We start from the raw sequence: 69507 nt of genomic DNA, 5'->3' as shown, positions 1-69507 counted from the left end.
AGACCTGGATCTGAATGCTAGTTCCTCAAGCTTACACAAGCTAACCATTCTGAGCATCAGTTTCTTCTTTTGTAAAATAGGGATCGTTAGTCACTGGTGGTTGTTGAAAATTAATGAACGAGGTAGTTATTATTTCAACCACAGACTATGTCACCACACGCACAGCCTCATCACCAGAAGAGCACAAGAGTGAGCCCTATTCTGCAACAGAAGTCCCTATGTAGCAATCCACTTGTTTTGTACTCCACCGACTTGCAGCCAAGCCCGGAATACAGGAGCTGGAACGCACAATCAGCAATCAAATCTACCAGGAAAAAAGTCGGTCGTGGTTTTTTTTTTCCCAAAGCCAAACGAAAACCACTTCTGGATCATCCCACCTTATCACTGGCATAATACAGGTGATGGCCAAGTGCACTGCTGAGATTGTGCAGCTGGAGCCTTGTGCGTTACAGGGTCAGCGTGCCCTCGTCCTCCCCCTTCCTGGCATAAAAATGTGGTGTGACAGGCTTACCAAAGACAAAGACTTCACTCTGCTGAGGATGCCAAGCCAAGGAGGTAGGTAAGTAGCCAGAGGCAGTGCAGCCTGCAGAGAGAAGAGGGCTCTGAAATAAGACTCAGAGCCTAGCTCTGTGAAGAAGCTTCTCAAACGAAGTCACTCTAAGTCCCAGAAGCACCTTTATTCGCCTTCCCAAACCCTGTGAAGACAGTTGTGTCCTAGCCCTTGACCCTCAAAACCTCATTGATCCCTCAGCCTCCTGCCCTTTCTGGACGGACCCGAGTCACAGGCAAGTTTCAGGCATAAAGCGTGAAGAGAACAATTCTGGCCCCTCTGTCCACCCGTCCCAGGAACGGAATCGGCCACCCACAAGCCTACCCTTCCTTTTGGTCCCCACTGCACAAAATGGAATCAATAGAACCTCAGAGGGAAAGAGAGTGACTACGTCCCCTATGTCACAATGACTGAGGATCTGGTGACTGTGCCTTTGTCTCTCGCCAAGGAAGCCTCTTCCAGGTGGGTTGCTAGTACACCTTCCCACCACCGGCTCTCAGACTCACCCATCTGTGATGCTGGCTTGGGACAGCGGGTATCCCAGAGTAGAATTCTGTTGTCCTAGAAGGAGGAGGGATGGAAAAAGGGCTTCACAATCCCCAAAGCAGCTGCCGGCCAGGTGTCCACTCTAGACTTGTGGCCGGAGGTTTGAGTGTGGTTAGGAAATGGGGAGGGAAGGAGAGGCTGTATCTCACCTCACTGCATGAAAGGAACACGGAATCCTTGTGGGGAGAGGCGGCGACACAGGTGACCTGCCCGGAGTGAGCTGTGAAGGAGAGAGAAAGCGAAGTAGGACAGAGCAGAAGCTGGACGCATTACTACCGAGCAGCTCAGATACTACCGAGGGAGGTGTGAGAAACGGGCCTTGTCTCAGGATGCGACTTAACCCGTTCTGTGAGAGATTTTGGATTAGACAAAACCCCGGAGAAAATGTTGGAGTTACAGAACCTAAAAAGGCTTGGGGGAGAAAAATGAATTAGTAAAGACAAGAAAGAGGAATTAGGGGCTGAGCAAGAAGCATGAAGGAATGTACACCCCAGAACAGCAACTGTATTCTGCTGTGTAGCACGCACACACCTCCAGGTAACACAGAGCCTTTCAAGGGACTTCTAGACGCTGCTACTCTTAGGGAAGTAAACTTTTCCGATGTTCTCTTTCCTGAAATCGAACCGAGAAGCTGCCGCAGTCTGCCTGTGCCCCTTGCCTCCCTCCACTCTCACATTCCCATTTTCCCAGGTGTAGAAGGCACACGTACCTCTCAGCCGTCCCGCACCTCACCATGGCACGATGCCTAGGGGTACAAAACCCACAGGCATAAAACAAAGGGGCTTTTCCCTAAGAACCAGAGAGTAAAAGAAAGAGCACCTGGGTACAATCCAGTGGAGGGGCTGGCCCCATTTCACCGGACCACAAACCACAACACACCATGAGCACCAGGGTGGCTCTGGGACTTATCTCTGTTTCTGCCTAACAATGAAAATTTTGAAAAATATGGCAAACGTTTGTGGTAAGGACACATCTGACAAGTCTAACTGAACCTAAAAACGAAGTCGGACTTTTTCTGACAGGAAGTGAAGTCTAACTTGGCCAGCTGGCATAACAGTGCTGATTGGTTTTTAGCCAGTTAGGTTATTCGGTAGATATTTTGCATATTGAAGAGGCTTAATCTCCAAGTCCAAAATTTTGACAAACATATCCTTGAAACCAGTACACAATAAATGACCAGAAATTACTTCCTTTGCAACCGTTTAAACTTAAATTAGTTGCCAATATAAAAACGTGTAAGAGGGTAATTTTTTGAAAAATTTTCAGGCCGACATGCTAAAAATTCTGAAGATCGCTGCTATGTGTTAATTACAGGCTGTGGAAACCACCTACTATAATGGCATCTGACCAGATTACCTGAAGTGGTCTGAATATGGCTCTGCCCCAAGACAGGAGAATGTAATCAAACCACCTTCCATAGTTCTTTCCTTGCCCTAGAATCCATAGAAAGCCAACACAATGACAAAGGATTGTTCAAGTGAAAGCAAAGCTCAGACACAAGCACCATGGGAAAGTATAAAAGATAAAGAAGACGTAGGGTAGTTCTATTTTAACTTTTTGAGGAACTTCCACACTGTGGAGAATGGGTGATGGGCACTGAGGAGGGCACTTGTTGGGATGAGCACTGGGTGCCATACGTAAGCGATGAATCACGGGAATCTACCCCCAAAACCGAGCACACTACATACACTTTATGTTAGCTAAACTGACAATAAATTATATTAAAAAAAAAAAAAAAAAAGATACCACGTAGTGCCTCTGCCCTCAGGGGATTTGCAATTCAGACAAAAACACAAAGAACTAATGAAAAAAGCTGAACAGAGGAAGTACTGAAAGAGTTAGCACAGACCAGGAAAACCCCTCGTGGGCCTAAGAAACAAAAGGCACACGTAATAGACTCTAGCACCAGCATTTTAACATTGTTTGACTGCTTACGAGTCTTGGACCCTGAAGGTCCAGGATGTGTATGAGTTTGATTTTGCTTTGGCACATAGTGAATCACACACTCCAAAGTTAGAATTGGCAGGGAAAGGCCCTTAGCCATTGAATGAACATCTCTTAGCCACACACACATTAATGTTCTATGCGTTATCTTCGCGAAGATGTCATCTTCATGAAGAATGGCTCTCCGAATAAAGTCAACTGGTACTGCTATTAATGAAAGTAAGCAGAAAAAGTAACATTAATACAAAGTGATGGTTCTCACCAGAAAAAACTTCTATGGAAGTGAATACTCAAAAGCTCATGATTCCCAAGTTTCAGGTTTATACTTGGAGAAGGCCAAGGATCTACTATGTTTGGGTTTAATTAGAGCAGTATGTTTGAAGGGAGAGTGACAGAAGGGCTTGAATGCCAGGACAAGAAAATGGGATGTTAATCCACAAGCCACAGAAACCACAAAAGATGAGGGACTACAGGTAGAGAGATGAGGTGAGTACCACCATCTATGCGAGGTAAAGCCTGAAAACAAAAAGCATCAGAAATGGAAAGCAAGAGGGCGCCTGGGTGGCTCAGTTGGTTAAGCATCGACTTCAGCTCAGGTCATGATCTCACGGTCTGTGGATTTGAGCCCCACATTGGGCTCTGCTGACAGCTCAGAGCCTGGAGCCTGCTTCGGATTCTGTGTCTCCCTCTCTCTCTCTCCCCGTTCTCCACTCACACTCTGTCTTTCAAAAATAAACAAAAAAAAAAAAAAAAAAAAAAAAAGAAAGAAACGGAAAGGAAGATCCCTGACCAAGGGGAAAAAGGTTCCAAAGAACTTGGGGACCCACTAATAGTGAGGAAGCAGGAGGGGGGAACAGGACTGAGAGGTGGAGTCCCCTGTGGCCAAGAAGATGGTGGGGCCATCACCAGAAACAGGGAAATTCAGAAAAGGCTAGGGATAGATATTGGGGCCTGACTATAGTTTTGGAAGAAAACCATCAGGCAGAGGGCAAGGAACTGCTGCCCCTAACATCCAAAGTCAATGAGCCCAAGGGGAGAATAACAACAAAACAGCTAAGGCCAGACTGAAAAGAATGTGTACTCACCCCGGTATGAATTCAGTACCATCTGCTGGGCAAGGTCCCAAACCTTGATACTAAGAAGCAAAAGGAAACAGAGTCTTAATTTTGACCTATACTATCTACATAAAAACACGTGTTCAAACAAGAACTTCCTTTGACATGTCCTATGTCATTGCTTACTGGGCTGCTACTAAGGTCTATTCACAATAGATTGCAATATCTCTAAGAAAATCTTAATCATAATTAATCACCGGGTTCTTACAATAAGCCCAAAACGTTACTCGATGAGGCTAATAAGACAGTAAAGGCACCCAGCAGAGGTCTAAAATACAGGAGCGATGAACACAAGGACCCACCAGAAGTCTTTGCTACCGCTGACAGCTTGTGTGCCAGAGCTGAGGACACTGACTGTAGACACGATGTCATCATGCTCATACTTGCAGAACTTGCTGACAATGAGTGTCTCATTCTCATCCAGCTCCCACAATTCAACAGCACCTGTTGGGAGTGGGGTGAAGGTTGAGGGAAATGAGCATAGACAACACCAAGACAGTAACTCACGTCTAAGATTCAAGTGAATCCATTGTCACTAAACTAACAAAGTAAGCTATTGCTATAAAAGCAAAATCCATTATCATCAGAGGATTTAGCTAATTTCCAAGCCATCTGGCTTTATGCTGGCATTACTGTTTTCTTAGTTAACAATCCAGAAAACGAGGTGGGGAAAACTTCTAGAAAGACAAGGAAAGGTGGAATGACTGGCAAAATCCATTATCTGGCTTCCAGTGAGAAAACACTGGAAAATAAGTCCCAGGACACAAGGCTAAAGTCTCCACAATCTGTGTAGCACAGAGCCCAGTGTGGTTAAATCTTCCCAATTGCTTGAACATTAGTATTTGTTGAACAACTTGCATAAATGTCTCACAGCATCTTTAAAAATATGCTGAATAACTGAATGTCTTGCACAGGCACAGATTAAGTACAGAAAACACCCCAAAAGTTGTCTTGAATATGTAGTGCTCATGCTCAACTGTCAGAGAGGCTCAGTTTTTAATACCCCACTTCTATGCATGCCTTCCAACACCCAAATACTGATTTTTTTTTAATGTCAAAGACTCCATTGCTGAACCTGACTTTCAAAACAAAGGAAGCAAAATAAAGACATTTAAAAAGAAGAAAATGGGAAGAAATGGAAAGAGACAACACAAACTAACTTAAGCATCACCTTTAAGATCAAGATTGTCTGGGTTTGAGGAGAGATACTGGGAAGGTTACTGGAAACATAAAATGGTTCTTATCCATTCCTTAATTTTGTTAGAAATTCCCCCCATGCAATTTAGAGTCTCCAAAAGGTATTTTCCCACTACACAAGAGCTCTCCTTTGGCCAATACCCTCAAGCCCCCCCAAGCACTGATTATGGAACATTAAAGATTGAGTCCAGCCCTACCAGTATCCCATCATCTATTTCACCTGTGGGGTCGAGGAGAAAGTGACTCACCTGAATCGGAAGCCACTAGGATACCTCTGTCCCCAACCCAAGTGAGGTCAGCCACTCCGGCCTCCGTCTGTACTCCAGCGGAACAGAAGCCTTCGTTGGGGGCGGCACAAGGGTCCTTGAACAACCAGAGGGAGCCAGCCCAGCAGCGGCCACTCAGGCTGGAGGCCCCGAGCAGGAGCGCCCCATCTAAGGGAAGTACAAGCTGTCAGCACTGGACGAGTGGAAGGGCTCGTCTCCATGGTGACCACACTGAACAGCACGCGGGCCGGGTCTGGGTCTGAGCTCAGGAACGCGGGGTTAAGATTGGGGACTGAACTAGGCGACGCGAGGTGGGGGTCAGGAAGGCGTGCGGGGCGGGGAGGAGCGCTGGAAAGGCCAGTCCTGGGAAAGGGCATCCCGGGCAGGATGAGGGAGCTCCCAGGCCCGGGATCTTGGCTCACCAGAACGATACCGCGCAGCCTCCAACTGTCGTTCCATACAAGCGGGCGCATTAGGGGGAAGGTTCCACTCGCGGGCCGCCGAGGGCACTAGTGGGGGCGGCGTTTCCTTTCGCATCTCCACGGTTCCAACTCCAACCTAGACCCAAACTGAACGCCCGCCCGAGACAGCTCCGGCAGTCCCCACGTGGTGCCCCTCTGGGCCTCCGCCCCTCTCCACAAGCTACGGTCACTCTACATCTCGCGAGAATTGCTTGTACGGTTCCATTCCGCAGTCGGCTGCGCTTCGGCAAAAGGTTCTCCGCGTTCCGTGCCTCTTATCGCGAGAAGAAAATCCGAGGCAAGTTAATGGCCAGAGGACGCAACGTTGTGTTATCGCGAGACTTGTGAGCGACCATCTTGCTCCCGCCCCTGACAGTGTCTCTTGCCCGGGTCACCAGGACGCGGAGAGTGCTACGTGGACCCTCGCTGATTATGCTGTCCCGGGTGGTGCTTTCTGCGGCCGCTGCAGCGGGTGAGCCGTCTAGACCCTAGTCCGGGCTATCAGGATGATTGCAAAGGAATGCGTCTAGGATTCCATGGGAGGGGTGGGAGGAAATGGGGTGTAGAAAGGCGCAGCAAGACTTGGGCCTGAGTGAGAAATGAATTACGTCTCTCGTAAGGGGAGCGCGGGAGTCCCGGGGGACAGGAAAGAGGAGTCCATGGTCTTAGTGGGCGGGCCTCGCGGGGACCGAGGGAGGGTAGACTAGATTTCACCTTGACCTTGCTGACCTGCGCCTTGTTTCTGTGTAGCCCCCCGTCTGAAGAACGCAGCCTTCCTCGGTCCAGGGTAAGTAGGAGAGGTGTAATACTGCCCTTCGTCCTTGTTTTATCACCTCGTTTCATTTCTCTGTAACCCCCTTTTAGCTTTAGGCCTGAAGTTACCCTCTTTAGGTAATTTTGAAAAGCTTAAAGCCTCATTCAAACATTTGTGTTGTTCTAACCGCCAGGAACATTGTGTCATCTCACGGCAAAGATTAATAGGCTAAGTGATGTGTTCTAACTAAGCTGGAAACTGGTGTTTGGTGTCTTCTAAGCCCCGCCCCTTTCCCTTCTGACCTTCAGCTAGAGGTAGCTGCCACAGTCCACAGCCTGAATCGGAGTTGATAGATTGCATACCCAAAAACGAGTTCTATTAAATAAAAGAAGAATGTTGTTTTCAGTCTCTTCCAGATTCCAGCTTATACTACCAAATCTTAAGAGTCAGAGAAATCATTCGTTCAGTAAATATCTTCCTACCTACATAACCAAAGATAGAAAAATGAGGAAGGCTAACTAACTTGGTTTTGTGGAGCTCAGTCTTCTAGAGAAGGCAGTGGTAGAGAGTAGTGGTTTAGAGCAAAGACTCTAAAGCTAGAACATGATACACCTGGTTCCTCCACTTGTAATGCTGTGTGACTTCAATTTCCTCATCTGCAAAATGGAGATAATAGTACATTGTGGGTTATGAGAAGTAAGAGACTTGGTTTCTGTGAAACTCTAAGAACAGTGCTTGATACATAGTATGTGATTAGTGGTACCGTCTGTCACTAATGTTTGGTAAAACATGTCAGTTTTCTTTGGAATTTCTTTTTGCTTCCCGACTTAGTCCTAAATCTTGCCAGATTTGATAGCTATTTGTGCCTTGAAAAAATGGCTTTAATCCATCTGTCATTTTTGCGTGTGCAATAAAGTGAAGCTATAATTGCTTCTAGCTTATCAGAAAAAAAAAGATTCCATACGGACAAGTTAACAAGTAATTGCAATAGAAGTCATAAATAAAATAACTGTATATAAGATATAGGGAACATCCTTGATTTCTCCTTCCACATTCCATATTTAATTCATTCAACAAGGCTCTTCCTCCAGATTTTATCTGGACTCTTGTTTTTTTCACTACCACTGCTACTGAAGTATGAACCACTGTCAACTTTCACCTGGTCTATTTCAGTAGTCTCTTAACTAGTCTTGTTGCATCTCCGTTTTTGTCCTGTTACAACCTGTTCTCACAGTAGCCTTAAGGATTACATGACCCCCCCCCCCCCCCCAGTCCCAACAAAACCCTCCAGAGCTCCCCATCCCACTGAAATAAAATTCAGACTTACCATAACGCAGAAGATCCAACATGAATTGATCTCATCCTCCCTCTTGATTTATCTCTTTATATTCTCTTTTTAGCACACTCTCCAGCCATGCTGGCCTTCTCGCTGTTCCTTTGAAAATTGCCAAGCTTACTATTGCCTCTGGTCTTTGTGCTTGTTCTTCTCTCTTTTCCCCAGGTCATTGACTCATGTGTCGTCTGACCTCCTACCAAAAAAGCCTTTTGCACTGCATTGCTCCCTAGCTCCTTACCTTACCCCACCCCATTTTTCTTCATAGACTTTCAGTGCCTGAAATTGTATGTGGACCTACACACTCATACGTTCCACAACCCCACTAGAATGTGAAAGCTGGGACCTTGTCTGCTCATTGCTGTACTGCCAACACCTGACATAAGGATGACTGAATGTGAGATTGGGGAGGCCTTTATAAAGGATATGCTTGAAATGTTGTGAAGGCTGCTTGGGCTTGGCAGCCGTTTAGTGAAAGACATACCAGGCAGAAGGAGCAGCATGAGGCATGTTTTTGGTTTTTTTGTTTGTTTTTGAGAGCTCTGAGGAGTTCCATATGGCTAGAGAGTAGGAGAATGAAGGAAGATGATATAAAATCTGACAGGTGCTGAATCGTGTATGCTATATTAAGGAGTTTGTTTTCTGTAGGCAGGAGAGCCTATTGAAGAGTTTTAAAGTCAAATTTGCATTTTAAAAACATTGTTAGTAGCGGGGAGGAGCCAAGTTTAAGAGGTATATTTCTCGAGAAGCAGGGAGACCAGGTTTGGGATTGTTAACTGGTTTAGGCCAGAGATAATGAGGGCTTGAACTAAGGCAGTTGGGGAGAGAATTTGAGTTGGTCTGAAGCAAGTTTTATGGTTTAAACAAGCAAGTTTGAATAGTTCAAGAACTTGTTGAAGCAACTTCTATAGTTCAAGATTTAAACCACTGATTTAAATCTGGTTCTCGTCCTGGAGTAGTATTGCTCTCCAGGGGACATTTTGGCAGTGTCTGAAGACATTTTTGGTTGTCACCACTGGGTGGGAGAGGGGATGCTAATTGGCATCTTGTGTATAAAGGCCTTGGGGGTACTGCTAATCACTCTACAGTGCACAGAACAGCCTTCCACAGCAACAAAAAAATTGACAATAGTCCAGAAAGTCAGTAGTGGTGAGGTTGAGAAACCCTCATTTAAATGAAAGAGTCTTGAGCATGTTTCTCAGATTTCAAAAGTTGGTGGGCTAGCCAAGACACTGAGAGGCAGAAATATTCAAAAGACAAGCAGCAAACCAACATCAATGAAATAATATAAACCCCTACATTGCAAAGGGATAGAGGCAGAGCAGGGGGGTGGGGGACAAAAACATGTTGGGAATTTGAAGGAGACGGAGCTGACAGCATATATAAAAAGACTAGAGGATTTTATTTCATCAGAATTTTAATGAGATACCAATATACTGTAACTTCTAAAAATGCAACCTTGAGCTGTTGGAATATGAGCATAGTTTACAAACCCATGGTAATAGTACAGTGATTCAAGCCCAGTAATGGCATTTGCAGGTCTTCCATGTATATTTGGAGAATGAATGAATTGATCATTGATCAAGCTGTATTTAGAGTATTATGTTCAGTTCTGTATACCTCCTTTTAGTAAATAAAACCAGACAGCTCCTTGTGGGGGACAGTTAGGATTGTGAGAGAACTGAAGAAGTTTAACCCAGATGCACGAGCGTTACGTGTGTTACATAGAAAAATAACATTAGAACTAATGGATAGAGGTCTTGAGTTTGTACACAGCAGTTCAGCTTAAAGACCAACATGATAGATCTATCCGACACTGAAGAGGCCTGTTTCAACCATGATTAGTTAGCACACCATCACAGAGCATATTCAGAAGGGCCAAAGTCCTTGCCATCAAGGTGCTCTCAACACAGTGGACCTGTACTGTAATAGCTAATCACTTACATAGAACTTTACCATATGCTTAGCACCATTCTAAGACTTTACATAAAATTCTCACAGCAACCCTATAAAAGCATGTTCTTTATTTCCACTTTACTGAGAGAAATCTGATTACAGAAGCTTAATCTTGCTCAAAGTCTAGTGGCACGTCTAGGATTTAAACCCAGATAATCTGGCTGCAGAGTCTATGTTATGTTTTCAGTTCCAGTAATAGACATACAAAGTGCTAGACAGATGACCTTTAAGACCTACAGAAGGGCTTCTGGTTTGGGTGGATAGTTACATAAAACTTCCAGTCAGGGTACCTGGGTGCTTCAGTCAGTTAAGCATCTTAACTTTGGCTCAGGTCATGATCTCGTGGTTCATCAGTTGGAGCCGTATGTCAGGGCAGAGCCCACTTCAGAGTCTCGGTCTCTCTTTCTGTCTCTGCCCCTACCCCACTTGCATGCTCTCTCTCTCAAAAATACACAAACATTTTAAAAAACAAATCTTTTAGTCATTCACCTTTGTCACACAGCTAATTACTGAACCCTCCCTTTCCTGTTCGTGGTCTGTTCTCTTTCCATGATGACAGTGGGGAACTGCCTCTGTCCTCATCCCCATTCATTGTTTCTACTAATTGTGTGTACGTTGTGTTCTTTTTAAAGAATAGGCTTTAAATTTGTATAATTGCTACCCGAAGGGTATTGCAGGCAACAAGGATCTTTCACACAGGGCAGCCAAGCCTTGCCCCTGTACCACCTCTTCCTGAATATGGAGGAAAAGTTCGTTTTGGGCTGATCCCCGAGGAGTTCTTCCAGTTCCTTTATCCCAAAACTGGCGTAACAGGTAAGCATTTGCCCAGTGTTGATAGTACGTTTACATGGTATGGTTTATGTGTACCTAGGATTTTAGTGGCCTCTTACCTCTTCCATATATACCCCAAAAATAAAGTCAAAAGTAAATTGTGGAAGTGATTCAATGTAACACTTTTGATTTGGTTGCTCTAACTTGTCTTTGGAGTAAATGTGTTAGGGATTTTAACTTGATTTTATAGCATTGTGCCATTTGTTGATACACCACATTTATTAAATGCCTGCCCTATGCAGGGCATTCTTCTAGGCATACAGGGGCAAACTAAGGTGCCTGCCATCATGGAACACGTGTTCTGTTACAGGACAGACAGTAAAGAAATGAGTAGTTGTATAAGGTATTGTCAGTGGAAGAACTATGGATTGAAATAAAGCTAGGTAAGATCATAGAGATTATTAAATTGTATATATAAGAATTAAAACAGAAATTGGGCCATATTAGGTTTTTCCCTTTTAAAAAGGCATAAACTATTCTGAGATCTTACATTTTTACAATGCAGTATTCTTTCACTTACATTATTTAATCCTTAACAACAGTCCTGTAAGAACTTTTTATTTCACAGAAGAACTAGCAAATAAAGAATTTGCTGACATTTATTCTGTCTTTAGTGACTGAGTTGGACTTACACCCAGGGTCTCCAATTCAGTGTTTACTTTTACTTTTTTACTTTTACTGCAGTGCCTTTCTTGCTACAACTACTGGTGTGACTGTGGAACATAGGAAACCAAAGTTTTTTGGGTTTTTTTGTTTGTTTGGGGTTTTTTTAACCCTCCAGGGAGTGGCCTAAAATAGCATTTCTGTACCTGAATTTGCAAGAAACATTAGGGTCCTCAGATCCCCATAGGTGATAAAAAACATTACATATGAATAGGCTTTTTCGCAAATTCATGCTTAAATTGATTTGCATTCAGGGCACCTGGGTGGCTCGGTTGGTTGAGCATCCAGCTTCAGCTCATTTCATGATCTCATGGTTCATGAGTTCAAGCCGAACATTGGGCTCACTGCTGTCAGTGCAGAGCCCGCTTAAGATCCTCTGTCCCCTTCTCTCTGCCCCTCCCCCACTTGTGCGCTCTAAAAATAAGAAAAACATTAAATAAAATAAAATTTTTGATTCACAGTCAGATTTAAAGTTTGTATACTGGAGTGGCATCTGAGTGCTTCAGTCAGTTAAGCGTCTAACTCTTGATTTCTGCTGAGGTCATGATCTCACTGTTTCTAGGAGCTCCCTGCTGACAGTGAAGAGCCTGCTTGGGATTCTCTCTCCCTCTTTTTCTGTCCCACCCCCACGTGGGCATGCATGCACACTCTCTCTCAAAATAAATAAACTTAAAAAAAATAAAATTTATATATTGGAGGCAAATTTTTTTTTTTAAAAAGGAACTGTTGAAAGTTTTTTCAGGAAAATGGATAAAATACATTTTAGACTATAACCCTTTTATTTTCATAATACATCCTAACATTCTTTGGTACTAGTGTTGCTCAGAAAAACTGTAAAATGCTGCCCTAAAGCCTGCTTTGTCCTTGTCTCGCATGTTTTGAGGCATAGCAGAAGATCCTAAAGAGACATACATCATGCTTTTGTGTCCTTTCAGAACTCATTTCCTGGTTAAAGAAAAAGAGAGCTATGTTTGGAGCATTGCAATTAGGTGCTGTAAGAATTGAGAATCCTGCGATTTACTTAATTCATACAGCTTTTATATTGGGTTCTTTTTGCTTATTTCCAGTGTCTTTCCTATTCAATATAAAGAAATAGTATATTTTGCTGGACAAATTACTTCTGGAAGTAACCTGACGTTTAGGTTTGTTAAGCAGTTGTGCTAGGCACTTTACATACATTATTTCTCAGTTTCATCCACCCTGTGAAGAAGGTACCATTTCCATTTTACAGATGAGGAAACTAAATTCAGAGATTATTTATATTTCTTATGTGTTATAGAGTCAGATTTCCTGGAGTCCCCATCCTTATTCTTTCAACTCTACCATATGGCTCCTCAGGGCAGGGTCATCTTTAAATCCAGTTATCTTAAATCGTTATATAATACCTTCAACTAATAAAATGCAGAGGTTTTTGTCTTCCCTTTCAGATACAGTATATCCATCATAAAATAACTTTTCTTTCTTTTAGGACCCTATGTGCTTGGAACTGGGCTTATCTTATATTTTCTGTCCAAAGAAATATATGTGATCACTGCAGAGACCTTTACTGCCATATCAACAATAGGATTGCTTATCTATGTAGTTAAAAAATATGGTGCCTCTGTTGGAGAATTTGCTGATAAACTCAATGAGGTAAGAATCATAAACCTTATTTCTCAATTTAGATTGTGCTGAAAGCATCAATGCTGGGCGCCTGGGTGGCTCAGTCGGTTAAGCATCCAACTTTGGCTCAGGTCATGTTCTCACAGTTCATGACTTCAAACCCTGCGTCAGGCTCTGTGCTTGCGCTCTCTCTCTCTCTCAAAAATAAATAAACGTTAAAAAAAATTGAAAGCATCAATGCCATCAAGTGATGTTTCTGATGTTAATGTTAATTAACAAGAAGTGAATTTAATTATAATGATGAAAATTGTGTTAATGCTAGTTACTAATTTGAGATAAATTTTTTTAAATCTACCAAACTTTCTCCAGTTTTTCCAGTTTTGTTCATTCAGCAGGATGTTGTGTAACTATTGTGGGCAGTTATTTTTAAGAATTTGTGCATTTTTTCCTGTATCTGTATGTCTCTTTGTGGGTGTTTTCACAAATGAAGAATATAACTTTGAAGAAGCATGAAATGAAGTTATTCTTGTTATCCTTTATGCTTTCATTGATCTTTGTTGTAAAATTATAATTGCAGCAAAAAATTGCCCAACTAGAAGAGGTGAAACAGGCTTCCATCAAGCAGATCCAGGATGCAATTGATATGGAGAAGTCCCAGCAAGCACTGGTTCAAAAGCGCCATTACCTTTTTGATGTCCAGAGGGTAGGTTTCAGAACCTTCTAAGGAGAATGGTTACTCGTTTGTGTGCATTTAAAACAAAAATTAGAATCTCTTATGAGGAATGGTTGAATATGTTGAACATATTTTATTAAGAAAAGAGATTTGGGTGGGGGTTGGCAATTACAGCTATTTAGATATTCAATATCTGTCAAATGGATAAATAATTAGAATTACTACTCTAAAATTAAAAGGTATAAAAGAACATATTTTGGATCCACACAGAAGGAAAGTAGTTATTAAATTATAGCTGACTAAAAAATGGTATTCGCTCTCTAAGGCCATAGGCAAAGTACATGCTCTGTGTTTCATATATGCTTGCTCCGAGGAAATCTGATACCTTATATTCCAGTTTACAAAGCAAATTCAGAAAACAGTGGAACTTTTTACTACGGTCAAGGCATCATTAGATGCTAAACTACTTAGTTTCTGGAACATTTTTGGAACACGTTCAAGTATTTTTGTTTTAACAATCATATTGTTATCTCCTCTGAGCCCAGTGCTTTATGCCTGATATTTACAGTGACATGGCCTTATATTGATATTTTATGTTACAGAAGCATGTATGAAATGAAAAATGGGATACAAGTATCTGAAATATTAAGGATGTAGGCCAGTATTTCTTAGTGTGGTCTCCACATGTGTCAGTCGTCTTTGGTGCAGGTTTTTGGACCCAGTCAAAGACTGGAAGCAGAATCTATGTTTTTAAAAACTGATTCATAAGGATTCTCAAGCACGTAAATGTTTAAAAACCTCAGAAAACTTTAAAACCTTTCTATACATAATTTAGATTTCAACCAGAGAATGAAATAAAATCTGACTTTTGAAGATACAGCTTTTTCATAAGACTCAAATAGGTAGTCACTACGTTTCTGTTTATGAAATACTTAATAGCTCCTGATCGTCAAGGCAGGTGTTGGGAATAAAAGAAAGTCTGCCTTCATGGAGTCTGCTTTCTAGCCAGGGGTTGAGAGAATGATAGAAAAACAATAATTGAGCAGATGGGAATGCCAACTGGTAATAAGTGAGATGTAGAACAATTAACTAGGTAGGAAAGGAATAGAGTTAAAAGGAACTAATTAGAGGAAAAGAGATTTACAAGGGGGGAGTTATTTTTATCAGGCAGTCTAGAAAGATCTCTAATGTGATACTTGAACAGAGACCTGAAGAAGTGATGGTACAAGCTATGTGGACTTCTGGGAAAATAGCGTTGCAGCAGAGGGAAGAAAAATCACAAGGGCCTACACCTGGAAACTTGTCTGGTGTAGTCCAGGAAGAGTGAGGACACCAGTGTAGCTGAAGAGGAATGAGTGAGGAAGAGAAAATGTAGCAAAGTAGATAGTGGTCAGGGGCTGGATCAGGTAAAGTTTTGTAGGCTTCTCTATGGGCTTTGTCCTCTGAATGAGAAAGTAATTGAAGCTTTTAAGTAGAGGAGTAATACAATCCCACTTTTGTTGAAGTGTCACTCTGATTGCTTTGTTGGCAAATAGCCTTCAGTCTTGTAGCACTGGTTTGAAATGCCTACAAGTTAGCCAAGTACAGTTGTTAGGTACAGACCATTGGATGTAGGAGTCTGGAATTTATGGGGAGGATTCTAGGCTGGAGATTGGGGAAGTCATGAGCTGACAGATGGTACTTAAAATTACAAGACTAGAACATGATGAAAAGAAAAAAAACAGGTGAAAACAAGGACAGTTTCAATCTGTAGTCATCCTAGTTATGGTGAGGAAATAAAGGGCCTAAGAATTTGCTGTACATTTAGCAACATGGAGGTTCTTGGTAACCTTGGTAAGGGCTATTTTAGTAAAGTGATTGGAGTAGGTTGAAGAAAAAGTGGAAAGAAGAAAGTGGAGTCAGGACAACTGTCAAAAATGTCAAGGAGTTTTACTGTAATAGTGAGCAGAGAAATTAGCAGCTAGGAGGGGAGGATGTAGGAATCGAGATTTTTAAAAGATGGAAAGTATGATTACATGTTAGTGTCTGATAGAATTTAGGAGAGAGAGAAAAACTGATGCAAGAAAAGGGGAGAGAGGTTTGCTGGAGTGATGTCCTTTAGTAGGCCAGAGGGCTTGGAACATTGCATGCAGGGGGGTGGGCTGCATCCACGGTTCGGCCGCAGTTACAGAAAGGAAGGCAAGTACACGAGTATGGATTCAGGTGTACTAGGTTAAGTGGTGGTAGAAGTTTGTGGAAGTTCTCTTACTGCTCCCCTTTTCTCAGTGAAGCAGGATGGTCATTTGCTGAGAGTGAAAGTAGTCAAGGAGGTACCAGAGATTAGGAGAAAGAAGGCCAGGAAGATGAATGGACTAAAGAAATGTACTTAGAGGTATTAAGGGCCTACTTGAGATTAATGTCTCTGTGTAACAGGCAGATCTGTAGGGATTCACACTACAGACTAAAAGATAGCAATGTCCCTGTCACTGTTGTTGATTTGATCTTAATCTAGAGATAGTAGGTGGTATTAGAGAAGAGAAAGGAATAAAAGATCTGTAATTTAGCAGAGGCAGTTAATCATAATTTAAAGCTTACCTAATTATATACCTAGAAAACCTAAGAGAATCAACATAACTCTTTTAATAACGAAATTTAGGGTGCCTGGGTGGCAGAGTCAGTTAAGCATCCTACTTTTTGATCTTGACTCAGGTCACAATCTTACAGTTTGTGAGTTCGACTCCTCCATCGGGCTCTGCGCTGATGGTGTGGAGCCTGCTTGGGATTCTGTCTCTTCTCTCTGCCCCTCCCCTGCTTGTGCATGTGCTCTCTCTTTCTCTCAAAATAAATAAATAAATATTAAAAAATTTTAATGATCAAATTCAGTCAGGTGTTTGGGTGCAACGTTACTAAGAAATGAAATCAGTGCCCTCCGTATACAAATAGCAGTCAGTTAGAAAATACAGTGGAAGAAGATAAACCATCTAGGAAGAGATGAATCGAGTACACCTTGCTATAAAAGTACAAACTTTTTGCTTCAAAAAATAGAAAATGCTCATGTGGTTTAAGGTTCTAAGAACCTTGTTCTTAGATTGGAAGACTCAATATTATAAAGAGGTACACTCTCCCTGCTTTAATCTCTAAATTTAACACATTCTTATAAGGAAAATACTGATAGCCTGAGGGTAGGGGATGTTGGGGCTTGGACAAATTGATTATTAATAGAAGCAGAATACCCAGGAATATTTTGGAAAAGAGAAGTAGTGAGAACCTATCCTGCCAAATATGAAAACCCATTATAAGATTATAAGAAACTATACGTAGTATGTGCATTGCACGAAAAGAAGGTCAGGGTAGTGCCACGGAAGAGAAGATCTAAACACTAAGGCAATTTAGACGTGCCAGTTTCGTCATAGAGGGGAGAGAATTGGGCCCCTGTGTAGACATGAGGTTGGCTTCCTACCTTTTGCTTTCTACTAAAATAAATTTCAAATGAATTAAAGGTCTTTCTAAGGAATGAAACCATAAAAGTGGAAAAAGAGAACGTGAAAAAAAATACAGTTCCTTTGGAGTTGGCAAAGCCTTTCTAATAAAGATAACAAAATCAGGATCTTCTGTGTGGTGACAGATGTTAACTACACTTACTCCGGTGACCATTTCACAATGAATGCAAAATACTGAATTTATGTTATATACTTGAAATTACACTTCAGTTTATAAAAATTAAATTATACCTCAGTTTAAAAAAAGTCCATGGATAAAAAAGATGTATATATACACAATGGAATACTATTTGGCCATAAAAAAAAGAATGCAATCTTGCCATTTGCAACGATGTGGATAGAGTTGATAATAATATGCTAAGTGAACTAAGTCAGAGAAAGACAGCCTGTATGATTTCACTTGTGGGATTTAAGAAACAAAACAAATGAGCAAAGGGGGAAAAGAGCAAGAGAGAGACAAACCAAGAAACAGACACTTAACTATAGAAAACAAACTGGTGGTTACTGGAGAGGAGGGGGCAGGGGGTTGGGTGAAATAGGTGATGGGGATTAAGGAGGGCACTTGTGATGAGCACCGGATAATGTGCGGAAGTGTCGAATCCCTGTATTGTACACCTGAAACTAATATGCTGCGTATTTACTGGAATTTAAATAAAAACTTGAAAGAGAATAAAAATAGAAAAACTGCAAAACTCCAGAAATTATAAGAGGAAAAGTTCAATTGATCTCATAAAAATTTTACATGTACAAATTAGCATAAACAAAGTTAAATGACCAACTGGGAAGACTGTGTGTGTTCCATGTGACACAAGGGTAGTTACCTTAGGGGAGACCAATATCCCAGTAGAAAACTAGGCATAGGACATGGACCATTGATAAGTGAGTACATGTAAATGGTTCCTAAGTATGTAAATTTTCTCCTTAGATAATGACAAGAGTGCATTTTTTCTGCTTATGAGAATAGCATGAGGTAAAAGGTTTTCTAAACATCATTGGTCAGGGTTTGTGTTGCCAGTAGGAGAATGAAGTAGTACAAGTTTATGTGGAATTTGACAGTATTGATCAGTTTAAGAGCATGGGCTTTAGAGCCTGGCTCCTTGTATTCAGATCTTGGCTTCACAGTTTATTAGCTCTGTAACCTTGGACAAGTTCCTTAGCTTCTGCCTCAGTTTATTTACCATAAAATAGATATAGTAATAGTAACTGTCCCATGGTGTGATAAGACTTCATTGAATTGACACACAGTGTTTAGAACATAGTAGGTACTCAACAGATGTTATTATTACAATAGAGACTGACACACAAGTGCAGACGTACGCAGCAGATGCAGCAATATTTGTAGTAGAAAAAAACGGGAAGCAGTCTAATCTATTAATAGAGCTTAGTTAATTAAACTGCCTTATGGAACCACCAGTATGGTAGAATTCAATGTAACTTAAAATTGAGGTGGATCTACGTGTCATAATTAGTAAAATTGAGGTGGATCTACGTGTCATAATTAGTAAAAGGGATGTGTGAGTGTGTGCGCGTGCGTGCTCCTGCCTTTACCTGTATTTTGTTTATTGAATGTTTCTGGGAGGAAATACAGGATATACAGGAAGATGGTGGCCTGTGGGGGGACTGGAGGAAACTTACTGTATATACTTTCAAACATACTTTTACTGTAAATATGCTATTAGAGTTTTTTATCACATGTGTCTCTTACTCATATTAAATAAAATAATTTTGCGTAAAGTACAAGAAAGTGGTGGGGTGTTCTGACTGGCAGAATCCACAGAGTGGAAATGATCCTTCAACTATGCAAACAGTTTTCATCAATTCTTAATTTTGCCTCAGAATAACATTGCTATGGCACTGGAACTTACTTACCGGGAACGGCTGCATAGAGTATACAAGGAGGTAAAGAATCGCCTGGACTATCACATCTCTGTGCAGAACATGATGCGTCGAAAGGAACAAGAGCACATGATAAACTGGGTGGAGAACCATGTGGTGCAGAGCATCTCTGCACAGCAGGTACATGATGTTCTGAAACTTCTGGAGCTGTATTCATTTCTGACAAGCCTCTGCTGGTGCGCTGTTAGGCTAGGAATTGCTGGTGGGGAGTCTTTTTTTTTTTTTTTTAATGTTTATTTATTTTTGAGACGGGAGAGACAGAGCATGAGTGGGGGAGGGTCAGAGAGAGAGAGAGAGAGAGGGAGACACAGAATCTGAAACAGGCTCCAGGCTCTGCACTGTCAGCACAGAGCCCGACGCAGGGCTCGAACTCACGGACCGTGAGATCATGACCTGAGCCGAAGTCAGACGCTTAACCCACTGAGCCACCTAGGCGCCCCGCTGGTGGGGAGTCTTTAGGCTCCAGACGATGGGGTCGCCCTGTTTTGTTTCTCTGGGTAGTGGTAACTTGGAGGACGCTGCCCACCTGCCTTGGTGGCTTTCCTCTTCACTCAGAACTTGGTATCAGAGAATCTCTCAGTATCAGAGACAGCGGGAGGTAGTTGGCACAGCTTGTGGCAGACTTGTATTCAGGTTCCATCATTTGGGAAACGTTAACCAACAGATTTCATTTTTCTGTACAGCAGACTGAATAAAGCTATTTCTGAGTCCCTTCCATTTCCTCATTCCATGATCTCTATTCCATTTCCTCTTCCTTGCCACTTAAATCACTGGTCATGAATGGAAAAGAAATGTTTTTATTATTTACCTAAATTTCATTTCCTTTTTAAAGTTTATATTCTTTTTTTTTTTTTAACTTGATTTCTTCTTTCCCAAATATATAGTATATGTAGGCATTTCTAGTCATTTTCTGTATAACACTCAAGGACTAGAAAAACAGGGTCTATCAACATTTAATGATTTTTTTCTCAATAAATTGTCTTGTGTAAAAGTAACACGTTTATTTAAGAAACGGGAAAAACAAAAAATACAGAAAAGAGACAAAATTATTCTCATTTTTAACATTTCTGTGTTACTAATGTTAGGTTGGTAGTTTTCAAGCAACTGTTAGCTGTGTAACATCGGTGACACGTGGTTACAGGAATGTCTGGCTTCAAATTCTATGTAGGTTTCACTCAAAAGCTGTGAGCCAGGGGATTTTAACTAGTTTCTGGGATTTGCTTTAAATAAATTGTATCTCCCCTATGTCACATAAAGAATTCCTAGTCTATCATATCAAGCCAGTAATCCATCTTGAGATTCTGTAGGAGCCTCAAGATCTTGTAGGAGGTATCCTTCAGAATTACAATGTTTATACCCTTCCGTGATTTGGAGATGTCTAAACAGATTGCTCTTTCTTTATCACAGGAGAAGGAGACAATTGCCAAGTGCATTGCAGATCTGAAGCTCCTTGCAAAGAAGGCTCAAGCACAGCCAGTTTTGTAAATGCATCTATCTCTGTGGAGACAGCTAGAAGCAGTTGACCAAGGAGACTCATCGACGTGGCATAGTCTTTCTGTATTGCTGTCTACTGAAGTTACACTTAACCTTTCCCAAAAGTGAAGTTTGAATTTCACATGAGAATGAAAACAGTCTGTTGGCCAGTGAGATGTTTTTCATCCTTCTTGCTCTGTATTTTGAGTTGTTCCATGATCACTTTTGAATAAGCAGTTTGCTTTTAATAAATTTGTTGCCTGACTAAAGATTACCAAGTTAGAGTTTAAATTTGTAATTAATTCTACCATCTTGCAGTAAAGTGACAGTTGAGACTAGGTTTTTCAAGTTGTGTAATACTCTAAAATATTTCAACATTTGTCATATGGGTAAAAATCAAACATGTCATTGAACTGATAATTTAGTGTAAGCTATTCCTGGCCAACTGACAGGCTATTGGAAACTTAAAGCTTTTTTAGTATTCTTAAAATAACTAAAGGAAATCTTGTGTATCAAGTCACATTATTGACTTTGTTATTTTAGTAATATGTCTACAGAAAATATGGACCCAATGTGTCATAAAATTATTCTAAAGAATCCAGCAAATAAATTTAAAAAATCTTCCCTTCTATAGGTTTGTCTGCTTTTAATTCTCCAATACTTGTATAAGGATGTCCTTGTACACAGGACAGCTTACATAATAGGAAATATTTGAAAATATGTACCATATGGATAATTGCTATTTTCATTGACTTCTTAGGATTTTAATTTATGAAACAATAGATATCAGTTCAGTATTTATTGATGGATAATATATTCACTTACTATATAAATTAGATTGATACCCTTTTTGTTAAAGAGATTTTGCTAGGGTCAACAGAGGTGTTTCACATTATTCATTAGCAAAGGATTTATAAGAACCTAGTTGGTGCTAAGCACCACCCTGTACTGATAATACAGAGAGAAAATCCCCTATCAAAAAGTTAAAAAATCTTTGGAAAGGCAGTAAGAATATGTGAACAATAGAGCCTTTAGCACAGGTACTTTGAGAGTATAATGACAAGTACCATTTTAGATAGTCTCACTAGCCTCATCGTTTTTCTTGTATATAACTATCAGCGTTCAGAGAAGCAGAACTAGGATATATGTTTGTAAGGAATTTGCTGTTGTGGGAGCTGGTTAAGCTGGTCTCTGAAAGTCTTTTTTTACCTTGGTTTCTGATGCAGGAGCTTGAAGTCCACAGAGCGGGCAATAAAGAAGGCAAGGTGGATGTAAAGTGGGAGACACAGGAACAAGTAGAAATCGCAAGCACAGACTGAAACCCTTGTCCGTTTTTATTACCTCTGACTTTGATGGTATGATTTCCTCGAAAAGCCCAGGTCCTTTTTCACACATGCCTTGTCCAAAGGTTAGAAAAGCTGAAGGGTGATGCGGGAAAGGTGGGGAAGGCCCAGCTGCAGCTGCTGAGCCACAGATCGGCAACATGTACGAGCCACTGGACAGTTGCTGCTTCACACCTGCCCTCTGAAATTGCTCAAGAATCAAATGGCTCACTCTAAGCAAAACATTCAGGGAAGAGAATTCTGGAAAGTAGTTCAGCCTAACCCACTTGACACATTAAGAACCACCACAATAATGATCCTGTTAATAAATGTTACCCTGAATAAAGAAAGCAAAAACTCTAATCCCAGGAAGTTCAACGAACCTCCAATAAAACATGGAGACAGCATGGGGCGCCTGGGTGGCTCAGTTAAGCATCTGACTTCGGCTCAGGTCATGATCTCACACTGCGAGTTCAAACCCCACGTCGGGCTCTGTGCTGACAGCTCAGAGCCTGGAGCCTGCTTCAGATTCTGTGTCTCCCTCTCTCTGACCCTCCCCCATTCATGCTCTGTCTCTCTCTGTCTCAAAAATAAATAAACATTTTTTAAAAATTTAAAAAAAAACAACAAAACATGGAGACAGCAGAAAGGTGGCAGGTCAGAAAAGAAAGGCTGAGCTGGCATTTGAAAGAGGAAGTTGGCCAGAAGAGTGAGGGATTCAAGTCCAGAAGGAAGGAGCAGCATTCATGATTGTAGAGAAGCTAATGTAACAGAGCAGCATTCTTAAAACTGAACAACTTGAATGAACTATGAATAGGAGTTATATTAGAGTTCTTAATGCTGTGCTTAGAAGTTGGATTTTGTTCCGAGGAGAGGGAAGCCAGTGAAAGGTTTTAAGCAGAGGAATGCTAACTTTCATTTCAGAAAAGTCACTATCAACAGTAGAGGACAGTTTGGAGAGGCAAAGCTAGTTCGGCTGCTGGAACGTTCTAGCGAAAAGACATTGAAGACTTTTAAGGCCTTGGCAGTGTGGACGGAAAGGAATTGAGAAACACTAAAGGTAACAGTGGGATTGAGTGTAGAGAATATGGAAGAAGGGAAAAACGTGAGTCACAGCTTTCTTGCTTGAAAGAGAAGTGAAAGGGAGATATTCTCACTGTGGTTTGGAATACAGGATAAACTGTGATTCAGGGAAGAATAAGGCTCAGTGTAGAGCCATGAAAGAACATCAGTGTTTGAGAAATGGTAGATAAGGAGGATTCTGCCAAAGAAAGAATAGCGACTTACTGGAGGAAAACCAGGAGACAGTAGAATAAAATCAGGACGGTGGCGAGTTCTGTGTCAGAAGAGCCACTTCTTCAGGGAGATTAAGAGGACTTCACGCCCATCAGAGTTCATCACTTGGAAGTCTCTGGTGGCCCTGTCTAGAGTAGTTTTGGTTGAATGGTGGGGACAGAAGATCGCAGCGGTGGTAAAGGACTGAAAGGCAGTGAGGAAATGGACCTTCATGGAATAATTTCCAGAACGCTACTCACCCTCCCTCATATTGTCTACATGCCCAATGAACAACTTAAAGGCATCTCAAACTGAAGTCAAAAATAGATCTCTCAGTCTGTGCCCACAGCCTGCCCTTCCCTCAAATAATGGCACTACCATTCACCCAAGCTGCTCAGGCCAAAAACTGGGAGTCAATCTTAAGTTCTACTCACTTTCCCTATCCAATCCATCAGCAAGTCTTGTTACCCCTACTCTCAAACTTCTCTCAGATCTGGCCACTCCTCCCACTGCTTAATCCAAGCTGCCGCTTCGCTTCGGCTACTGCACTTCGGGCTACTACAATTCTCTGTTCCCATACTTGCACCTTTTTTAACAAGCCTCCGTAGCCAAAGTGAGCTTTATCAAATGTAAGTCTAAACCCATCACTCCCCTGCATAAAACTGTAATGCCCCGTCACACTTAAGTAGAATCTAGTCCTCACCATTATTTACAAGATGCTGTATGATCTGGTCCCCAGCAGCCTCTTGGACCTCACCTACCACTCCTTGTTCATTCTGCTTTGGCTACCCTTTCTTTGCTGTTCCTCAGACGTCTAAACCTTTACAGTTTGCAGCGTTGGCACAAACTTAGAGCTTCCCAGACAGGTTACCACGAATGGCAAATAACGCCAGGAGATACTGCTCTCCTTAATACGTGGAGCAGCCGGGCTGTTCGAGGCCTCAGGCCAATGATTTCAGGCTGAGAACGGCATCTGGGTTTCTCACAGGGCCACCTGATCTGAGCAGAGTCTGAAAGCATGCCCCATAGTCCCCAGAACCAGAGAGCCGGATGAGTGACGTCCTGCACTCAGCAACACTGAAACATTGCCAAGACAGTGCTCTGCCAACCTAGACCTTAGCCATAGCCAGTTATAGGAGCACATGCTGCTTCTCTTGGGCAAGAGGCCCCGGATGGAGGAATTTATTTACCTGTGCCCCAGGAGTGTGGTGTCACGGCCCAAAGTGAAGCCAGCCAGGAAAGAGAGGAGGTGATAAGCTGAACAGGGTTCCTGGAGGTAAAACTCCACAGACTACAGCTCCAGATCTCCACCTTCAAATTACCAGACGTTTATTTCTATGTGGTAGATGTGGTTTAGTACTTGCAAACTGGCCGCGTGGTGATTGGCTGTGCAGTCTGCAAGTTAGAGTAGGATGATTATTTTTTAAATACGTGATATGAAAAAGTCCAGTTGAACTTGAAGTATTTTTGTGTCAGCAAAAGAAATAGATTACAATGTCAGTGAGAAAAGGGAACTGTTGTTAGATCCTTTACTTTTGTTATAAATGTGATAATAACCATAAGAAAATTTATTATCAACGATAACTAATAATAATCTGAAGACCACTCCAGTCAAGTCAGTCACCCTAATTCAGTGGTTATTCTTAGCAACACGCATGGTGAGATAACCAGAAATGTTTCCTGATGGGACTAGGTATAAACTAGACAATGTCACCTGCGATGTTAATCTAGCTAAAAATATTTAACTTGAATCTATCAAGGCTTAAGATATAAATTCCAGTTCCAGGAAATGAAGGAGATAGAGGAACAAGATAAATGACACTAAAGGAAGTAATTAAATTAAGGATTGTTTTTCTATATATTAGGTCTTGTGTTTTCCCTTAAATTTTTTTTGATGTTCTCTGTTAAGGTCCTATACCTCTTTTATAACACTTATTTTAAACACTTTCTGTCCTTTATTAGTATTATAAAATGTACCTTGCTTAAATTTTCTGTTTGCTGTTGAAGTAAGAAGTACAATTAAGATGTGGACTCCTGGAGCTTTGTTGTTGGGATTCAAATACAATTAAACTGCAAAATCTTGAAACTTTGGCTTCCACTAGTGGTAGACAAGGTAATTCAGACCAACTGTCTGACTGAAGAAATTTTTAACATCTGAGCGAAACATAAAACCTATCTTAGGGGTACGAAAGCACCACAAGATAACAAGAAATCATCAGGCCAAGAACCGAGAGATGGTGGAAATTCAGAGAGGTGAGTGTAGCCCTCGGGACCACTTCTGCCCTGGGAGCATTTGCCAATCTGGAGATAGCCAAGAGACTACGCTATGCTTCTGGTGGCTTCACCGGCCTCTGGTAGCTTGAGGAATGAAAGACGGAGCCCAGGACCCATCGAGGATGAAACGCAAGTAAACATCACCACTGCCCACCATCACCACATACTGTGCACACAGTCAGCTGCACTCAGAGCACAGGTGAAGCCAGAAAACACCAGTCCTTACACTTGACAGCGCCTTGCTGTGAGTGGACCCACTCAGTGAACTCAGCCCTGAACTCGGATTAAGGTGATCCCAGATTGCCGATGCCCCCAGGTCTCTGGCCAAAAAAACCCATGAAGAAACGAAACCTCGTTTGGAGGAAGAAAACATGATCCTAGTCTTCTCTTTCTTCTGCAAATGATTTTTCAAACCCAATTTTAGAGGAAGAGGTAATCAGATAATTAGAAGATAAGATACCGTAAGCCAGGACTAAACAAGCCATAAGCTAATTATGCTTATTGTAGTGAAGGAGATAAAAGTCGAGTGCGAAAATGTTGACAGAGGGGTGTTTAGCTGGCTCAGTCAGTAGAGCATCTGACTCTTGATCTCAGGGTTGTGAGTTCAAGTCCCACGTTGGGTGTGGAGCCTACTTAAGAAAAAATGTGGACAGAGAACGAGGCACTCTCTTAAAAGAAACAAGTTTTGAAACAAATTCTAGAACTGAAAAAATACACAGAAATTAGCTCAATTGGCCATTTTGTATAGCAGATTAGAAAGGAGCAATTATGGGGGGCGCCTGGGTGGCGCAGTCGGTTAAGTGTCCGACTTCAGCCAGGTCACGATCTCGCGGTCCGTGAGTTCGAGCCCCGCGTCAGGCTCTGGGCTGATGGCTCGGAGCCTGGAGCCTGTTTCCGATTCTGTGTCTCCCTCTCTCTCTGCCCCTCCCCCGTTCATGCTCTGTCTCTCTCTGTCCCAAAAATAAATAAAAAACATTGAAAAAAAAAATTAAAAAAAAAAGAAAGGAGCAATTATGAACTGGAAATAACTTAAAAGAGAACATCCAGAATGAAGAAGAGAGACAAAAAGATGAAAAACACAAAAGGGAGAGTAGGAGAGAAGATACAATAAAGTCTAAATATGCAGTTGGAGTCCCAAAAGAAAATGAGAGAAGACGAGGCAGAAGGAATATTTAAAGAGCTTATGGCCAGAAGATCGTGAAAGGAAATGATCAGTGTGTGTGGGGGGGGGAGGGGGGGGCAGGGGGGGAAGTACCTAACTAGAATTCTATAGCAGCAAAAATATCTTCTTTTAAGAATGAAAGAGAAGGATTTCAAGAGAACTAAAAATGAGTTAGCAACCAGTAAGTAGCACTTCATTAAAAGACTAAAAGCTATTCTTAAGACGAGGAAAATGATCCCATAGAACATGCCAGAAACACAAGGGAAAAGGAAGAAAAACATAGCTATTAAATATGTGAGTAAACCTAAGTGAATATTATAAATATAAAACCTTTGGAGATTAAAATATTCTTATGTAGAAATAGACAAATTCGGGGTCGCCCTGGTGGCTCAGTGGTTTGCATCCCGCTCTTGATTTAGGCTCTCAGGTCATGACCTCACAGTGGCAAGACTGAGCCCTGTGCCAGGCTCCTTGCTGAGCATGAAGACTGCTTGAGATTTTCTCCCTCCCTCTGCCTCTGCCCCTCTACTCGTGTGCATGCTCTCTCTCTCTCAAAAAAAAAAAAAAAAAGTATATGTATACATACATACATACATATATATATATATATATGGAGAAAGAGAGATTCATAATTACATCAGTAACTAAAGAATTAGGAAGCAGTTAGGATATAGAGTCTGAACAAACACAAACACAAACTGGACTTAATAGAGGTACAGAACACTGCTCCCAATAACTGCAGGCTATACAATTTTTCTCAAGTACATACGAAATAGTATGTAAGACTTGACCATATAATATGCATGATGCATGTCTCAACAGATTTTAAAGGATTGAAATCGTGCCCAGTATTTTTGCTAACCACAGAAAAATTATGCTTAAAGTTGTTAACAAAAAGATAAGGAGATCTACATATAATTAAGAAACACCTTTCTAAATAATCCATGCATCAAAGAAATCAGAAAGGAAATTAAAAACTATTGTAAAATGAATGATAGAAGATATAGAACCACAGAGTGCAAAATCTGGCCCAAAACTTGCTGAAGTTGGGTTTGCAGTTAGAGGATCCTCAAAGAAGTTTTGTTTTGTTTTTCTCTTTGCCCTCCTCTTGCCCAGAGCCAAGATTGGAATAAGCCAGAGTAGTAGGCAGGATTCTACACTGCGGCACAGTGTCCACCCCCTGGTGTTACCCTGGGTGAAATCCCTTCCCCTGAGCGCAGATTTAATCTGTGCCTTGGATCTAATCAATACAATATAGCAAAGGTGGTGGGGTGCCCCTCCCTTGATTGGGTTACTGTATGGGGCCAAAGGTGATGAGAAGTCACTCCCACTGCTACATTACGCTGTGTAAGACCATCCCAGCAGCCTAGTAAGACTCTCCTGCCGGCCTTAAAGAAGCAGGAGATTGTGTTTTGAACTACCTATGAACAGGGCCAACGGCAGAGAACTGCACACAGCTTCTAGGACCCGAGGGCAGACTCCAACAGAGAGCCAGTGACAAGCTGGGGTCTCCTCGGTCTTACAGCCAAAAGGAAACGAATTCATCCAACAAATGGAGTTTCAAAGTGGATCTTCCCCCCCAGCCAAGCCTCTGATGAAACCAAGACCCCAGCCAATACTTGAACTGCACCCTGGTGAGAGCCTGAAGCAGAGAACCCTGTTAAGCTGTACCCAAGCCTGTAACCCACAGATCCTGTGAGATAATAAATGTGCACTCTCTTAAGCCTCTAATTGTGTGACCATTTGTTATGCTGCTGTTGAAAGCTGGTACAAGGATCCCTACCATTTCCATCTGTGGCATGACTTTTCCTCATTTACCCACTGTGGGTCCCCTTTCAGAGGGTCCGATGCAAATTCCCACCTTTGTGCAGGCTTTAGAGTTGGTTTCCAGATCTTAGGCACATGGCATTTCAACCCTAGCTCTGGCTCAACAAAGATTACCAGCTATTCCCCAAGCAAACACCAGCTCCAGCTCTCACCCAGCGGGCTTCCTTTCTACCTTTGAGGATTTCCAACATCTAGTTCAGCCATGCATTTTTAAATGATGGTGTTTAAAATGTTTTACCCAGCACTTATTGGTGTTCTTTAACAAGAGGATCTCTTTAAAGATCCAATCTGCTCTATGTCCCGGGATTTCTGTTCAACTGTGCAACCCACTGAAGTCTTATTTCCCGCCACTGCCAACCCTAAGCTACATTCACAGAAGAGATCATGATCTCTTAATTTCCTAATCCAATCCACTCTTTCCAGCCCTCATGTTACTGCACCTCCCTCTCAGCAGCATCTGGCACTGTTGGCCACAGTTTTCGTGCTTTCCTTCCTTCCTTCCTTCCTTCCTTCCTTCCTTCCTTCCTTTCCTCCCTGGCTTCTAATAGCACATGTGAGATAAGAACTATCCCAAAATCTCCATGTCTTTTGCCCATTTCTTCACTGGATTATTTGGTTTTTGGGTGTTGAGTTTGATAAATTCTTTATAGATTTTGGATACTAATCCTTTATCTGATATATCATTCGCAAATATCTTCTCCCATTCCGTCAGTTGCCTTTTAGTTTTGCTGATTGTTTCCTTCACTGTGCAGAAGTTTTTTATTTTGATGAGGTCCCAATAGTTCATTTTTCTTTTGTTGCCCTTGCCTCCGGAGACGTGTTGAGTGAGTTGCTGCGGCCATGGTCGAAGAGGTTTTTTCCTGCTTTCTCCTCGAGGATTTTGATGGCTTCCTGTCTTACATTTAGGTCTTCCATCCATTTTGAGTTTATTTTTGTGTATGATGTAAGAAAGTGGACCAGGTTCATTCTTCTGCATGTTGCTCTCCAGTTTTCCCAGCACCACTTGCTGAAGAGACTGTCTTTATTCCATTGGATATTCTTTCCTGTTTTGTTGAAGATTAGTTGGCCATACATTTGTGGGTGCATTTCTGGGTTCTCTATTCTGTTCCATTGACCTGAGTGTCTGTTCTTGTGCCAGGACCATACTGTCTTGATAATTACAGCTTTGTAATACAGCTTGAAGTCCGTATCCCAAAATTTCCTTAGTGTCAATATGGAAAAGCTTATTTTTTTGCTCATAAAGAATCTACCGCAGGTCCAAGCGACCCTCCAGAGAAACTGCCCTCCATATGATGACATAGTGATCCAGCTTTAGAGCTTTCAGCCTTAGCTTCTCACCACAAAATCTCCATGATCACCCTGCAGGAGAAGGGGTCAGAGGAGGTCTTAGTTAAGCAAGTAAATGCTTCAACTGGAAGGGAATACATCACTTTCATTCATGGGCTGTTGGCCAGAACTAGTCACATGGCACCACCCAACTACAGGTGAGGCTCTGGGCCAGGAGAGGAGAACCGGTTGTGGGTGAGAACGAGTACTGTCCACACAAATCTAGATCTCTTTCACAAGCCCTAGACCTGTGCATCCAACTACCTCATGTTCCCCTGCCACCCTAAAGTCAACGTGTCCGAGAGTGATGCGTTATTCCCCCACTCCCACACCCCTTTCTTCTATATTTGCACTATTAATCAGGGATACAAGGCAGAAATCTGGGAGTTACCCTGAGCTCCTCTCCCGTGCCTTCCTCTCACAACTGATAAATAATCCCATCTCTCTGCCCTATCTCTTCCTCCCTGTGCTCATTTCCTCTGGCCAGAGCTCTGCAGTGGCAGAGGACTTGCGCCCACTTCCTGGATCCCAATCAGTCCCTCCAGCGCTCTGTTGCCTACACCTAAATGTGACCATGTGATTCCTCTTCAGCAGTGTCTCCATTTCCTGTAAGGTAAGGTTTGTGTAGGGTCCTCCATCACCTGGTCTTGCCCTTCCTCTCCAGCCTGTCCTCTTCTGTTCCCCATCCGCACCTGAGCCTCATTCCCCACTGCACCAGCCACGTAAAACACTTGCATTTCCTGGACCGTAACCAGCGTGACAGAGCATGTCTTTGCTCGTGCAGTCCCCCTACCTGGAATACGCTTCCTTCCTCTGCCTGCCTAGAAAATGTGATTCATCTTTCCAGACGCAGCTCATACATCATCTCCTCTATGATGCTTCTGGTGACACTCACTTTTCTTCCTTATTTTGTAAGCTGGGCCTTTTCTCTCTTGGGTCCCATTCCATCCTGTGCAGACGCCCACATAGCATCTACCATGTTTCATTTTACTGTTGACTCCAGAACTTGGCAGTGCATTTGGGTCATAGTAGGCGCTCTGTCAAGGTCTGATTAATTAATTAAATCATCACTCTAAGTCTCAGGGCGCCTGGGTGGCTCAGCATCCGACTTCGGCTCAGGCTGACAGGGTGTGGAGCCTGCCTCGGATCCTCTGACTCCCTCTCTCTCTGCCCCTCCCCCATTGACTCTCATAAATAAATAAGTAAGTAAATAAATAAATAAATAAATAAATTCGTTACTTTAAGTCTTGAGCTACTGCTGTTTCCCGTTCTGGCTCTTCTTCCTCTGTCAGCTCTTTGGTAACAACTTTGGTAACAACTTTGCTCACAGTCTGACTTTGCCCTTCCTTGTTTTTGCCACCACCCTCCTGGATATCTCTCAAATTCACTTACGCCTGTCCATCTCTCTACTGCTACTGCCCTAGCCCGAGTTACTATTATCCATCCCTCCACTGGGTCACTGCAGTAACCTCACAGCCTGTCCTTTCATACCTAATCCACTGTCTTCTAGTTTGCTCCTCTCCCCCAGGTTGAGTGATTAAGAACGCAAGTCTGATCGTGTCACCCTTGCTTATATACCTCTAGTGTAGATCAACCCAATTATCTTACAATAAAAACAAAAGCTCTGAGGGAACCCACCCCTTCCTGCCTCTTCAAATCCCCCCCTCCCCACCACCATGCTCCACACCCCACCCCCCAACCCCAGAGTCACAGGCTTCCTTGCTTTAGGCTGTTGTCATAGGAGTCTTGTTTTTCCTTTTTGAACTTCCTACCCTCCTTTCTGGCACAGGGCTTTTGAATTTTAACATTCTGTTCCCTCTGATCCTTTGTCTCATCTTGGCCTAGTGGAACCCCAACTCACACTTAGAATTTTGGCTTGCTTTTCCTCCAGGAAGCCTTCCCTGGTTCCCTGTATGTATCATAGGCATATACAGTGGGGATTCTGCACCTTCACAGCGCATGGAATTATTGCAATTTATCATTTCCTTGTGTGGTATAGGCCTCTTTTACTAGCCTGAAAGTTCTACGAAGACATGAAAAGGCTGTTTTGGGCTCACCATTATGTCCTCAGGATGTAAGCACATGGCACACAGTAAATGTTCAACAAATGATTTTGGAGCGAATGAAAAAAATGAATTCTCTCAGCCACCGAGATTCAAAACCTTGACATAATCGCTCATTTCATTCCCTGTATCCAGGTCCCAACTTTTACAACTTCCAGTCTCCTTACACCTGGAAGGCGGGTTCCTCCCCATCCCCAATGCTCATGTGCCTATTAAATACCTAAAATATTGCCATATTCCCCTAGCTGATTTCCTTGTCTCTTTCTCTACCCATAATTTATCCTAGATGAGGTGGCACAATCTTCCTTAAAGACCATGTTTATCGTATTATATCCCAAGTCAAAAACCTATAGTGGTTCCTTATTATTACTTAAAATATGTATTTTGCTTGGATTCAAAGACCCCCACAGTCTGCCCTCAGATCTGTGGAACTATTTCCTACTTCCCCCTCCTTCCAAATGCCCCACTTTTGGAACCTTGCTGATATCCCAGAAACACATCCCCTGAATTCCAGCAACCAGTCCCAGGCCTGAGGCACTCTTTATACACGGTTCCGGTTCGTTTCTGCCCCCTCCATCAAACCCCATCTAGGCCCAGAGCCCCAGCTCCAGGTGTACCTGTGCAAAGCCTGGCCTGATTTCACCAGCTCTGCCCGTTCCGCCAGCTCTTCCTTTCTCCAGGCCCACAAGTTGCTCTGCCCTCTGCCTGGAACCATCTTTCCCGTCCTCTTGTCCTCAGTGCTTGTTCCTTGGACAGACCATCCCTGGTCATCCATTTCATCTAATGACATTCTCCCATCATTTACTCTCTAGCATGGTACTCAGCTTCTTTCCTTCATGGCCCTCAACACAATCTGTAATCAGTCTGTTGTTTTCTTACCATCTCTCTTCTCAGTTAGATGGTAGGCCTCACGAGATTTTCTGCCCTGTTCTCTGAAATATCCACTGCACCCAGTTCACTATTTTTTTGTTAGTGATTATATGTATTAATATTTTATATATTTTTCCAAACTATCAAATGTTTATTGTTTTCAAATACTATACCAAAAAAAAAAAAAATAGTGTGCATTTCTTGATTAACAATCCAGAGATAGTAATTCCAAGTTAAAGGTGTTTTTTGGGGCACCTGGGTGGCTCAGTTGGTTGGGCGTCTGACTCTGGCTCAGGTCATGGTCTCACGGTTTGTGAGTTCAAGCCCCTCGTCAGGCTCCGTGCTGACCTCTCAGAGCCTGGAGCCTGCTTCAGATTCTGTGTGTGTCTCTCTCTCTGCCTCACCCCCACTTGCGTTCTGTCTGTCTCTCTCTCAAAAATGAACATTAAGGGGCACCTGGGTGGCTCAGTCGGTTGAGCGACCGACTTCAGCTCAGGTCATGATCTCACAGTTTGTGGTTCGAGCCCCACATCAGGCTCTGTGCTGACCACTCGCTCAGAGCCTGGAGCCTGCTTCAGATTCTGTGTCTACTTCTCTCTCTTCCCCTCCCCTTCTCATGCTTTGTCTCACTCTGTTTCTCAAAAATAAATAAATTTAAAAAAAATTTTTTTTAAATGAACATTAAAAAAAATTTTTTTTAAAAAGGTGTTTTTCCTCTATTTCAATAGTTTCTTTGAGTTATACTAAGAGGATAATCGACTGAGCCCTCTCTTTCTTTGATTGCTTTAGCCTCATAAGCATGAGAATTCTTGCTTTATTTTCCATAAACTACAAAATTGAGGACATTCTTTTGAAAAAAAAAAGATACCTAAAAAGTAATAATTTCAGGGGCTATTTTCTTTTTTCACACTTCTTGAACCCTTTAAATATCAGATTTCACTCTGAAGGTGTTGTTTTCTTATAATGTCAAACACAAAATACAAGAGTGACCAGAACCTCGGCGGTGTTCTTAGAAATTGCCATGCTCCAAATTTCTTAAATATCTGTGAATTCATAATAGTACATCTTTCATAACTTCCATTTTGGATAATATTTCTAGATCCTTATGTTTATTTTTCTAAATTCATCTTCCCTCTACTTTTTACTACCCCTTTTAAGAGGCAGAGAGTACTTTAGGGGTGCCTAGGTGGCTCAGTTGGTTGAGCATCCGACTTTGGCTTAGGTCATGATCTCTCAGTTCATAGGTTCAAGCCCCACGTCGGGCTCTGTGCTGACAGCTCAGAGCCTGGAGCCTGTTCCAGAATCTGTGCCTCTCTCTCTGTCTCTGCCCCTCCCCCACTTGTGCTCTCTCTCAAAAATAAACATTAAAAAATGTAAAAAAAAATAAGAGGCAGGGTACTTTATTAACATTATGTTATGAATGCATGTTTATAAAGGAATAATTCGTGGGGTGCCTGGATGGCTCAGTTGGTTAAGCATCTGACTCTTGGTTTCCACTCAGGTCATGGTCTCACGATTTGTGAGTTCCAGCCCTGCATCTGGCTCCGCGCTGACAGTGCAGAGCCTGCTTGGGATCCTTTCTCTCTCCCTCTCTCTCTGCCCCTTCCCGCTTGTGCTCTCTCTCTCTCTCTCTCAAAATAAAAAAGTGAACTTTAAAAAGAAATAAATGATTCGTCTTCCCTTTAAAGGGATCGCCATAACTGTCAACACATTTCATGTGTGCCCAGCCAGCCGGCCCTTCACCCTTGATAGTGCTCTCCGTTTCTCCTTATCGACCTCATCTTTCTGGTTAGAACAAATGAGATTTTAAGATGCTTGGTGGCAGCGATAATATCATCCTGCTGTGACCTCCACCTTATCTAGCATGGTGGTTACATACATAAGAAACACTTCATTAGAAATAAACTTGTCTTAATCCCCTACATTCTGGTGTTCGTGTGTCAAAAGATACAAAAGAAGCTGTTTATGGGATTCAAAAATATATGCTCTTATAAAAAACAATTAAAAGTTTATATATATATATAGTGTTGGCCTCAAAGAGGAAGTCTGCCCTCAGGTTCAGATAAGATCTTTGCGACATACAGCCTGATGGCGGCAATAGCAGTAATCGTTTCGTCATTTCTGAAAAGTAGTACTAAGTCACGGAAACAAATGAAAAGTTCAGTCTTACACGATTGGCGTCTTGTGACCGGACTTTTTCTTAGAAGGTAATGCCTTTACTCCCATGCTTTTAATCTAGATGAAATAATCATTCACCAAAAGAAAATGTCATCTAATTTTTAGTGGTTGCTATCCTTTTTTTTTTTTTTTTCTGTTTAATTTTATTTGGTGGGGGAAGGGTTGTATTTTGAGTAGCTGCAGTTAGTTGGTAGAATTTGTGGCAATCAGTAAGATTCTTCCCCGGGGGAAAATGTGGGAAAGTAGATAGCTGTTTCTATTTTAATTTATGCTCTGTCAAATGTTTGTTTGGAGTGTTGTTTTCAAATGGAAATGTGTTTCCTGCTTTTCTTGGCCTGGATCTGTAAGTAGTTATTTCCCCGCGGCACTGTGTGTGAGGGTTTTGTCTTTCAGGGTGGGGTGGCCCAAAATATTTTAAAGGTGGCAACAGGGACATTTCTTTGTGGATGGTGGTAAATTGAGAGCCATTCAAGTGAAGATTAAGATTTTACAGAATCCTACGGATCCGGATCCTCTCCCTCTCATCTCCCCAGTGGTAAGGTTCAGTATAAATCCCTAGGGGATCAGAGTCTTTTTAGGGCAGACACATATTTCAATATTTCAAAAATACTCTGTACTAAATATTTTATGGTGCTCTACAAAAAGCACTGTTGACTTTTAAATTAGAAGAGGAGCAACAAATGCTAGAAAAATTGTTATCACCGGTGATTCTGCTGTAATAGTGGGCTTCCTATATCTCGTGTCTCAGAATTCTCACCAAATTTTCCTGTCGGCACTTTTCTTATTATCCTAGGTTACGTTATTTGGCCAATTGTAAGGCACTTAATGTTGCTGTTGCGGTTGTAACTGGTACATGGCGATGAGGTATCCTTCTCCCGACCCTCCCCATGTTCAAGGACTTGGAAATTCATTCATTTTTGAAAGCTGAACAATTAAACACAAATAATTGATGACATTTGTTGTCTAAATACATGATCTTAAAGTACACCAGGTATAAGGAGAGCCAAAAATTCTTGTCAGGGCATGTCTCAATATGAAGTAGAACTGTGGTCTTCTAAAATTGTTTTATTATTTTATATAAAGAAAAGTGGAAACCATTTTTATCAGCGAAGAAACTGGTTAAGCACACTATAGTACATAGCTGTAGCAGAAAGGCCTATCACCACTAAAAATGCTTATGGAGAGTTTTGAGTGGCATGGGAGGGATGTTTATGATTAAAAAAAAACTTAGTAAAAATAACAAAAAAGGAGACATGAAGAAGGCTCAACCAGATTTTAGGCAAATGCATGGAAGTATAACTAAAAAGAATACACTAAAATATTAATAATTGGTAGTGGGATTTGGGGTTATTTTACTCTGCTGCTTTTAGGTACTTTATCTTTTTAGTACAAATAAATAAAAGAGAAAATACAGAAAGTTTCACATAACAAGCAGAACCATAGCCTAGATAAGGACACTGACACACTTGGAAAGACAATATGTGGACAGAATAAAAGCTCTGATACAGCCTAGAGGAAGGACCTTGAAGAAAAAAATGGGTCCAAGCTTACCCAGCACCGCCAGGGAGGAGTAAGGCAAATACATCAGACCTATATGACGTTCAGTCTTAAAGTCATGCTTTCATCTTCTCCCATACTTAGTTCGATTCAATGTTTACCAAGAAAAACTGGTTTTAACGGACTTTCTTATATGTTCTGTTAGAACACACTAGTGACACAACATGTTCCTTATGTCGTTTCAGTGTCTACATCAGTCTCCTGTGAGTTACTTGCTTGTGAGTCAGTTCTGGACCAATCAGCCTATTCTTGGCGCTCCGCTAAGATTAATTCCGGACGTGCAAAGCTGAGGACTAGTTGCTGAGGTGTGGTAACCATACCATATGAAGTCTGTGACCCCTGGCCTCACCAGAACACCCACCCTGACTTGCCTCTCTCTCATTGCTACCGCTCTGATATTAAAATCACACTCTCAGAGTTTGCCCCTTTGTTGCCTTTCCTTTCCAGGCTTTCTAAGAGGAATCTTTTTTATTCTCAGGGGAAGACGGCATGGGAGGAGGTCATTCCAAACCTGAATGCAACAACGGTAAGTCCAGGGCAGGAAGCATTACCTGCCCCACTGCTGAGTTAATCTGGACTGGCATCACCACCATCAATTTTACCTTGATGCAGAATCTAATGACAGGAAGAGAGAAAAGGGGAACCAGAGAGAACAATCTGGTCCTCCCAATTTGAGTAAAGCATGTCTCTGTGCTCAGTACCAGACGGGCTGGATAGTTTATGGCAATACACTTCCCTTCTCTTCCTGGTCCCCTATTTATGGTGCAGGCATTAACACCCTGCCCTGTCGCTGCCTTTGGCTAGTCACTGTTAAAAGCTGCCCTGCAAACAAAGGAACAAACTAAAATAGGTAGCAGTTTACAAGGCCAAGTTCCCCAAAACATTGGGAAATGCTAGTTCTGGGTTTTGCTTTTGGTTCTCTACTCCCTGGCCTTGAGATTGTTGGCTTAAGTCCCAGGGAGCATATCTCCTAGGGGTCCTATTAAATCTTTGAGGGGCCACAGGAGAGGTTTGTTTGTTTGTTTGTCAAAGGGACACATGGGACTACAAAAACGCTAGGCTTCTCTTTCATTGGTTTAGCTGATGGGGTTTTTTGTTTGTTTTTTTAATGTTTATTTTTGAGAGAGAGAAGGAGAGACAGCATGAGTGGCAGAGGGGCAGAGAGAGAGGGAGACAGAATCTGAAGCAGGCTCCAGGCTCCGAGCTGTCAGCACAGAGCCTGACGCGGGGCTCGAACTCACAAACTGTGAGTCATGACCAGAAGTCGGAGGCTTAACCAACTGAGCCACCCAGGTGCCCCTAAGCTGATTGTTTTTTAAGTTCCAACTCTAATTTTCACATGAAAGGATCGAGGATCTAGGAAACACTGTTCTCTTCTTTTTTTTTTTTAAATGTTTATTTATTTTTGAGAGACAGGGAGAGAACATCAGCAGGGGAGGGGCAGAGAGATAGGGAGACACAGAATCCCAAGCAGGCTCTGCGCTCAGCCGGACGGACGCGGGGCTCGAACTCCTGAACTGTGAGATCGTGACCTGAGCTGAAACCAAAAGTCGGACACTTAAGCCGCTCAGGCACCCCTCCCCTATTGCAGAGTGTAGCACCCCCAGCATTTATCTCCACGGGTTGCTTGCATAGGGAGGGGCGCCTGGGGACATTCATGAGACGGGACAGGGACACTAATCCCCTTTCTGTTCTCTCACAGACGAACAAAACACCAACACAGTAGCCCCAACACCTCCGTTCTCCTTCTGGGAGCGCACCAAGTAAGTGCTCCGCCCATTTCGTCTGGAACCCCAAGGCCCCGGATTTTGCGTTGCCAGCTTGGGAGGGTGACTTAGGAGGAACTTAGGAGGGCGGTCTGGGGAAAAGGGACCAGAAACAGCTGAAGAACTGAACTGGTTTTTTTTATTTTCAGAGTGTGGTTCTTAACCCTAGGTTGCCCAGGGAGGGGAGATCCCTCAAGAGATCCATGAATCCCCTCGGCGGATACATGAAATCTGCTCTGGGGGGGGTACCTATGAAGATTTCAGGGAGGGAAGAGAGCCCACAGTTTTCACTGAGGCCTCAAATAGTTCTGGAACCCAAAAGCAAAATGCTGAAAAGCAGTGGGTAAGAGTGAAAGTCACCTAACCAACATGGCAGCTATTGCAGGGATTTATGCACGGGTGGGAAAGAGGACCTTCTGGCCTCTGGCAAAGGCCTTCGGAAGGTCCAGTGGTCCGTCTCCTCCCTTTCTTTGCCAAAACAGCATACAGTATTTGCTCTTGGCCTTTTTTGCCGGGGTCCTGATCACGCTGCTGCTGTTGGCCCTTATCTTCTTCGTCATAAAGAGCTACAGGAAACGTAAGTGGTCTCTGAGAGACGGCACGGCTCTCACTGCCCAGCCGTTGAGAACAGACGTGGCTCTGAGGGGGGAGTAGAACCCAGGGAGCTCACCCTGTCTGCACACTGAGGACCTGAATCCCCAAACTTCTCCACCTGCCCTCCCACCCTCCACGCTTCCCACCTCCAACACCCAGCCTTCACCCCAGCCTGCAGGGAAAGCCTTCCCATTCTTCCAGACCCCATTGCTGAGACTTGTCCCTCTCTTTCCTGGCACCTGAGGCAGGTCACTCTAGTCCCTGCGCCCTGGATCCTCCCTTTGATCCTCACTCTGGCCAAGATCCTCCGGCCAAGGTAAGATGACCACGTTGTTTCCGGGACCCTGGGCAAGTGCATCTTGGAAGGGTTCTTCTGATCTCTTTGGTCCTCTGTGACCACAGCTTCCAAATGGCTTCTAAAGAGACACCTTCCTCCAAATCCAACTCACTCACTCCTCTGCCTCCTCCTCCTTCCTCTGCAGCTTTCATCCCCAGAGGAAGCACTCACCTATGCTAGCATGACTTTCCAAATCGCAGAAGAAAAGAATCATTACCTGACCGAGAAACATTCTGCAGGCTTGGATCCGGTTGTCTACTCTCAGATCAAAGTGACAAACTCACCCGACCTTTCCAGTGAGGCTTGACGCCAGTCCCTCTTATCTCAGCTCTGTCTTTATATAATCACTTTCCCTTTGGACAAATTTGGGACCACAGCCTGACCAGACTACAGTGGAGTTGTTGGGGTGTGATCTGGCCATGTTAGCCAGCATGTTTGAAGACCAAGGGCCCATCTTTCCCTTGGCCTGAGAAAAGATTGCTGGCCCAGCCGCTTGAACGGACAGTCTGATAGCCCCTCAAGGGCTGAGACTGCCTTGCTCGTCCCCTTTCAATGAGTGTGGTAGTACAGAGCTCATGGCACAAAGAGTGTTCACTCGGGGCCGCTGATCAGTTTGGGAGAAGTCAACCAACTGGGCAAGTTAGCAAGAATTACAAATAAAAGCAAACCCCCTGCAAAGCCGGCCCCTCCTGCATCATGCATTTGTCTGTCCTCGTCACCTCCAAAGACGCAGAGCTCATGCACAGCCAGAAGCCTAACAGAGGTGACGGGACTCTAGATCAAGTTCAGGATTGATTGGGGCACAGGTCTCAAGCTCTGCACCAACTAGCTGCATTCTTTTGGGTAAGTGTGTGAAACTTTTTTTTTTTTTTTGATTTTTTAAAATGTTTATTTTTGAAAGGGAGAGAGACAGAGCGTGAGCAGGGGAGGGGCAGAGAGAGAGGGAGACACAGAATCCGAAGCAGGTTCCAAGCTCCGAGCTATTGGCACAGAGCCCGACCTGGGGCTCGAACTCATGAACCCTGAGATCATGACCTGAGCCCATGTCGGATGCTTAACGGACTGAGCCGCCCAAGTGCCCCAAGTGTGTTGTTAAACTTTTCAAAGCTTCAACTGCTTCATCTTGAAAACAGAATAATACTTACCTCTTAGTGTGAGAATAAGTGAGATGGCATCTACTTAGGTACTTCATACGTTCCAGTTTTACATAAATACAAAGTCCCTGTTGTGTAAAGTGCTATTCAAACCACCTTCTTGCTATAGCATAAAAGATATGCCAAGCAATATTACATGGAACTAAGGATAAAATGTTAACTCCCCTAAATCCTAATGGATAATCCCATATATAATCCCAGTAAAAATACCAATAAGATTATTTTTCACTCAGTGAGGTTCCTGTATAGATAATAAACAAGAAAGTAAATCCAGGAAAATCTATACAAAGAAGCAAATAAAGGTAATCTGGGAAGGCTAGTCCTCACAGCTAACTAAAAGTATTATTTTATCAAGCATGACGGACTAAAACATGTTCCTGGTTCATGAATAAACAAATGGGATAGAGTAAAAAGACCATAAAAAGATCAAAATCCATGAAGAAATTTAGAGTATGACAAAGATAGCATATCCAGTCATTTGGGGGAAATTGGTTAATTCATAAACGGTGTTTAGACAGGTAGGTAGCCATATGGATGAAAGTAAGACCAGAATCCACACCTCCCTTCTTAAATCATAATAAACTCAAGATACATCAAAAATTTAACTGTAAAAACATTATAAAAGTATTAGAAGAGGGGCGCCTAGGTGGCTTGGTCGTTTGAGGGTCCGACTCTTGATTTCAGCTCAGGACATGATCTCATGGTTCGTGGGCTCCGTGCTAACCGTGTGGAGGCTGCTTAGGATTCTCTCTCTCCCTCTCTTTGCTCCTCCCCTGCTCGCACACAGGTGCACGCTCTCTCTCTCTCTCAAAATAAATAAACATTTAAAAAAATTAAAGTAATAAATAAAAAATTTTAAAGTACTAGAAGAATATATAGGAGAATTTTTAAAACATAGTGGTGCATGCCTCAAATGTATGACCTGGAGCCAGTAAACCAGAAAAGACTGATTAACTGGGCTTACAAAATACTATTCAAAATGCCAAGCTTGGAAAATATTTGCAAAGCACCTTATAGCCAAAAGGCTAATTTTCTTAATATATTAAGAGCTCCGGAATATATTAGGGCTCCTAATATATTAAGTCAACAGGGAAGAAATCAGCAACTCAGGAGAAAATAGAAGACCAAGGATAGGTCTGTTGGTCACAGAAAAGGAAATGTAGTGGCTTGTTTAAACATATGAAGAGGTACGCAAGTTTACTCGTAATGAGAGAAACAGTAGTTAAAACTACAATTAGATCTTTTCTGTCAGTGACGTTGGCGACCTTCAGAAAGTTTGCTAACAAACAGCTTGGGCAGGACTGTGGAGACCCAAGGCACACATACAATTGCTACGGAGGCAATTTGGCAAGAGCTGGTGACATTTTAAAATCTGCTGCTGCGAAGCGGGTGATGGGCATTGAGCAGGGCACCTGTTGGGATGAGCACCGGGTGTTGTATGGAAACCAATCTGACAACAAATTTTATATTAAAAAAAAATCTATTGCTGCGAACACATCCTATGGAAAGTCGCCTATGTAGTTGAAATTGCAGTTCATAAGATCGCCTAACACTTAGCAAGGCTTGTTATACTCGAAGTGTATTCTAAGTGTTTGGCACGTGTTCATGGAAGCCTCACAAAACACTAGGAGGTGACAGTTTTACTGTTCCCATTTTAGAACAGAAAGGGAGGCTCCGAGAGGCTCAGTAACTTGCCCGAGTTCACACTGCTAAGTAAGTAGGGGCGCTGAGGCTCACACCTACAGAGGCTGGCTCCGGAGTTTGCCCGTTTTTCCATTATCATCAATGATCTGAAATAGTGAGAGCTGGAGAAAACCCTCAGTGTCTGTTGAAGAGGGGACTGGCTAACGGAGTACAACGTAGCCATTAAAAAGAAGGAAGCCACTCTATGTTTGAAGAAAAAAAAGATTTCCAAGTTATGTTAGATGAAAAGTACCAGCTGCAGAACAGAATTCTGAATACACTCTATTCATGTCCAGTAGAGAACATGTGTGTGTGTGTGTGTGTGTGTGTGTGTATGCACATGTGTGCCTGCACGGGTGCGCACCTGTATTTGTGCACATCTAGTCTCTGAAAGAAAACACCATGAACTGGTCTTAGTGATTGCTCCCCTGGGAGCTTGATAACTGAGGGACCGAGGGGTAAGGGTGGGAGGAGGTATTGTCCCTTAAAAGCCTTTCGGTACCTTTTTTTTTTTTTTAAATGTTTTTATTTATTTTTGAGAGAGACAGAGACAGAGACAGAGCATGAGCAGGGGAGGGGCAGAGAGAGGGAGACACAGAAGCCGAAGCAGACTCCAGGCTCCGAGCTTTCAGCACAGAGCCTGATGTGGGGCTTAAACCTTTGAACCTCGAGATCATGCCCTGAGCCGAAGTCGGACGCTTAACCGACTGAGCCACCCAGGTGGCCGATCCTTTCTGTGACTTTTGAAGTTCTTCATTTACCTTGATGAGGATCTTCAGGGGACCTGATACCCAGTGCTCCTGTCTCCACCTGAATTCTGAACCAACTGAGAAACAAGAGGACTCAGCAGAGAAAGAACAAAGTACCACCTTTATTACAAACGTAGTGCTGGAGAACACAGAGAAAGTGTGTCGTCAGAGAATTGGGCAAGTCCCCTCCCCTCCCCACATCCCAACCAGTGGCTCAGCTGCCCCCAGGAGTTGCAGAAGAGATCATGTGCTCTTTGAAAGCTGCACCCAGACTTTCCCTTGCCGGTTAAAAAAGGAAGAGGAAGGGGCGCCTGGGTGGCTAGGTCAGTTAAGCGTCCGGCTTCGGCTCAGGTCATGATCTCGCGGTTTGTGGGTTGGAGCCCCGTGTCAGGCTCTGTGCTGACAGCTCAGAGCCTGGAGTCTGCTTTGGATTCTGTGTTTCCCCCTCTCTCCCCCCTGCCCCCGCTCATTCTCTGTCTCTCTCTATCTCTCAAGAATAAATAAACTTAAAAAATTAAAAGAAAAAAAGAAGAGGAAGGGCAGAGCGGGTACACCCAGCGTCCCACCCATAGACTCACGTCAGATAGGTCACTTCTTCTCTGTTGGGGTATCATTGAGGAGTGTTACCCTAATGGAGTTCAGTCTGCAGCAAAGGAAGCAAGAATGGGAGGCAAGCAGCCTCCACAAATCTCTTTTAAAAAAACATTAGGTAAGGGGTGCCTGGGGGGCTCAGTCAGTTAAGCATCTGACCCTTGGTTTTGGCTCAGGTCATGATCTACGTTTCATGAGCTTGAGCCCTGCATCAGGCTCTGCACTGACATTGCAGAGCCTGCTTGGGATTGTCTCTCTCTCCCTCTCTCTCTGCCCCTCCCTTGCTCTCTTTCTCTCTCTTAAATAAGCTTTAAAAAATACATTAGGTAATATTGTAAGAAACTGAGGTAGGAAAATTAACATTCAAAGAAATCAATTTAGCCAATGTCTCGCATCTAGTAAGCGGCAGAGCAACATTTATTTTATTTTATTTAAAAAAAAATTTTTTTTTACCGTTTATTTATTTTTGAGACAGAGAGAGACATAGCATGAACGGGGGAGGGGCAGAGAAAGAGGGAGACACAGAATCGGAAACAGGCTCTGAGCCATCAGCCCAGAGCCTGACGCAGGGCTCGAACTCACGGACTGTGAGATCGTGACCTGAGCCGAGGTCGGACGCTTAACTGACTGAGCCACCCAGGTGCCCCGCAGAGCAACATTTAAATCCAAGTCTTCCAACTTCCGATTCCTGACATCTTGCCTGCACGCCAAGCTGGCCCACCCAGAGCAGATAGAATGGCAGAGAAACTAGCAAGGGAAAGTCAGGTGACCTAATTGAGAGCGTGTGCATTCTGAGATGGAGCAGTGGCTCCTGAGAGCTGGATTTTTTAAAATAAGCGTTCATTTTTTAAAAAAATTTTTTTTAACGTTTTATTTATTTTTGAGACAGAGAGAGACAGAGCATGAACGGGGGAGGGGCAGAGAGAGAGGGAGACACAGAATCGGAAGCAGGCTCCAGGCTCCGAGCCATCAGCCCAGAGCCCGACGCGGGGCTCGAACCCGCAGACTGCGAGATCGTGACCTGAGCTGAAGCCGGACGCTTAACCGACTGAGCCACCCAGGTGCCCCTAAAATAAGTGTTTATTTATTTTTAAGAAAGAGAGAGAGGGAGGGGCAGAGAGCAAGGGAGACAGAGGATCTGAAGCAGGCTCCACGCTGTCAGCGTATAGAGCCTGATTCGGGGCTCGAACGAACAAACCACGAAGTCGAACGCTTCACCTGAGCCACCCTAGCATCCACTGACAGCTGGATTTTGAGAAGGCAGTGGAAGAGTGGGCCCAGTTTGGGAGCAAACAAACCGAGGAGAAAGACGGTTTGGGGACGAGTCTTGTGCAGAGGCCACAGCACAGCAGAGTGGCCAGCCCCGGGAGGGCAGTCGAGGCCCTTCTGTCGTTGGCTGTGGGGAGCACCTCAGGGAGGTCTCTCTAGCTGTCACCCATTCCCAGACTCGGGGCTGACAGCAAACAATTCTACAGACCTGTGAAGCTAGAAGCCACCTCAGCTTTCCAGTCAAGAGCCAGTGCTTTTTACATGGCTCCAAGGGGAGGAGTAAGCATTGTCCCAGGGCCACCCACTTGGACATGAAGTATCACATTAATTGCTCTTGCTTTTTTCTTGAAGCTTCCCCATTCTTAGTAGCAGAGCCATACGTTTACAAAGTTTTGGGTTTTGTCTCCCTGTCGTGAAAACTGGTGTGCACCGGGTCTTGCTGGATGAAATGAGCCATTAAGTAATTGACCAGAGATTCAAAAGGTCAGTGCCAGGGACGGGAGGGAAAAAAAGGCTCTAGAACCCTGGTTCATGGAATCAGAGCCAACCTGTAGGATTCTCAGGGAAATGGCTCTCCAGATTCATAAGTATACATCTTCCAAGAATAGCGATAGATGTCTTCATCTGTCACGGAAGATTGATGCCTGCTGTCTTGCCTCGTGCAGTAAGAGGCCCCATGGGTCCCAGACTGGATTGCTATTTGTAGAATCGGCAGGCTTGTGCTTGAACATGGCCACGGAGGAGGGCCTGGAGTTGTTTTGTAGATGAGGGAAAAGGCAACGCTTTTGCCACTATTTGCTCTGAGACTCTGGGAGGGAGGGGGTCTGGCCACAAGGACACAGGGAGGATGGCAGGAAACGGATGGTCCCCACACCCCTGCCCCTTCCCATCGGGCTTCTGGGTAGCGTTGAGTTCCCCACCGACAGAGGGGTTTGGGTGGAAGACACCGTGAAAGCCTGGATCTAAATGTGCGGGGCACGTGCAGAATCGTGGCACGAGCCATTCTCCCTGCCCCCGCCCCACACTGACCTCAGAACTGCTGATTACCCTGAGCGCTGACACTGGCCGGCACCCTACTGCAAGATACCAGAAGAGCGGGGTTTTTATGAGGGCAGCAGAGGCGGTGATGGGGAGCCCCTGGGAACCCCCTGAAATTGTAGGAAAAGACTTTATATGGGGAGAGAAGGTGCAGACGTGCAGGTGTTGCTGAGAGCTTAGGTAATTCTGCCGTTAATGACGGTATAGCTTCACTTGCACCCACGGCTGCCAATGCCTTGGTCTTGATTTGTGTTTCCTGGTTTGACCGAATATTTCACCCACCACGCCTCGGCTTCTCACCGGTCAAGGGCAGCATCTGTTTAGTCTGGTGGCGGTTTCCCACAGAGGACCACCTTTTCACCAAGAAGATCTGAGAAATGCTGATTTCGCCTCATGGGGGTAGGACAGGGTGTAATACCAATGTAGAAGCAGATATTGCAATGTCATAGTTTAAACTTTCCCAGAAATCCATTTCCAGTGATATCCCAGGAGACGTTAGTCATGCCTCAGAGTTTATTCAACACCAGTGAGGAGTTCATGGGTGAACCAATAAAACACAAGGGATCTCCTGATCCCCTGACCAAGATGCTGCCCTCTCTTCACCTGGCAGCTAGCCGAGGGTGTGGAAACTAAGATCTTGAGATGTTGTTGACCACGGGGGCAGCCTTGCTCCTGCATGGCCTAGCACAGCTCCCGTGGCTAATACTGTTCTTACCTAGCTGCAAGCCAGCGCCGGCAACCTGGGGGGGGGGGGGGGTGGGGGGTTGGCCTTCGGAACACCTGAGAGATCACAATCCATCCCCAAGGTGTGGGCCAGTCGTCATGGTGACTCTGGCAGCATCACTTTATTTATAAACTAAATGAAAGAGATCTTCAGTCATGTCTGTTCAGGACGAGCCATTTTCTTTGGAGCCAGGACACCAGGAGGAGGGCTTCAAAGAGTCGTCTATTTTGTGGGGAATAGACAAAGGAAATGGAGTTGAGATGTGTTGCCTACCTCTGCCGAGTGGTTTCTGCCACAGAAGTTGCAAACTCTCTCCTGGTGGCTTTACGGGGCCTAAACACCAAAGTATGTCTTCAGGGAAGAAATCAGCTGTCATTGCTTCAAAGCCCATTGGTCAGTCAGTAGGGATGCTTGGCACATGGGGCCTGCATTCACCTCCCACCGAGCTTCAGTGATATAATGCAACCGGACCCCTTCAAAGCCCAGGAACGTCAAAGCCAGAAGGGCCCTTGATTCCAGCTTCCATGTTTCAACTGGCTGAGTGTGAGGAAGCAGGCTGGGGCTAAAACAGGTTGCACCACCCCTGGCTACAAGGGAAGGGGGTTGGATTCCGCTGCCTCAACTTCCACGACACCATGTGCTTCTCCCATACCGTCCTTATGCTAGCGGACACATTTTTCATCTGTGTGATAGTTTGTCTTCCTCCCACTCTACCTTATAAGTGCCATGAAGACAGATGCTATGTCTTTCGCTCATCTTTGTATCCCCAGCATCTAGCACGGTCCTTGTGCTTGAAAGAATGAATGAATGTATGAATTAAAAGCTCGTGGGGAGTATGAGAATGGAGTCCTCAATCGCTAGAGAAGAAAACAGGCCCAGAGAAACGACAAGTTACCCAAGATCATGCCTTAAGGCGGTGACGTTGTCTGTCTTAGCAAAAAACCTAGAATACAATTGGGTCCCGAAGGGAACAGTCTTGGGTAGAACTGAGAAAGATGTTGTCTTGTCTATATTCTTCACCTCCGTGGTTCCCAAAGCTCTAAGAGGACAAAATGGAGCCATGGCTTTGATTTCTTAGGGCTCCTGCTCCACCTGGGGCCACGTTATCACAGAGAGACTAGGAGACCTCACAGCCTTAACTGTGACTCTCAGATTCCTCTGGCGTTACCCTTGTACTTCCGTAGCAGGTGTTGCCACACATGCATGTGTGTGCGTGTGCGCGCCTGTGTTTTCCATCATTCTCTGAAATGTTTTTCTGCACTTCCACACCCACAGGAGGGGGGAGTCTATTTTGTACCTATGCCTACAGTCTCTCCACTGCCCAAGGTACTTCTGTGTCTTCTGAGCATAAACCTAAAGAAAATTAAAATAAAGAAACCCTACTGGCCAAGCAGTGGCACTTGTATACGATGTTCTTTCTAGCCTGTGTCCACTTGAGGGGTTAGCAGAACCACCCCACGGTTGCCTTAAGAATTTTGGTTTTTCTGATGCTGCCCCAAAGGAAAGGTGCCCAGATCCACACAGTTCCTGCTGAACAAACTTCCTGTTCTCTGTCTAGGAAGGGAGATCCCTCAGTCAGGTGGCTGTGGGGCGCAGGGCCCAGGAAGAGCCAAGGAAGGAACTTACCAGAGGTGTGGGGATCACAGAAGGAGCTTGACTGGTTCTCTGGCTTCTAGCTGGGCCTTTACCTGTAATTGCCCAAGGGCAGGAGACACAAAGCTTAAGGGCTATTCCTCCCTTGGCTTAAGACTACAGTTGAGGCCATGGGCCTGTCCTCTTCTGCTCCTGACCCTTTTCAAGGAGACTTTTCTATGCTTACCCAGTGGCCCCAGAGGTCCTTTGGTAAGTCCCTCCAGATGAACAAAAAGTTTCAAAGAGTAAGGCTGCCTCCCAAAGCTTGTGTGCTGGGGGGCAGGTGGCCCTCGCACACACTGGGACACGTGGTGTGACCATCTCCGGGCCTCCCTCCTCCCTAGTCTACACATACCTCCACTTACCAAGGCTACTGTGTCCTCTCTGCGACCTCTCACAGGGCCTTTGTCACCATGAAGCAGAATCTACCCCTGTCTATGGGCTGACTGCATTGGCCTCCATGGGTCCAGGCAACAGATGAGGGGCACGTTCACTCGTGTGAAAGTTGTTCCTTGGCCCTTTCATTTTCCTTAATCCCCACCCCGAATGGCCACTTACCCCTTCTATTCCTCTGGCTTCTCCGCCTTTTGGACAAGTGACTAATTATAGAGATTATCCCCAAGCCTGTGATCAGTATGCAGATTATGAGAATGGACATCCTGGAAGGAATTGCAGACAGACTTCATGTCGACTGAAAAGAAACCACCTTTCATTTCCGTGCTCAGGATCCCCATTCCTGGGATCTGTCCCTCTGCCCTGCCCGCACCCCACCTAGTCCCAGTAGCTCCTGGCCACCAAGTGCCTTCAGAGTGCCCGTGTTCTCCAGCCCACGCCTGTTTGGACCCGGGCTGGTGGTCTGACCAAGCGGGGCTGAGCCCTTGCCTCAGAAACTAACATGGACCCAGAGCAGGAGGATCCAGTGTTCAGACTGGATGGCCTCTTGAACAGGGGAGACATAAACTCCGGAGCTAGAAGTGGCTGCAACGAAACAGAAAAGGGCAGTGCAGAGAGAGAGAGAGAGGAAGCAAACACACATGAGAGCAGTGGATCAGAGACAGAGACAAAGTCCCAAAGACATTCCGGACTATTGCTGAGGGTGCCATGTCTCACCCTTCATGCATGCAACATTGCTCTCCCCTTAGGGTAGATCCTCCTTTTCAATTAACATCATGAGAGGGCATTTTTGCTATTTACGTTCAAGAGTCCTAAACTATATTGTTCTGAAAGAAACCACGTGGTCACATTGAAGCTACACAGTTCAGGTGGAGAACAAGAACCAACGACATGCAGCTAAAGAGCAGCAGGTGCAAATCAGTTGCCACGCTGTGTTATCCTCGCCTGCCTCCCCCCCAACCCCCCAACACCGGTCTGTCCTCCCCAAGGTCCGACTCACCTGGAGGGATTGGCCTTGTGAGCCACATTGGAAGCCCTGCAGCTCCGGTTCCTGTCGCCTGATCGGTCTGCAGCAGAAAGGACTGGTTGGGGGTCAAGTGAGGCCAGCCCCAGGCCTGCCCTTTGCCTTCGGCATCTCCGCGTCTCTGCCCATCATTCAATCCCCAGAGAACGAGTGCTCTGGGCAACTCTGCTGGGTCGAGCAGAGGCACGGGGCATAGCTGTATAAATGCGCCCTGCACAGGACACAGGCTGGAGGGAACAGGTAGGAGCTGAAATCCAGCCCACCCTCTGCTGGCCAAGCCATATGCCCTGCCACTGGGCTCCAGGCACCTCGAGGAAGGGTCACCTTTCCAGAGGTGCACCAAAGCCCTGTGTGGACTAGATGTGGCCCATGGTTAGAGAGTCCCAGGCTGAAGGCTATGATACCAGAGGCACAAGAGGGCCAGTCCAATCCTTAAGGAACGGATGGATAGGTGGCATCATTGCCACACTGTGCTCGTGGCAGCCACTGAAACCCAATGGGGGAAGTTCTGCCATGGCCCACCCACACTGCCGTCTCTGGCAAATCTCATTGGGGAGGGGCAGGGGTCTTTGTTTCACTGAAACTAAGGAGCACATTTAGGCGAGGCCGCTTTCATCCCGAGCCTAAAACAGTGCAGTAGAAACATTTTAGGTGTGAAGGATGCCACACATTCAATAAGATGCTTCCTAAACAAATTACTAGTTGGTCAAGTGTGAGCAAGATTCTCTAGCCCCAGGAGGCTTCCTATAGCTTCCCTTAAGTCCTCGGTTTGTTTTCCTACTGGCATTGTGTTCTGGATTATGATAGAAAGGCATCCCTTCTAGAAATGGAAACACTGAGAAGCCACAGAAGGAAAAAGAGGAAGGCTGGTACTTTCCATAAGCTCTTTGCCTGAGCAGAGGCTTTCTGATTTAAAAAGAGGTTTTCAGCATTGGACAGAAGAATTTGGGTGAGCATCTGGAGAGCTGTGTCTCAGCCCTGGCCCAAAGGAGCAGTTGACCGGCTTAGCCAGACCTCCTCCCACCACAGGCTCAAGTTCAACCTACACCCACCCAGTGGCCTCCCCGTGTAAACTGCACTCCTAACCAGTTTGGCCGTGATAGTTACGCCTGTGGATGAGGAAACTAGTTAGCGGACGGTCTTTGAAGGTCCTCTTCCAGACACCTGGGTCATGTTTTACAGCTTCACTCACCTCTCAAGAAATGGATCTTCAAGATTCTAGACCTACTAGGTTGGCCACAGAGCACAGACGTGTAATGAGAACCTCTGAGCCTTTCCTGGCCAGCAACACGAAGCTCTCCCACCTGTTAGCCCCCGGGAGCCTCTCCAAATGCCATGGGCCAGATCGCTGCGAGGGAAGGGAGGTTCCAAGAGCACCCCTGCGCCCACCCACCCTCCTCTTCCCCAAATTCCAAGTTAATCCCCGGCACAACCGTCAGCAACAACCCTGCCCATCAGCAACGACCCTACCTTGGAGAGAAGGAGATACCAGGGTACCCCAAGGAACCTAAGGGGGGCCTGAGCTGGTGCTCACTGGCCTCAGCGAGTATGTACCACACCAACAAACATGCACAACTGCGGGTTACCCCTGACTAGACCCCTGACAGGGTCCCTACCTTTCCCAGACCAAAAATCACTGGCAAGGCCTCCTCTGTCGTCAGTCACAACCAGCTCTGTAAAATCCAAGTCGTCCCTGGCAAAGTCCCACTGGATGCCACACGGGTACCAGCCTGTATCCTCCTTGGTCAGGCAGGACAGAGTGATGATGAGCTGGCTTCCTGTGTCCCTCAGGGCATGACACGCATGCACACACACACACACACACACACACACCACGGTCCTTTTAAACATGTTGCAGCTCCCACCACACTGGAGCAAAATCAGTTTAAGCACTGGGGGCTGATTTTTTATTTTGCTTGTTCTGGGTTAGCAACTGCTTTGGGCAGAAAGAGGTCCCGCTAAAACTCACACATTGAAGTGTTAACTCTAGTACCTCAGAGTGTGACGGATTGAGCCTTTAAGGAGGTAATTAAGTTAAAAGGGGGTCATTAAGAATGGGCCCTAATGCAACCTGACTGGTGTCCTTATGAAAAAGGAGTTTAGGGGGCGCCTGGGTGGCTCAGTCAGTTGAGCATCCGACTTCGGCTCAGGTCATGATCTCACGGTTGGTGAGTTCAAGTCCCACTATCAGCAAAGTTGTGTGCTGATGGCTCAGAGCCTCGAGCCTGCTTCGGGTTCTGTGTCTCCCTCTGTCTCTGCCCCTCCCTGCTTGCACACTCTGTCTTTCTCTCTCTCTCTCTCAAAAATAAATAAAACATTAAAAAAATAAAAAAAAGAAAAAGAAAAAGGAGTTTAGGACACAGACAACAGGTCGAGGGAAAGTCCTGTGAGGACACAGTGAGAAGGCAGCCCTCTGCAAGCCAAAGAGAGAGGTCTCAGCAGAAGGCAAACCCACCCACACCTTGATCTTGGACTATCCAGCCTCTGGAAATGTGAAGAAATCAACCTCTGTGGTTGGCTGGACCTCTGAGTCCAGCTCTGGACTGGACCTCTGAGCCAACCTCTGGCTGGCTGAAGCCAGCCAGTCTGTGGCGTTTGTTACGGCGGGCCTAGCAAGCTAATGTAGCAACCCTGGAGAAATCCTGTCTCCTGGCCTGAGGCCGGGGGATCAAGAACTTAGGAGGCCTCTCCCCATTGCTTGTTGGGGGGCTGGAAGAGCCCGAGGATCACTGTTAGCAGATCCCCTGTGTCCACGCCACCGTGGACCCCTCAGGAAGAAACCGAGAAAGTGTGGAGGCTTCTGCGGGCTGCAGAGGGCTGGGAACAGAAGGAGTCACGTTCTGTTCTTAGGTGCCGAGAGCTTCCTATTCCCTCCGGACAAGACCTGCGCGGGCAGCCCCATCATCTCAGCGTGTTGTGTAGTGAGGAAGTCATGTACTCCGTGTCCCCCTAGAAGGTGGCTGGGGAAGTATCTGAACAAGGAGCAGAGATGGGAGCAGCAGGCATCTCTCAGCTAGGTCCCCTCAGATGCTGCCAACAACCAGCCTGCACGGCAGGTTCACGTCGCAGATGTCAACTGATGTGACTTGATATCTTGTTTTCCTATCAACCCCACAAGGAAGATGGGGTGATGCTTAGCTTACAGGGCTAGACCCTGACCCAGGGAGAGGCACAACAGCCATCAAGGTCTGCACGCCGGGGGTGGGGTAGGGGGCAGCAGAGCCAGGACTGGTCCCCCGAGTCCCACCTTCAGGCTCAGGCACCGGCAGACAGTGGAAAGTCCCAGCCTCGTCCATGTGCTCAAACACTTTGAGGAAGAGAAGGGGGAGGGAAGGGGACCTTACACTGAAAGGGAGAGTACAGAGCCCCACATTTTCGCTGAGGCTTTCAAATTCCTCACAACCCTCTTAACAGAGCAAAGAGCAAGGATGAATTTGGACAGGATCTCTTTTCTCCTTTTATTTTCCCATCCCACTTCTTGGGTGGTTCGAGCTACTAAGCAGGAGGGGAGAAGGAAATGCAAGGTGTCTGGGAAGTTTGGAGGCTGCAGATGTTCTTTCCCCATATCTTACCTGAAAAGACAGTCAAGAGAAGCAGAATGAAGAGCCCCATGACTGGAAGGAAGTGAACCTTCACCTGGAATGGTAAGATACCCCCCAGGGTTTCAGGAATCCTGGATCTGTTTAAAGGAAACAGATATCTTTGAGCTTAAGCCGGTTTGATCCTGTTTGAAGAGACCAGGGCAAAACGACCAGTCAATCCAAGCAGTGCTACTATGTATAGTTATCCAGGTTGTGTACTGCACAAGGGTACCTCATCAGAGGGATGCCATTCGTGGACATAAACTTACTTTTATAACAATATGGGCAACTGAAAAAAATTGTGGGCTTCTGGCACCCCCAAAACAGCAACGGAGAGTCCCCTCCTGGATAAATCCACCCTGCTACAACAAAGCCTTATACACACGCAGACCGGCACAGGCACACACATCAGCACGGACACACATTCAGGTGTCCAACTGTGCCCTGTCCCGCCAGCGGACCGGGTTATTGCCAGAGGACGACACGCTCAGAGGCACGTTCTCGTCTAGTTGAGAGGAAGACCAGTAAGGAAATTACCTCCCCTGACTCCCGCGTGGACCATGAAGCCTCACCCAGGGAGCGGGGTCAGGGGCAAAGCACGAAGCTGTTATGAGCTGTGCCTGGTGTCTGGAGCATGGAGTGGTGTCGGTGTGAGTGTCTGAGTGTCAGCAGGCAGGGCCGCAGCCTCCAGAACTCTTGAGAGCTTTCCGGGCAGAGCTGGGGCAAACCAAGGGTATCTGTCCATGCAGAGGTAGAAGCTTCTCTTGGTTCCTTTTGGGACTCCTGGCCTGACCACTGATTTTGATTTTTATTTATTTTTGAGCGAGCCAGCGAGCGAGAGAGAGAGCACACATGTGCACTCGAGGCAGAGTGGCAGACAGAGGGATACCAAGGATCTGCAGCGGGCTCTGTGCTGGCAGCGGAGAGCCTGACACAGGGCTCGAACCCATGATCCACGAGATCATGACCTGAGCTGAAGTCAGAGGCGTAACTGACGGAGCCATCCAGGTGCCCCCCGACCAATGACTTTTAGGGTTTGAATTGTGGAACCACCTCCCAGGTGAATTTAGACCGAGCACTACTTATCACACCCTGGAGCCAATACTTCCCATCAATGGCCAGAGGTGGATGAGCGTCCAGGGTGTTCAATCATGTCCTCTTGTGAGGGAGGGGGACCTCTCTCTCATCCACACGAAGTCAGCATGTCGGCCAGCTCTAGGCCGAGTTTCACCTGCACCATGTTGGTTGTGTTATCCATATTGCCTCATTTACACCTCATCAAACCTCTACGAGTTCAACACACAAACCGCAAGGTGGAGGAAAAAAAAAAGGAAGAAAGGAAGGAGGAATCTATAGTTTAAAAGGGGCTTAAGAGAAATAATGACAAATCACAATATATGGAACTCATTTGGATCCTGATTGAAGCAAACAGTTGAGAAAAGTGTAGACAGTGGCTCCATAGTTGATGATGCTAAGAAATTATGGTTACGTTGTTTCAGAGGGGATCCTGACATCGTCAAGAACCAGCCTCTCCGATGGCTCCCAGCATTCATGCTGTTGTTCCCTCTTCAGCCGAATCAGGGCTGGCCTGTGTGATCAAGAAAACCAATGAAAATTAGATAGCAATTGATAATTTGTGTGGTCATATTTTTTAAAATCAGTATTATTTCTGAGAAAGCTGCATGCAAATCGTGCACTGGGAATGGCTCGGAGAAAGTGCCGTGAAACCAAAGAAAAGCACCAACAGAAGGAGAAATGGATTGTGCCCAGACGTCAGTGAAGTGCGCAAGTCATGAAAAGGTGACGTTCTAAAGCAAATGAGAGGCCCGGAGTTATAGAGAATGGACGGATGTGTCTTATCAGTATCCTGACTTCCAGGTGGTGCAGTTAGTTCTCCCGGTGCCTCATAAGGGTAGAATTAATTTTTGCTCCTTAGATGGGCAAACTAAGAAGATGAATGGGTAAGAAGCAGAAGCCCACTGATCATTTAAAAACTACCTTTTAGAAATAAAACCCGAAATGTTTGCAGAGGAAATAAATTGATGTCCCCAAATTTCAAGATAGTCAGGGTAGGGCAAGCGGGTGGGTAGGGGCATAGAGGGAACAAGATTGGCTGTAAGTGGACCATTATTAAAGCAGCATAATAGATATCGGAGGGGTCATTTTTCTGATCTCTCCACTTTTGTGTGCCTGAAGTGTTCCATAATAAAAAGTAAAACAAACAAACAAACAAACAAATAAACTCAGATATTACAAGGTTCAGTTTTAGGAAACTGCCCCAAGTTCACATGCCCAAGTACAGCCATGATAATCTGATGCTAAATCCGGAGGAAAACACACACACACACACACACACACACACACACAGTTCTTTCCATCACACTCTTCTTCCTCAACAGTAACAACACTGCAAAATTATAGATACTTTACGTTTTACAAGGGGACGTGACCTACACATATCACCTGAGTGGTCAGGGCAAGAGGCAGCCTGTTTTCCCATTCCCACCACACCCAGCGTGGCATCAAAGGGCAGAGTTTCTCTAGAAAATACGCATCTGGTTGTAAGAAACTGAATACACCAATGGGCAATGGCCCGATCACATATGACAATAGACCTCTGGACAGAATTTCTGGCTGGGGAAACCAGCATCTTATCTACAGTAAATGGCCGGGGAAGCTGGCCTGCCAGAAGTCCAGTTGGTAGGAAGTCAGACCATAATCTCTAGCAGAAGTCCAGAACGCCAATTGATAATCCCCGTGACCATCAACCCCAAATGGCCAGGGATAACTGACAGCTTCCCAAATTCTTGTCCTGCTTCCAACTTGGGACCAACCAGAGAAAGCCAAATACACTCTCCTAACCAATCCCACAGGATGCCCACTGCTACTTAGCCCACCCGCAGCTTTCCCAGGCCAGCAGCCTCTAGGCAGGGCACAACTAAAGCCTCCCAGTTTCCCCTGTAGAGCCTGCCCCCCTCCTCTGCACGCCTTTAAGTCTCTGCCGAAATCCAAGTAGCAGTGACTGACTCCCTGGCTACCGCAAGCTTGGGATAGCTTTTGCCTGTTCCCATCTGGTCCTAGCTTATTTCCACAGTTGACTTAATAATAATAATAATAATAAATGGGTTAATAAACCCAGCTACTCAGCGCCTACCTTCATTCCAACGAATTCATATGGAGGAGGAGGAAGCAAACTTTGGTCTTGTCTGGGTAGTCTTTTTTTCCTTATTCCTTGCGAACAAAAGCCCAACAGCCACCCTCAACTGTTCAGCTGAAGGGAGCTAGCCAGGAGACAGCCTGGAGGAAGCGCCGGTGACACTAATCTCTAAATCTGAAACCAGGGTGGAGCTCACCACTTCTACCCGAGCCCCTCACCAGGGATTCTTAGTTCATCTTTTCTGAGTCCTCTCTAAAAGGCATTCTCATTGTAAGGGCTTCTTCTGGGCTGGTGGAACATCTTAGCTCAGGACATTCCCATTTCACTGAAACAAAGCAAAACAAAACATAAAAAAAAAAGCAACTCCTGGGGCGCCTGGGTGGCCCGGTCGGTTAAGCATCCGACTTAGCTCAGGTCATGATCTCGAGGTTCCTGAGTTTGAGCCCCACATCGGGGTCTGTGCTGACAGCTCAGAGTCTAGAGCCTGCTTTGGATTCTGTCTTTCTCTCTCTCTCTCTCTCTCTCTCTCTGCCCCTCCCCCACTTGTGCTCGCGCCCTCTCTCTCTCTCGCGCTTTCAAAAATAAATATAGAAAAATTATTAAAAAAAAATTGAACTCCCTGCAAACCCTCAGTGGATCTGCTAAGCAGTGGACTTCAGAGTGGGGGAGTGGGGAGGAGGAGAAAGGGAGAAGAAAGAAGAAAAGTTTGTTTTTTCTGAAACTCAGAAAACTCATCTTCCCACAGCGATGACCCAGGACAGATTGCTGCTTTGTTTTGAGGGAAGTAGTCCCCTTAAACGAAGTTTCTTTCTTTTTTTTATCTTTTAATTTTTTTTAACGTTTTATTTATTTTTGAGACAGGGAGAGACAGAGCATGAACAGGGGAGGGTCAGAGAGAGGGAGACACAGAATCTGAAACAGGCTCCAGGCCCTGAGCTGTCAGCACAGAGCCCGACGCGGGGCTCGAACTCACGGACCGTGAGATCATGACCTGAGCCGAAGTCGGCCGTTTAACCGACTGAGCCACCCAGGCGCCCCTCAAGTTTCAAAAACAGTAGGTGTGAAGTGTGCTACTGCAATGTTACAGATTGTTTGTAAATTATGAAGCGCCTGTGTCTGGGACTGAAAACTGATCAGCCCTTCCCTCAAGGGTCCGACGGGCGGAGGTGGTTTCTGGCCAGCAGAATGCAACAGGGTCACCAGAAAATCCCACAGTAAACCCGGGGCCTCATCCTGGAGGGGCGTTTTAACTCAGCACAAAAACTAATTCAGGGGGGAAAGCCTTAAATCAAACAAGGGACGCCATTAAGGGGAAAATTTGGTGGAGGTTTTGGGGCCGGCGCTTGGATTTTTAAAGAAAATAGATCCCCAAATGTTGAAGGGGAGGCTGCTGGGTTGAAGGTAGCCTCCCACACTTCCGGGGACAGTGGCGCTGTGGTCCAGCCATTTGCCTTTAAGATAGATTGTGAGCGGTGCAGGGAAGTGGGTGGGTGGGTGACCAGCTCAGTTTGGGGTTAGGAAAGTAGACGGAAGTTTTTCAACTTCCCAGACAGTGTTCTTCTTCCTGGGGTGATGGGGGAGACAAGCGGGGCTTTACTGAAATGAAATGTTAACTAGATAAATATGGTTATCATGCCCTGGCCCAAGATTGCGGTCGGGATAAACTTTCAGAATCGGCTAAGAACTAATACTAATGATGATAATAATAAACCATTTTCGGTATACTTATCCTCTTGGAAGTGGTTTAATTGAAACCCCATCTTGCTGCTCTCATCAAGTTTATATATTCATTGTCTGGGGAAAGTCCACAGCTGCAAGTGTGCACGGACCACACCAGAGATGTGCCCTTGAATCTCTAGAGCCACGCTCAGTGTTTGAAAGGTGTGGCTGGAACTCTGTCCCTGCCTGGCGTACCTAAGTACGGCCGTGCTCGAGCATACAAGCTGTAGTTTGTTTTTTTATTTTATTTTATTTAAAAAAAAATTTTTTTTTTAACGTTTATTATTTTTGAGACAGAGAGAGACAGAGCATGAACAGGGGAGGGGCAGAGAGAGAGGGAGACACAGAATCTGAAACAGGCTCCAGGCTCTGAGCTGTCAGCACAGAGCCCGACGCGGGGCTCGAACTCACGGACCGTGAGATCATGACCTGAGCCGAAGTCGGACGCTTAACCGACCAAGCCACCCAGGCGCCCCTACAAGCTGTAGTTTGTATCCATGTGTCTGCTGATTGTACCTTAGATGAACTTGACAGTTTGGACTTTGGAGAAGTTACAAGCCCCTCTTCGTGTCTGAGAATAGGTAGAGAGGAGCTTGGGATCTCCGAAGGCAGGGCTGAGTTTCAATCCTGGCTCTACTACTTGTTAACTGTTTGACTATAGACAAGTTATTTAACCTCTCTGTTCTTCCATTTTCTTCTGCACAGAGAAGAGGATAGTAATGGTGGGACCTACCCCAGAGGGTGTCCGGACAAATGTATGCAAAGTACATAGTGCATAGAAAGTGCTCAGCAAAGAATAGCTATCCTGTCTCTCTCTCTCTCTCTCTCTCTCTCTCTCTCTCTCTCTCTCTCTTTGCCTCTTTTGACCCTTCTCTAACAATTGATGAATGGTTCATAAAGTTGGCAAATGCTCCGATCAGCCCAGGAAAAAGGAACAGGATATTCTAGGCAAGAAGTGAGGGCCCCAGAGTCCAAACAGGTGAACATGGCAAGCAGGTTGAGTGCCACGAGCAGCCAGCTGGGGTCTGCAACCCCAAGTGACCCTGACCCCCAGCAGAGAGCTACACAACAGTTAGCCGTCATCTTTTATTTACTCAAATACATTTATTCAAATACTGGTGAATTCAGCAGTTTAAATCCCCCTTTGTTAAACTCTGCTCCCACCATCTCCCTGGCATCTGATGGTGTAGGTGTCTCTGCTTGGTTCCACGACAGAAAGGAACTGAGTCACCACCACACACATCCAGATCGGGACCTTTCATCAGTAAGTCAACAAAGCATCCTTCAGATACCTTGACTTCTCCTCCTTCCCAAACAGGAGGCAGTAGTAACAGTAGAACGCTTTCTTCAAGTCAGTCATCCGGAACATAGAATCAAAGAAAGACAAGGAAAAAATTGGATAATAGAAAGGGGGTGTTAGGGAGGTACCACTGGGGGCAGCCAGTCAAATGCTCCCCACTCAGTAGAAGGAATTAAGGACATGAAAGCCTTTGGCTCAGATGGGTGGTTCTTCAAGTGTTTACTGATGCCGAATCCGAAGGTCAATGGGGTGAAGAGGGGTCTTTCATGGATAACTACTCAGAAGTCTGATCAGTGCTTGGGTCCAAGGAATCAGAGGACTGGCAGATCATACAGGTTTTGAAGATCAAAACGTAGGTTTCCTTGAACTTCTTTATTTTGTAAGCATAGACAATAGGGTTCATCATGGAGTTAGCATGGGAGAGCAAAATTCCCAAGTAAAGTATAATTTGCGGCACCTCACCATGGAAGTAGGTGATACAGTTGATGATGGATAAAGGCAGCCAGGACAAAGCAAACAGGAAGAGAACCAGAAACAGAGACTTGGCCGTCTTGAACTCCCGTCCATAAAACGTGCCTGTCTCTTTGGAGCTTGAGAAGCTCTGATTGAGTTTGTTCCGGATGACATAGAATATGTCAAGATAGATGGCGCACATAATAACCAGGGGGATTAAAATCCACGTGAAGAAGCTGAAGTAGACCATGTAGTCCATCGTCATGACAGAACGGAACTGGCATGAAAGGGAGGTGACATTTCTGTAGTACTCGGAGGTCAGTTTCATGTTCCAGCCAAACATGGGGGTCAGTCCCACCAGGAATGACACCAGCCAGCAAAGGCCCAGGGCCAACCATATTCTTCTTTGAGTGGTGATCCTCCTGTATCTGTTTGAATGGAAGAGAATGGGTGAGTTTACAGTAGGAATTGCTAAAGGAGTGGGGGAGGGGAAGATGAGGCTGGAGAGTGCTGGCATTCCTGCAAATTTCTCCAGGGACTTCTTTTTTGTTTTTTGTTTTTTTCAAGAAATACCACGGGGCGCCTGGGTGGCTCAGTCGGTTAAATGGCCAACTTCGGCTCAGGTCATGATCTCATGGTCTGTGGGTTCGAGCCCCACGTCGGGCTCTGTGCTGACAGCTCAGAGCCTGAAGCCTGTTTCAGGTTCTGTGACTCCCTCTTTCTCTGACCCTCCCCTGTTCATGCTCTCTCTCTCTCTGTCTCAAAAATAAATAATAAAATGTTAAAAAAAAAATTAAAAAAAAAAAAAAGAAATACCATCTAGAATGGATTAGAAATATGTTGCCACACTCGCAGCTCAAGAACTCTTTGATTCCTGGGAGGATAAGAGTTTTCTAAGTCTCCTGGCATCGCCTACTTCGTGAGAAATTATCTCCTCAAAGCGCATTTCCGGCCATGTTTTGTTTGGTCCAGGAATTACACTTTGCCTCTCCCACACTGCCCCCCACCCGTGCCTGCCCCTGCTTCTCTCTTTGCAATGGCATCCACACTTGGTGTTTGAGTCACATGGGTCTGTGGAGTTGTAGAGTTCAGGTTCAAGTGCTTCTAGGACCTAAAACGACTCATCCAACAAGAGTCACCATCTCTTCTTCCAGCATCCTTCCTGACAATATTCCACACAGACTATGAGAAGGAAACTGATTCTGTTAAGCACCGACTGTGTCCTCAGGAGACTTTAGCTCAATTAAATTTCACAACAGGGGCACCTGGGTGGCTTAGTCGGTTAAGCGTCCGACTTCGGCTCAGGTCATGATCTCAACAGTTCGTGGGTTAGAGCCCCGCGTTGGACTGTGCTGACAGCTCGGAGCCTGGAGCCTGCTTCGGATTCTGTGTCTCCCTCTCTCTCTGACCCTTCCCCCACTTGTGCTCTGTGTCTCTCTCAAAGATAAATAAACATTAAAAAAATAAAATGAAAAAAAACTCACAACAAACAAAAGCTATCCCTATGATAATGTCCATTTCATTGCTGGTGATGGGTGAGGATAACAGTCATTTGAACTACCATTGATCGAGCACAGACTGGGCAGGCATTTCGTTTTTTTAGAAAGATATTTTTTTTTAAGTTTATTTATTTTGAGAGAGAGTGCAAGCGAAGGAGGAGCAGAGAGAGAGGGAGACAGAGAATCCCAAGCCGGCTCCGCAGCTGGCAGCACAGAGCCTGATGGGGGCTCTGACTCACAAACTGTGAGATCATGACCTGAGACAAAACCAAGAGTCAGATGCTTAACCGACTGAGCCACCCAGGGCGCCCCGACCTATGGAATTTCATGAGGAAGTTGCAGTTACTGTCCCCACTTTATAGGTGAAAAAAAGAAACGGGCAAGTAACCTGCATGAGCTGGAAGCGGCAGAGGTAAAAATGGAAACGAGGTAAGTCTGAGTTCAGAGTTCCAAAGTTAACCACCGTGGAAAGACGAGGAACCAAAGCTGAGAAAGTTAAACAACTTGCCCCAGCTCAGAGCTCAAGATCTGGGCTTTGACCCCTGGCTTGTTTGCAGATTTGCAGGTTTCTCCCCACGTCTCTTCCCCAAGACCAGACAGGAGGAATATGAGACAATTGCTATTCAGGACTCTTGGGGAATGAGATGTCTCCACTGGTGGGCCTATTCTATTCACATGGTCACAGGAAAGGTTGTTACTGCTTTCTGCAGTGGAGAACGTTTTGATCCCCGTCTCTACATGGAAGAGGAAGCAAAGTTAAAGTAACTTTAAAATAACCTACATCTGCAAAGAACAGAACCATCCATTTATCCCTGCCTATTCTTTTCTGTTCGCTCCTTATTTTATCTGGTAGGTTTCCAACATTTCTAAAACTCAGGAACAGTTTTTACTAATTAAAGATGCATCAAGCTTTCATCATCCTTAGCTGCCCCAGGGACCCGAGCATACACGCCCACAGTCAGTGGAGAATGATCGAGCATTCCTCTGTTCCAGAGTCCCAGCTCAGCGTCGTTAAGCCCCTCACACACCAAATGGTGCAAAGAAATGTAGTGTCCTCTTTCAAGTTCAGTCTGGATTTGTTTTCACTGAAAAATCGTCTGGGATCTGAATTTTGTAGCCCCGTGCCCCAGGCGCCCCCATCACACCTCCCCTCTTACCTGACTGTGAGCTTGACCCGCAGGTATCGGTCCACAGCAATGGCTAGCAAGGACATGATGGAGGCATGGGTGAAGATCAGCAGTAGGCAGGTCATGAAGAGGCAGTTATAAAAGTGGATTGTGATACCCAGGCTGATGACAATGGCCAAAGGCATGACCAGCACCCCAACAGCAATGTCAGCCAGGGCCAGGGAGACAATGAAATAGAAGGTGGTGGTCTGCAGGCTGGGGTTCAGCTTGACCACCCAGATGACCAGCACATTGCCCACTATGGCACAGAGCCCGATGAGAATCTCCACGGTGATGTAGGTCACGTTGGCCAACAACAGGGCAGTGCTGTTGACAGCCATCTTGCTCTCGCCAAGGAGCCTCCCTAGTAGCAGGCGTGCTGACGGGATCCGTGCAGCCCGGTGAGTCGAGCTCTTGCCAGGCACCTCACTTGAGGTTCAGGGGCAGCAGCAGCAGTCTGAAACTCACAACTCGCTCATTCCTTCTCTTCTCCGATGGGACACTCCCTTGGAGACGCCCCCACCTTTTCTTAGAGAGAGCCCATCTAGGGGCAATCACTTCTTGCCTCTTTGTGGGCCACACATCCCTGGGCTCCCGGAAGCGTGGAGGACAGTTCTCTGTGGGCTGAATCTGAAAGTGCTGCGGCTCTTAGTTCCCCAGACAGACACGCTCAAGACCTCTGCCTCCTGCCCCCAGGGGGCCACTTGAGCTCCATCGAGATAAGCAGCCCTCTTCAGGGGTGTTTCAGGAAGTAAGATGGGCCAAGAGGAAGCAGAGACCAGGGACATTCAGCCAGAAGATGGAAAGAGAAGAGGAGGGGTGTGAATGTCAGGGAGAAGGTTCTGAATTCATTCACGGGGGGACTGGATAGGAGTGTAGTGCCGGGTGGGAGAGCAGTGGAAACACAGACTCTTCTATTCTGGCTTTCTGCTGACTTAGCAGAAAGATCCCGTGACAAGGAAGCAAACGGGAGCCACAGGGGAACAAGAAATAGATTGTGGTGGCAGCCTTAGCCAGAATTTATTGTTTTTTGTTTTTTGTTTTTTTTTTTTTTAGCGTATGTTATAGACTGACTGTTTGTGTCCCTGCAAAATGTATATGTTGAGATCTGATCCTCAAAGTGATGGTATTAGGAGGTGGGGTCTTTAGGAGGTGCCTAGGTCTTAGGGATAGAGCCCTCAGGCATGGGATTAGTGTCTTATAAGAGACACCCCAAAGAGCTCCTTCACTCCCTCTGCCATTCATGAACCAGGAAGCTAGCTCTCGCTGGACACCAAATCTGCCGGTGTCTTGATCTTGAACCTCCCAGCCTCCAGAGCAGAATGTCTATGGCTTATAAACCACCCAGTCTGCAGTATTCTGTTACAGTAGCTTGAACAGACTAAGACAGTGCAGACAGCAAGCACTGAGGCCAGCTGGGACCCAGCTTTTGCATCAAAGATCCTTTACCCAGGCTCCTGGCTCAGTGGGTTAAGCGTCTGACTTTGGCTTAGGTCATGATCTTGCAGTCGGTGAGTTCGAGCCCCATGTCGGGCTCTGTGCTGACAGCTCAGAGCCTGGAGCCTGCTTCGGGTTCTGTGTCTCCCTCTCTCTCTGTCCCTCCCCCACTGGCACTGTCGGTCTCCCTCATATGAGAGAGAGAGAGACCCGTTGCCAAAGGACAAGCTAAGATCCCCTGCTCAGAAGGGCAAAAACACTCAGCACCTCCCACAAGCATCACATCTGCTGACTCCACATTTCCCCCTGTCAGCCCACACGCCCACCAATGTCTTACATGCCCTCACACCAGCAACCACCGCTGTGACAAATCTCTTTGAGGAACAACAGGACAACAGGATGACCGGCCAGGCAGAAAGGAGAGAAAGGGCCACGCATGTACATAATCACACAGCATACCCCTCCCACTCACCCACCCCCACCCGCATGAAAAGAGGAACCAAACTGCTTCCCTGGAAGTTGCTCATCACCTGGTCTGAAGCTTCTGGAAATCAGACACTCAAATGCAATTGTTATTTAAGGTCCAGTCCTGCCCACTGGGGTTATTTAGAGACCCAGCAAGAAGGGATGGGTGGACCTGAGCTCACACAGTGGATCGGAAGGTTTATAATATTTGCCTTAAATAACCCCAATCTACGCGCAGCCAGAACTAAAATTCAACACCGACAACAGCGTTGCTCACATCCTTGCCAGGGCACCAGTGAGACGCCTCGGGGCCGTGGCATTTCCACGTCACCCTCTGCTCCCCCCACACCCCCTCCCCCCATCTCAAGTTGGCCCAAGTCTGAATAACCTTGCCCATGCCTCCTGGACTTGCCACTTCACCCTGGCCCAACCCCCCAGACATTAAGGGGCGGCGGCCCTCTCCAGCAGTAAGCATCGCCGCCTTTCCAGCGTTTTCCAGTGGTAACCATGCCCACATCCCTGCACCGTGGGAACTTGAGAAGCTTCGCCAGCCTCCAGTGCAGCTTCTCACAAGAGTATCTACTGCAACTGCTTTCTTTATCTCTGCTTCAGGGGAGGAAGTCACAGAGAGCAATTTCTAGGAGGCTGTGTGCTACCGAAAGAAGTTGCTCTCGCCCTAAAGCAATGGTTGAATTTTGGTGACAGGGTGTAAAAAAAAAAAAAAAAAAAAAAAAAGGTACCCTCTCTGCGGGCCCCTTGCCACCCGGTAGGACCAAACAGCCAATATGTGAGAGCAAGACACTCTGGGGTAAGGATCAGTCATATTGCTACGTTGGGGCGAATGTATAGTAAGGGAGCGGTTTCCAGGGGGGTGCTTGGCCACCCAGGTCTGCCTTGCTCTGCATTCGAGAGCTGGTCAGGCAACAGACAGCTTCCACATTTAGAGAGAGAGGTGTGAGGGGGGCTGTGTCATTATGAGCCAGAAGCTGGGGGAGGGAGAAGGTGGCAGAGGCCAGGAAAGTACCTGAGCCACGGATCCAGCCACAGAAAGTGGGCAAGGTTTTGGGGATGGATTCCACAGCTAGAGCTGGAAACCTGATCTTTACCCCTTTCATCCTCCTTTAGGACCTGAGAGAGTCCTTTTATAACCAGCCCATCTCGGCTGTGTTAGAGAAGCCACGGAGAGGGCTTTGTGTCCCCGCACCTGTAACAAGAGCAGAGAGGTGGGTGCAGAATAGCCTGGGAGAGAATAATCTAGGGGGAAAAGTGCGGCTGGGGCCGCACTTGAGACACCTTGACCTAGACCCCTCTTCCCACCTGGGAATTGTGTCTCCTGAATTTTCTGGACATTTCCTGTCCAGGAACCAAGGGAAGACTGAACCCATCCGTGCTCAGGGGGGTGACTGGAGGGATGAGGAGAGAGGTTTCCACATTACTTAGCATTTTTGCCTAGTATTGGATCCTGAGCCAACTTCTCACTCCAGACTGAGTGCCAGAAGGCAACCTGGAAAAGAAGAGAGAGCAGGCTGGAAAAGAAGACAGAGAGGCCAGGACAGATGGTCATCTTGTCCCCCCCCCCCCACACGCCCCACAACTGCTCTTGGGTAACTTCCCTCATTTCTCATGGACACGCCGTCTCAGCCCCCTGAGCCATCCCCAGAAGCAAGTCTCCCCACAGCCTCTATACGGCCCTCAGGATCAAGTCCGGCCCCTTTGGAATGACGAACGAGACCCTTCGAGGTGGGGTGTCCCAGCCCCCTGCAGCCTCCTGGTGCCTGGATCCCCCTCTTCTCCAAAACCACAAGCACCACCATGATTTCTCTTCCTCCCCCATGTGTGCCCAGCTTAGAAAGCCCTTCTCCCTGTGTCCACCTAGAACACAAGCACTTTTCCTTCAAGACTATTCTCTAACAGGACCCTGAAGAGAATTTCCCAGACATCCCCTCACCATGCTGTGTTTTTAAGCCCCTCCCCTGCTATCTACGCCCCTGGAGCATAGGGGTCTCCACTCATCATTTCTAGCCCCACCATCATGGCTGGCAGGTTGCAGGTGCTCAAGAATATTTCTGTTAAATGAATGAATAGGAAAGCTCCTCAGTGAACCAGAGGGCATCAGCTTGGCACTAAGTATAGAATCAGCTAGGACCGGTTGAGTATGTTCCCTCATACCACCTGCCACGGTGAGGGTTTTACTTTCATGGTCTCATTCAATGCTCTCTGATGAAATGTTTACTGTAATCACAGCTGAACAAACTGAGGCTCAGAAAGGAGAAGTAATTTGGGGCGTCTGGGTGGCTCAGTAGGTTAAGCGTCCCACTTTGGTTCAGGGCGTGATCTCGTGATTCGCGAGTTCAAGCCCCGCGTCGGGCTCTGTGCTGACAGCTCAGAGCCTGGAGCCTGTTTCAGATTCTGTGTCTCCCTCTCTCTCTGCCCCTCCCCTGTTCATGCTCTGTCTCTCTCTGTCTCAAAATTAAGTAAACATTAAAAAAGTAACAAAGGTGAAGTAACTTGCCCAGGATTGCGCAGCTAGAAAGTGGCAGAGCCGGCATTCAAACCCAGGCTCCTGGCTACGGTAAATGAGTGGGCAAGTGAATAGCCATGTGAAGCTTTCACAAGCACAAGGTGTCCCTGAACTTGACGTTGCCATATTATCATTGGGAGGTTCTAGCCTCAATGCATGGAAAAGAGGCGACCAAGATCATGGGAACAGAGCACCAACATAGTGTAGGTCTGGTACCTGCTCTGAATTACGGACAGGTGAAAGAATGAGCAGGGCACTTGGCAGGGCTTCAGGGGGAGATCTGGAATAGAAAGAAAACCTTTTGTTGGACCAGAGTGCCAAAAAAAAATTTTTTTTTACATTTTTTTAATAGTTATTTTTGAGAAAGAGTGAGAGACAGAGTGTGAGCAGGGGAGGGACAGAGAGAGAGGGAGACACAGAATCTGAAGCAGACTCCAGGTTCTGAGCCTGATGCGGGGCTCGAACTCACAAACGGGTCATGACATGAGCTGAAGTCGGACATCTAACTGACTGAGCCACCCATTCCCCCCCGCCACCGACCAAAATTTTTTTAAATAATAAATTATAAGTGAGATGTGGCTTAGGGAATTTCCCCATCTAAAAGAAGGGCCATGTCTGTTTCGGTTTTATTAAAAGAACATGGACTCCATGGAAGAGGCAAGGATCGGGGAGGGAATCCATCAACCTGAACCACAGGAAAAGCATCTGAGTCCTAGGGAAAGGCCTCACCTGTCCCAAACCCTGGCCCGACACCCCTGGACACAGCTCAGCCACAGGGCTGCAACCTTGCCCTTGGGGTTCTGCTTAATGTCAGGAGAGGCTGGTCAGACAGATGTTCATCTGCTCCTTTGCAGCTTCCCAGACAAGCCTGACAAGCCCCAGCAACCACCCTGCACTCACAGCAAGATGCTGTCTGAGCAGGAGCCCGGGGTGGGGGTGGGGGGGGGGCTTCTGGAGTCCTAGAAACTGGTCCAGGAGGCTGCTGAGACAGGATGTCAGGCAGCTGGGAGGTGGGGGCTCCCGCCTGAGGTTGGCTCACATGGACTCCACTGCTGCCTGCAGAATTGCACAAAATCAGTTTGTCCGCTTCCTCTTGGCCCCATCACCACTTCCCCAAAACCTTATATTTTTATAAAGCTTCTTGCTTGCTAGCCAGCAGTGGAGGCTTAAAAAGAGTGAGGTGGCCAAGAAGGTGGCCTCTCCCAGCACCCCTCCCTTCCCTGCTCTCAGTCAACACAGGAGGAGGAGGCTGGGCCTTTCCAGAAGCCTTCCTCTAGGGGCTGATCTGGAGGCACTGTCCCCAGGGGGCTTCCTACTAGGACCCATTGACCTGAGCCACACCGGCTTGGCCAAGGAGCCAGGAACTGTGGCCCGAGTTCGGGATACTCAGAACCAGTACAAGGGGCGGAGGGAGGTCAAGGTCCCTTCACTCGGAGCAACCGGAAATCCTGCTCAACAAAGGGAAACTCCTTGGGGGTGTACGCCCCACCCTCCAGACACCCCGCGGCACCTCGTGTGTCAGGAGGCCTCCAGGCCCTAATGGAGAGTCCAGGGAAGGGTTCAGCTAACTCTGAACTTGTTCCAGGTTCTAGGCACTCAGAAAGCAAGGAGATGCTCATACTACAAGAGTCTTAGCGAGGGCAGAGTCTTCCCCGCACCAGCTTCAAGTGTCCACAAGGCTTATTCCCGAGCGTCGGCAGGGGCTGTGTGCTCAGCAGTGACCACCAGGTGGCAGCACGTTCCCACTGCCTCCCAGGCTGCAGGCTGAGCGAGAAAACGAGAAGCTGGGAGGAGTTGGTGGCACCCCCTTTCGGCGCTGCTTAGAGTGACCTCAGATGGTGCCGAACACGAAGGAATCGAGAATGAAGGGCAAAGGAGACAGGGATAGATTGCCAACTGCTTAAGTTCAACCTGATCCCATGGAATATTTCTGGGCCGCACTAAATTCAATGCTCTTGACTCAAGAAGGTTGAGAAGCTGCTTCTACTTATTCAAGCTTGTGAGTATTCCAAGAAAAACAGTATCTGTGTTTTTCTGTAGGGTGCACCACGCCGCTCACACACTCTGCTTCACTCAGTTAGCAAAACCACCACCCGAGAGGCCCGTCTTACTCATCTCTGCTCACAGCAGAAGAAACTGAGGCCCGGAGGCTGGAGAGGTCTGCTCAGGACTGTCCCTGTACCAACATCAGAGGGGACTCGGGGACAGGAGCCTCTCACCGGCCTCCTCACCTCAGGAGAGGACAGTGAAGACGGGGAGAGGGCTTGTCAGGTGAGGTCCCGCTGGGATGTTTCGCTCCCCGCCATACCTATATCACCAGTCCCTCCCTTGGCACCTGCCAGGCTCTGACCAGTCGTCTCCCTTCTGTGGGCAGTTTTGCTGGCCTTTGCTGGTGAGCCTCCTGTCCCGTGATTTCTCAAAACTTTCTGGGTGTCTTCGCAACTCAGCCCCCGGCTTCTTCTTCTTCTTCTTCTTTTTTTTTTTTTTAACGTTTATTTATTTTTGAGAGAGAGACAGAGCATGAACGGGGGAGGGTCAGAGAGAGAGGGAGACACAGAATCCGAAGCAGGCTCCAGGCTCCGAGCTGTCAGCACAGAGCCCGACGCGGGGCTCGAACTCACGGACCGTGAGATCATGACCTGAGCTGAAGTCGGACGCTTAA

At 45.6% G+C, this 69507-nt stretch overlaps 4 protein-coding genes and 1 long non-coding RNA gene across 7 annotated transcripts in view; 2 read left to right on the top strand and 3 right to left on the bottom strand.

Moving 5' to 3' along the window:
* Window positions 1-6294, bottom strand: part of WDR77 (WD repeat domain 77) — an 8792-nt gene extending 2498 nt beyond the window's left edge. The window contains exons 1-7 of the mRNA XM_049616576.1: window positions 6041-6294; window positions 5601-5786; window positions 4458-4599; window positions 4126-4175; window positions 1246-1316; window positions 1057-1111; window positions 512-583 (exon numbers count right to left, since the gene is read on the bottom strand). Of these exons, the coding sequence (XP_049472533.1) occupies window positions 512-583; window positions 1057-1111; window positions 1246-1316; window positions 4126-4175; window positions 4458-4599; window positions 5601-5786; window positions 6041-6155 (691 nt within the window). The 5' untranslated portion in view covers window positions 6156-6294. The remainder of the gene's footprint in view (window positions 1-511; window positions 584-1056; window positions 1112-1245; window positions 1317-4125; window positions 4176-4457; window positions 4600-5600; window positions 5787-6040) is intronic.
* Window positions 6295-6453: 159 nt separating this feature from the next.
* ATP5PB (ATP synthase peripheral stalk-membrane subunit b) lies at window positions 6454-21370 on the top strand. The gene is made up of 7 exons (XM_049616578.1): window positions 6454-6551; window positions 6830-6866; window positions 10790-10935; window positions 13085-13248; window positions 13796-13921; window positions 19207-19386; window positions 20674-21370. Exons 1-7 carry the CDS (start codon window positions 6512-6514, stop codon window positions 20749-20751), a joined length of 771 nt encoding a protein of 256 aa, XP_049472535.1. The 5' UTR covers window positions 6454-6511; the 3' UTR covers window positions 20752-21370.
* A 13611-nt stretch (window positions 21371-34981) lies between these two features.
* On the top strand, window positions 34982-47891 carry CC1H1orf162 (chromosome C1 C1orf162 homolog). 3 transcript variants are annotated; one of them, XM_049616580.1, is made up of 8 exons: window positions 34982-35065; window positions 36779-36898; window positions 37072-37119; window positions 38296-38356; window positions 38509-38702; window positions 38842-38936; window positions 39202-39269; window positions 39436-47891. In XM_049616580.1, exons 3-8 carry the CDS (start codon window positions 37109-37111, stop codon window positions 39595-39597), a joined length of 591 nt encoding a protein of 196 aa, XP_049472537.1. In that variant the 5' UTR covers window positions 34982-35065; window positions 36779-36898; window positions 37072-37108; the 3' UTR covers window positions 39598-47891. The 3 variants fall into 3 exon arrangements, with proteins under 3 accessions (XP_049472537.1, XP_049472539.1, XP_049472538.1); XM_049616581.1 differs by lacking the exon at window positions 34982-35065 and adding an exon at window positions 35078-35571; XM_049616582.1 differs by lacking the exon at window positions 38509-38702.
* Window positions 47892-53992: 6101 nt separating this feature from the next.
* Window positions 53993-56838, bottom strand: LOC125912260 (uncharacterized). Its single transcript, XR_007454651.1, has 2 exons — window positions 56283-56838; window positions 53993-54716 (listed from the first exon to the last, which is right to left on the bottom strand). It is a non-coding gene; the product is annotated as an uncharacterized LOC125912260 (long non-coding RNA).
* Window positions 56839-58947: 2109 nt separating this feature from the next.
* Window positions 58948-63603, bottom strand: ADORA3 (adenosine A3 receptor). Its single transcript, XM_049616577.1, has 2 exons — window positions 62414-63603; window positions 58948-60185 (listed from the first exon to the last, which is right to left on the bottom strand). Exons 1-2 carry the CDS (start codon window positions 62761-62763, stop codon window positions 59579-59581), a joined length of 957 nt encoding a protein of 318 aa, XP_049472534.1. The 5' UTR covers window positions 62764-63603; the 3' UTR covers window positions 58948-59578.
* Between the last annotated feature and the right edge of the window lie 5904 nt (window positions 63604-69507).

Source organism: Panthera uncia (genome assembly GCF_023721935.1).
Source record: "Panthera uncia isolate 11264 chromosome C1 unlocalized genomic scaffold, Puncia_PCG_1.0 HiC_scaffold_4, whole genome shotgun sequence".
Lineage (NCBI taxonomy): Eukaryota > Metazoa > Chordata > Mammalia > Carnivora > Felidae > Panthera > Panthera uncia.
Note: the sequence above shows the minus strand (reverse complement) of the source record. Positions and strands in the feature narration are given on the sequence as shown.

Bases quoted from the DNA above. Each gene is read 5' to 3' on its own strand.
- ATP5PB (XM_049616578.1), top strand. From the start codon at position 6,512: ATGCTGTCCCGGGTGGTGCTTTCTGCGGCCGCTGCAGCGG. The intron at 6,867-10,789 runs GTAAGTAGGAGA...TGCTACCCGAAG, and splicing joins GCAGCCTTCCTCGGTCCAGG to GGTATTGCAGGCAACAAGGA. The intron at 13,249-13,795 runs GTAAGAATCATA...TTATAATTGCAG, and splicing joins TTGCTGATAAACTCAATGAG to CAAAAAATTGCCCAACTAGA.
- ADORA3 (XM_049616577.1), bottom strand. From the start codon at position 62,763: ATGGCTGTCAACAGCACTGCCCTGTTGTTGGCCAACGTGACCTACATC. The intron at 60,186-62,413 runs GTAAGAGGGGAG...CCATTCAAACAG, and splicing joins CGGGTCAAGCTCACAGTCAG to ATACAGGAGGATCACCACTC.
- CC1H1orf162 (XM_049616580.1), top strand. The intron at 38,357-38,508 runs GTAAGTGCTCCG...TTTTATTTTCAG, and splicing joins TCCTTCTGGGAGCGCACCAA to AGTGTGGTTCTTAACCCTAG. The intron at 38,703-38,841 runs GTAAGAGTGAAA...TTGCCAAAACAG, and splicing joins AAAATGCTGAAAAGCAGTGG to CATACAGTATTTGCTCTTGG.